We start from the raw sequence: 72,089 nt of genomic DNA, 5'->3' as shown, positions 1-72,089 counted from the left end.
AAAAGTTAAAGTACAATACTTTATATATAATACATGCTCAAAAATATTTCCTACATTAAAGTGCTCTTTAACTTCAAGTAACCCCTTATCTAAAATAAAAACTGTATTCTAACTATTGAGAGCCTCTCGTAGCCTCATGCCTATTCTCAAAAGGCATCTCTTCCTTGAATTTGTTAATTCTCTGATCCATATTGATGTCACTCTGTGATCAGCCAAGATTGAAGGAACACCTACCACTAAAAGTCAAAGAGACACAAAAGAAGATCTCCCAGGCCTGCCTGGCTCTTTGACTTTGAGACCAGTTGGAGAAACACAACATGTGTTTGGATGCAACTATAAAGAGACACCATGGGACAGCCCTGCTTTCCGGCTTGCAGGTGCTTTCACATAGCATCACTGCCAGGAAGGTGGGTGTGGGGGAGTTATCTGATTTGGCAGAGAGACCCCAGCAGATTCTCAAATGGGATTCTCAGCAAGTACTGCAAACAAACCCACTAAGAAAGGGAAGACATTGGCCTGCAGAGCTGCAAAGATGACATTGTGAAAGCAAACGCCAGGTCTCTCCTTTCCTATTCTCTTCTCTTGGTTCTTTGAGGCACAGGATGTAGATTTCCAAATATCACGGGAAGTTAGGCATGCTACAGCGCCTGGTCCAGAAGTAACAGCCCAGGTACCAGAGGTTCTAGAAGACTGGAGATGACAGAGGCCCCAAGGAGGCATGAGAGTTGAAGTGCTACATCAGAGAATGCTGACTGAAGTCAGGAGTAAAGAAGACCCAAGAACGTGGGCTCTCCTCATCGCCAACCGTAAAGGACCATCTACAGGCTGGAATTTTGGCAGCAAAGGCAGTTTCAGCATTTGTGTGTCATTTCTCTGACTCAGTGTTTTTATATGTTGCGTCCTGTTTATTAAGTTCTATTCCCGATAACTTTGTGGTGAGAGCATTGGCAGGCATGCCTGTCTCATATTTCATGTGGTCACAGGAGGACTAGGTGGAGTGTGTATGGAAGGGAGGATATACCAAGAAAAGGCATTAATCGTTGAAACAGATTACTAGGGGAGTACATGGGAAGATGCACTGACACAGCAACTACACACAGACATCTATTCAGAGAGAACCTGAGGCTGCCTGATTTTAAAAAAAAACACTGGTGTAGAATTCAGAGCTGGGAGACAGTGAACTGGAAGACTTCTAGGAAGAGGTGATTCTTGACTGAGCCTTGAAGGATGGATGGATTTTCTTTGGATGTATGGAAAGAGAAGGGATGGTATTCCCAGATGGGGAACATAATTTTTGAAGCAAAATTGTAGTAAATGAATACTTATTCAGACTCTACTATGGCTCAAGCACAGTGCTGGTCAGTTTCTACTTGATCTCATTTAAGCACTAAGCTCATGCTCTGGGACACATTTCTAAGTCTGGCCTGTGGATCAATATTGTACCAATATTTAATTCACAAATATTTATTGAGCACCTACTATGGGGCGAGAGTTTTCTCCATACCACGTAATAATGACACATTTTGCATATTCACTTATTTAATCAACAAATATTTACTTAGTGTCCACTAAATGCTTGGAACACATCAGAGAACAAAATAATGATTCATATCCTCTTGAAATTTACTTTTTAGTAGGGGGTGAGGCAGAAAAATAAACAATAGATATGGCAAATAAGTGAGTAATATAGTATATTAGAAGATGATAAATGCTATAAAATGTTGAATATTGAAAAAAGGATTAAACAAACTGGGGTTGGTCTGCAATTTTACATAGGATAGTCAGTGATGCCTGGTGAAGGAGTGAGCCCTGCAGATATCTGACGGATTACAAACCAGGCAGGAGGAGCAGCTAGTGCAAAGGCCATGAGGTGAGAACATGTCTGGTACATGTGAAGAATGGTAAGGAGGCTGGTATGGCTGGCTACGAGTGAGTGAGGAGGAGGGTGGAGGTGGTGAGGCCAAGGGTAAAGAAGGAGAGGTCAGAGTGTGTAGGGCTTTGTAGCCATTGTAAAGAATGTAGCTTTACAAATCAAAAACTTACAATAGATTCACAAAACCCAAAAAGAAAGGCACTCAAGAAAACTACAAAAGAAAATCATCAAACCACCAAAGGAAAAACCAAAAAAAGAAGATAGGAACAAAGAAGAGCTAGAAAAACAACTGGAAAATGAGGATTAAAATGGCAATAAGTACATACCTATCAATAATTACTTTAACTGTCAATGGACTAAATACTCTGATCAAAAGAATGTGGTTTGGGGCTTCCCTGGTGGTGCAGTGGTTAAGAATCTGCCTGCCAATGCAGAGGACACGAGTTCGAGCCCTGGTCTGGGAAGATCCCACAAGCCGCGGAGCAACTAAGCCAGTGCGCCACAACTACTGAGCCTGCGCTCTAGAGCCCGTGAGCCACAACTACTGAAACCCATGCACCTAGAGCCCATGCTCTGCAACAAGAGAAGCCACCACAATGAGAAGCCCACGCACCGCAACGAAGAGTAGCCGCTGCTCGCCGCAGCTAGAGAAAGCCCGCGCGCAGCAACGAAGACCCAACGCAGACAAAAAGGAAGGAAGGAAGGAAGGAAGAAAGAAAGAAAGAAAAAGAAAAGAAAGAAAGAAAGAATGTGGTTTTAATGAGGAGATAGGAGCCCTTGCGGGGCTTTGAGCAGAAGAATCACCTATCTGCTTGACATTGTAACAGAATCCCTCTGGCCGCTGTGTTGCAGTGGTTCAGGTGAGAGATGGTGGTGGCTTGGACCAGGGTAGTAGCAGTGGAGGTGAAGGAAATGATCAGATTCTTGATATATGTCTATATCCCATAAGTGTATAGGTAATATATGTATATAAACAGCTTTATTGAGATATCAATATAATTCATATACCATTTAATTTACCCATTTAAAGTGTACGATTCAAGAAAGACAAGGTTTTTGAACTGGGCAACCGGAAACATGGAATTGGCATCTATTACAGTGGAGGGGGAGCTGTAGTTTAGTTTGGGATGTGTTAAATCTACAGTTGCCAATGCCAGAAACCCGGGAATTATCCCTGACTCCTCCCATTCCCTTACCACCCCCAAACCCTATATGTGATCCATCAGCAAGTTGGATCACTTCACTCTCCAAAATATATCTTGAATAAGTCCATGGAAGTAACACACAGCATGAAGAGAGTCTGTTGTAGGGGGTCAGAAAGGTCTGGGACAGCTTCCCTGCAGAAGTGACACTTGGGGTGAGGCCTGAAGGATGTGTCAGAGAGAAATGGGCAAAGAAGGGAGGGTAGCAGGTGCCAGGCAGAGGGAACACACGTGCAGAGAGACAGGGAGAAGGCAGTGTGTCTGGAGCCGAGCACAGGAGAGCTTGGCGTAGGATGAGGCAGGAGAGGCGACTATTGAAAACATTGCTTGGGCAGGATCTGGGGGTCCCCAGTTGGTCAGACATCGGTCCTTTGGTTGCTGGATTGTGGGGAATTCTGATAGTGTCCTGGGGGAGGAGCCAGGATGGCAGGGGACACTTGGGGTGCGGATGCTGGTGCTCGGGATGAGGAAGTATTCCAATATTTAAACAAGCTTTATGGCCATGCAGGTATGTTCCAGCTGACTACCAGGGCTAGGGTGGAGATGGGCAGGGGCCCAACCAGGAGGACTTAGAGGGCACACAGAGAGTTTTGCTTGCATCCTGACAATATTGGGGAGCCACTGCTGGGGCTGAGGGACAGGACACAAGTGGGTTTTACCAGGACCAGGGTAAGGGTAGTGAGGCATTGCCATGGGCACAGAATTTAAGTGGAGGCCAAAAATCAGTAACTAAGATAACTAATAATGCAATATTTTAAAATTTAAAGGTAATGCAAAATATCTACTGTACATGAAATACCAAAATTTTTAATAAAGACATCTAACGCTGTATTTATACAATGTGACTTCCTTCACCTCAGTCCAATCCTCGCCCTGTCAGAGACTGTCTTTATGTAAATTTTTGATATTTTGCTCATTGTGGACTTTTTTTGCATTAATTTGGATTTTTAATCACACAAAAGTATTATTTATCTTGATTGCTGAGTAATTTTGATGCCACCATAAATATTGTGCCTCACCTGCCTCACCCTAGTCCCAGCCCTGACTTTGAGGTGATAACTTGGGCTTGTGGGGAGTGGAGGCCTGTAGGGCTAGGGTGGGTGGGGGAGATGAGTTGAGGTGGGGTTCACGTGAGAGATGCAGCCAGATTGTGTGAATGTGGGCCGGAGGAGATGTGCGGGCAGGCCTGCTGCTCACTCCCCCTTCGGAGTATTCTGAGGAGGGGGCAAGAGGGGGATGCTGTCAGCAGCCCATCTGTCCTACATGCCTGCCAACCAGGCTTATGGGCTAGGCACCCACTTCCCTCAGTGAGTCTGCTGGAAAACCATTTTCCCAGGAGGTGGAAAGTAACTTACGGTTGAACTAGACCTTGCTTTGGGTCTGATCCAAGATGGTCCCCAGGAGTTGATGGACCCCTCTCTGCTCCCTTCCAGTGCCCACTCTGAGCCACTCCCCTCTTCAGTTACAGCCTCTGTGAGCCCTGGTCCCAGCTGTGATTTCTCTCGTGTGGTCTGTACAGAGACCACCAGCCACATGACCTGAGACTGACCCCATGAGCTTGTTGGCCTGCCTGTGTCACTTATGTCTCAGATTGTACCCAGACCTTGATAATAACCTACCTCTGTGCTTCTGCAGGCTGTGGCTGGGAGGTAGATCCTGGATATCCATTACGGGCCTCAAGCTCTAAGGCCATCCCATGATGGAAAGTTGTAGTCAAGTGGGACCTCTGAGTCTTGAGACATGATTGTCAAGACATTGTCAGGTCAGGACCATGTTGTCTCAGGCTCTGAATAAAGAAATAAGAGGGGCAGAGGGCATGGGGGAAAGGCACTGGCTCAGAAGTCAGCATACCTGGGTTCTAGTACTGGCTGCTGGGCTACCTACTTAGTGTGACCTTAAACTAATCCTTTTGTCTCCTTGAGCCTCAGCTTCCCGGTCTGACAGATTAGGAAATTAGACTAGAGGGGCCCCGGTGTTTCTGTTACCTGAGCATGTACTAGGTACTGTGGGGGAGCTCAAGAGGGATTTCTGGTCCTGTTCTTGAGGGTAAATCATTAAGCTGGTATATCAGCTGTCACCACAATGATGCCGTGTGACAAGTCCACCCCACGCTCAGCCTCAGTGCCTTAACACAACAGTTATTTATCCTCATGCTCTCAGTTCTGCAGGTCAGCTGCCACTCAGCTGGGCTAGCTGGACCCTGGACTCTAGGCTGCAGGTTGGGTACAGGTTCATCCCACATAACTCTCCTCCTCCATGGGCCAGCAGCTACTCCATGGTCACCATGACACAGACAGTAAGCCAAACTGGGCAAGCAGGTATCCAGCCTCTGCTCAATTCACATCTTCTAATGTCCATTGACCAAAGCAAGTCACATGGCCAATCCCCAAATCAAGAGGTAGGGAAGTTTACTTACCCACCCAGCTATGGCAAAGGTGTGGATGCATAATACTACCACAGGAGAGTGAAGGATTGCGACCAATAATCCACCTGGCACAGTTGGGGAAGACAAGAGTAACCCAGGGAATATGAAAAGGTGCTACACATCAGGGTGTGGCCAGTCCACCTCTACCTGCTCCTTAGCTGTGAGTCTCCAATCTGCCCAGTGGCACTGGCATCACTAGCCAGCTCAGACTTCAAGGACACCCAGGTCAGGTGTGGGGTGATGGGGTCCTTGGAGCTTCCCATATTGGCGACAGCACTAAGAGGGACTCAGCAGCTGCCTTTAACTGGCTCTTTTGTTTATTCCAGCAGGGATGTGAGCTCACCAGCCTGAGCTTCAGCTTGTTAAGACCATGCCGCTGTGCCTTCATTCCCCTGGCAGTCTTTGTATCACACTGTGGAGCTTGGGAATGAAGCCAACAGCAAGTACAAAACTGAGAAGCTTTAAGGGACCAGGTCCTGAAATATCATCAGAACCCCTAGATGCAGCCATACTCGAAGCCATGCCTTCTCAGTTACATGAATCAATAAATTCCTTTTTTGTTTTAAACCAACATTCAAATTGGGTTTTCTGCCACTTGCAACAGCATGAGTGGGCTGGGCTTAATATAAGAGCTTGCCTACCCAAGAGGATCTCACGTGGGAGGGAGGGTGGCAGGTACTTCCCGGGCACAGTGTGATGCGGAGCCTTGCTGCTCAAAGTGTGGTCTTTGCATCAGCAGTATTAGCATCACTTAGAGGCTTATTAGAGATGCAGAATCTTGGGCCCCCGCCCCCAGATCTTCAGAATCAAACTATTCATTTTCATACATTTTAACTAGAGCTCTCTTCATTTGTACATTAAAATTTGAGAAGCATTTGTGTTGGGGATCAGGACAAGCCTCCCCCACCCCCTCCTTTGTGACTGGGTACAGTTCAGCAGTTGACTGGAGTTGGGACCAGGGTTCAAATTCTGGCTTCATTACTTACGAGTGGAAGGGTAATGACAGTTGTGTTTTTAAATATCTCTGAGCCTCAGTTTCTCTTCTGGAGAACAGGGGTAATAACAGTAACTACCTCCCACTGCTTTTGAAAGGAAATCAGTGTATTTAACTCATGGAAAGTGCTTGGCAAAGAGGAAGGGCTCAAAATGCACCAGCTATGATTATTTCCACAATTCTACAGTGGGGCTGCTGTATGTTAAACCCACCTAATAACTTCTGATAGACAGAATGAGACAACAGGTGAGAAAACATTTTGGGAATGTTTAAATTAATGAAAAAGTAGTGATTTTTCCAAATTTTAAATAAAGCCATTCACAGGGGTTGTTTCAACTGCGTGTGGTTAGTAGTTGGTTGGTTTTGACCTGTACACCAGGTGAAGAGGCAAAGTGAGGTCACCAAGAGGGGGCAGTGCTCTGAGCTGAGAGTCAAAGGGTCAAAAGGGCCTTGTCTTACAGGGAGAGGGAGGATCAGAGCAGTTGGGCAGGGAGTCCTGGCTGAAGACAGAGCCCAGATAAAACCACTCTGAGCTTTGTCCATGATGAAACAAATCATAGTGACACTGGCTTCTCTGTAGCCCTTTGACCTGCTGGAGTACAAGACTGTTTCTCCAACTCTGTGGCTTCACTTGTTGAACAAACCTCAGAAGAGCTCCAAGTGGGGCTTGAAAGCCTGACACAGCCCAGATCCTCTGTAGGGGAACACAGGGTGGAATTGCCGGAAGCTGGCAAAGGCCATGAAGGAGGGGAGCCCTGCCACCTGGGAGTCACTCAGCCTCTGCAGATAAACACAGCCCAGTGGGACATTTGATTCGAGGTCTGGGGACTTCTGTTATTGATTCTGTGTGTGGCTGAGAGTTGAGCTACCAGTCCAACAGAGACCATTAGCTGAGGTAAGAGTGGGGTAGGAAGGGGCTCCGGCAGGGTGCTGCCAAGGCTCCAGAATGAAGTCTTCCACCTTGTCTTGGAATCCTGGGCATCCTTGATTCCACTCTGGGAATCCACTCTGGGGTAGAGACTGACCTTGGCTTTTGAGATCTGTAGCAGGGGAAGTGGGAAGGGATAAAAGTTTCCTAGATATCTTTAGTGCTCACAGTCAGTCTCTGAAGTATGATCTGTGGATTATAAACGAAGATACTGAGATTGAGAGATGGAGAAACTCCCAACTCTGGCTTCAGGTAAGGAGAGGTGAAGGAGAGAACAGACTGAAAGTCAAGCAGAACTGGGTTCCGATTCCCCTCGTACTATGTGTTTTGTTAGTTCTCTGTGAGATCATGGGCAAATCACCTCTTTGTGCATTCATTTCCTTATCAAAAGATAGGGATAAATACACCTTTTTTGAAGGACTGATGTTAAAATGATCCATGGTAGCACAATTAAAGTATTGATACATAGAGCAGTACATGGGACATAGGAAGGAAGTAAAGATTGTTGCTTATTAGTTCATTTAGAACCTAAAGGTCTAAGGGGATTAACATGGACAGGGTGGTGAATTCAGGAAGGTCCCCTCTGAGGAGGTGATACTTCAATTGAGATAAAAGGGAGGCAGCATTATGAGCATTAAGGGATAAGGGATTCATTACAGGAATTCATTGTAGTCTTATAGTGAGAGGAACCAGGGAAGTGAAGTCTGGAAGGGGAAGGGGAGTTGGAGGATCAGAGAAAGAGCCAGTAACAGTCCTGCAGGCCTGGTGTAGGTGGATAAGTTGAAGCACACCCAAGAAATCAAGCACATCCAACAAGCAAGGTGAGGCCATGAGGGGAGTTCATGGAGAGGGCTTTGAGGTACTGTTGTCTCTGTTCCTCTTCTGCCTCTCTGGGCTTGCAGCCACACATCTGGAGGTGGGCCTTGGGTAGCTGTTGGTCAGCAAGGCCAGCAGTTGGGAAGATAATCTGGACAGAGAGCAGAGTGAGGACAACCTGGGATGCTCCAGCTACCTCTGTGTCTGCCCATCAGCATATCTGACTGCCATGATCTTTTGAAAATAATGGCTGATGCTTCATTTCCTCCTTCCACATCTGGTTCAAGCTCCCAGTCTGGCCAACTCTTTCCCAGAACCATGCAATAGGGAGATTCTGGGAGATGTAGTCCCAGCTTATCCCAGTTGATAGTACATTCCATTCCAATGCTGCTGCACTCGTTACAAGATAGAGAAAACCTGGAGATGAGAAAGTTTGGGATGGGAAAAATCAGGAGTTCTCTCATGGACATGTTTAATTTGAGATGCCTGTTTAAAATGGCCCCCAATATTCCTGTGTCCTTCTGTTCATGCCCTGAGTAATCCTTTCCCCTTGAGTGTGGTCTGAATTTAGTGACTCACTTCCAGCAAACAGAATTGGGGAGAGGTGGTGGAAGGTCCCTTCTGTGATTGATTACAAAAAGACCATGGTTTCTGTGTTGGGTACTCTTTCTTATTCTCCTGCTCACTTTCTGTGAAGCAAGGCAGCCACCGTGCTGTGGGCAGTCTACAGAGAGGTTCTCATGGCAAGGAACTGAGGGAGACACCTGGTCAACAGCCAGTGAGAGACAGGGGCTCTCAGTCCAGTGACCTGCAAGGAACTGAATCCTGCCCACAGCCACAAGAGTGAGCTTGGAAGAAGGTCCTCTCTTAATCACACCTTCAGATGAGACCACAGCCCCAGCCAACAGCCTGACTACAACCTCATGAGAGAACCTGAGCCAGAGGCACCCAGATAAGTGGCACACAGATTCCTCACTCACAAAAACTATGAGGCAATACATCTTTATTGTTCTATGCTGCTAAATTTGGGGATAGGTTTGTTACTTGGCAATAGAGAACTAATACACTCAAGTGGATACTTGTGCTTAGAGCTTAAGGGAGAGGTCAAGGGTGGACATATATATTTAGGAACCATTAGCGTTTGATGGCATTTGAAGCCATGGAACTGAGTAATATTATTTAAGTAGAAACAGTAGCCCAAGAAGAGCAAAGTTCTGAAGAGTGAACCTTGGGGCTTCCCAACATTCAGAGGTTGAGTAAATGAGAGAGATTCAGCAAAGCCAGTGGGCACAAAGTGGCTAAGGTGAAAGAGGAAAGACAGAAATGTGTGGTGTTGAGAGTCAAGATAAGGTCATGTGTCAAGGGGGTGGTTGGGGTCAAGGCTGCTGATAGGTCAGTCAAGGTGAAGACAGGAGTGCCCTTTGGCTTTGACCACATGGAGTTGGTTGGTGACCTGGACAAGAGCAGTTTGAGCCAAGTGGAAGCCCACCTGGAGAGGACTGAGGAAAGCGTGGAGGGGAGGTGATTTGTGCGCTTGACTGTGTAGCGTGAGGCATGCCCGGAGAAATACGGACTTTCCCTTTCAGTTCCAGTATAACAGTGTTTGCTTTTCTATGTGGTCCCTGGCCTTCGGAGGTGGCTAGCAGGAGAAGGAGGCCGGACAGAATGAAGGGTGGCTTTCGGGAACAGGACACGGCTGGGGCAAGTTTGGTGGCGGAGCCAAGGAGCTCAAGTTAAGACAGTTTCTTTGTATGTCCTGAGCTAGAATCTACCTTTCAGTCATTCAACAAACACTCACTGTGTGCCAAGACTCTGCCAGACTGGGGTGACCTGTCATCAGGTCAGATATCACCCCAAAGGGAGAGGATTCAAGGTCTAGGGGAGGCAGACTTTTAAGTAAACATCATAGGACCTTCCGATTAGTTAAGTGTAACAGAGGTGTGTCCTGTGCTATGGGCAACCAAGGGAAGGAGGGCCTGAGTCTTGCAAATGAAGACCTCCTGGAGGAGGTGGCCCTGAAGCAGAGCCTGAAAGACTGAGTGGCTAGTACTGTGCCAGGGCCCTTCTCTCTCCTCCCCTCCAGCCCTACTTGCTCTCTTTCCTTTTCTAACTCCTCCCCCTTCCCCTCTTTCTTGCCTTCTCCCCCTCCTCCTTCCCTGGCCCATGATGAAAGGCCTTCCTGGCCTCCCAGCTGATGAATTATGCATGCCCTTCAGCAGTGTGCCTGGCATCCAATTAGGACCTGGCCAGGTTGATAACAGAGACAGATTAAAATGTAATTCATTGAGGTTGACATTTAAGCCCCAGTGTGAATGGCAGGGAAGAAAAGCAGTGCTCTCCCAGAACGTTGGGGTAGGGGCTCTCAGATACCTGCACTTGCTTAACTCAAGCCGGTTTAGCATGCGGGCTGGGCCTTCTGCTGCACCACTGGTCTGGGAAAGAGTCCACAGCAGGCTTTGAGCTAAAGCAGTTTTTTTTTTTAACCTTTTATTTGGAAATAATTTGAGATTTACACAGGAGTTGTGACGATAGTACAGAGAGTTCCCATATACCCTTCACTGAGATTTCCCTAATGTTAACATCTTATGTAACTATGGTATAATGATCAAAACTAAGAAATTAACATGGGTACAATACCATTAACTAAACTACTGATGTTTTTTGGATTTCAGCCGATTTCCTACTAATGTCCTTTTTCTGTTCTAGGATCCAATCAAGGATCCCAATCGCAAAACAGGCTGCTGTGGCCTTGCCTCTACAGGGACAGCATCTCTCCCCACACCCCAGACCAGTGGTTCTCAAACTTCAGAGTCCAGAGTGTTACCAGGGATTTTGCTTAAAAGGCACATTCTTCCCTAGAATCTTGATTCAGTAAAACTTGGGTAGAACCCTGGCATCTGTATTTTTAACAAGCATCCCAGGCAATGGAGAACTGCTGGCCCTGACCAGCACTCCAAGCAAAGCCAGGTGGGTTCCTAGTTCTTTGGCAAGTCATTGTCCACCAGCAGGTTTCCCTCATCCCAGCTCAGCCCTAGGACAGAGCAGGGTTACCCCTACCCATCACTTATTGCCAGATCCTGAGGGGGAGGAGAGCTGGGCTAATAAGCTGGCCAGGGCAAAACCCCAGGGAAGCCCTGCTTGGAGAGGAGAGGAAATAACTTTTATCTGTCAGTCACAGATGTATATATGTTTTCTCATTTAATTTGCAAAATAACCCCTGTAAGTAGATACTATTTTTCCCATTGTATAGATGAGAAAACTTAACACTAGTGATATTCAGTGTAGGGTTGCCAGGTATAGCACATAAAATTATAGGAGGCCCAGTTAAAGTTGAACCTCAGGTAATACAATACCGGTGACACACTAATCTTAAAAAATAATTATTGTTCATCTGAAATTCGTATTTCACTGGGTCCCCTGTATTTTATCTTGCAACCCTAAGTGATATGCTTTGGTTGCAGAGCTGGTAAGTAGGCCTCGACCCAAATCTGCCTCGATGTCTGTAGCATGGCATACCCTGTGCCTACCTGCTCGGTGCCAGCCTCACCTGCTGGACCACAAGCAACAGGAGGTGGGGACCATGTGTATAGGTCCCCTGCTTATCTACAGGGCTTGGCACAATATGGCAGTAGGTGCTTAATAAATATTTGTTGAATTAATGAATGCACAAATGCACTTACTACTCTCTTTGTACAAAAGAAAGCTGCAAATGATGGTGATTAAATGGAAAGGCTAAGCTGGTGAGGGGTGGGGTGACAAACTTGCCAACAGGAATGCAAGAGGAGTTCGAGGGTCTGAGGTCTCATGTCCACACCTGGGAACCCCAGCCCTTGCACCCCGAGCAAGGGCAAAGAGCCAACTCTTCTCATTTCAATCTCTCAGGGCCTCTGCCTTCCCAACTGGGAAATGGGATTGGGTCCCTTGCAGCGCTAAGCTTCTGTGATTCTATGGTTTTTCTTCCTAACTCCACCCTCCTGAGCAGGGAAAGAATATGACCAAATTACAGGGTTTGCTCTCAACTATGGTATCTACCTCCCACACCACTATTTCCTCGTGCTCCTCTTCTTCCTCTCCCTCATCCTCCTCCATGACAATTTTCTAAGCACCCCTGTGGTGCCTGGCCTTGAGTTCCTTCCTAGAATACTCCCTTCCACACCGTCAGACCAAATCAGAAGCCCAGAGAGACCCAGCACAGCACAGTTCTTTGCAGACAAGGGAAGATGTTGGGAGCACATTGTATCTTTTAAAATAGACCCGTTGTCGTCGGAATGTATTTTTAGCTGTGGGAGAGATTGGCATGCTCTCAGTGCCACCATCTGCCAAAGGCAGTTGCTAGGCAACTGATACTGACGACAGCAAGGGGATGACTTCATGGAGGATCTGGGGACCCTTATGGCCCAATCCCTCTCCACTGTCTAATTCCTGCATGCCGACAGCGAGACCCAAGGGAACCAGCATCCCTTCTTCTGGGAGAGGGCAGGGAGCTGGTTTAAGGCCTGTGAGTTGAGCACAGAGGATGCTGTTCATGTAACAAGGGATACTGGGCCATCACTGCCACCTTGATTGGTAAATTTTCTATTTAGAAACTTTAGATACTACTGTGGTTTAAGGCTGGGCTCTGGACTCAGTGAGTCCAAAGGATACACATCCCTCTCCCCAGCAGCCCCATAGGCACTGGTCTGAATCAGAGCAGGAGCTGTTTGGAAGTTGCCAGCCCAGAGCAGGCTCTATGGATCAGGCAGCCAGCTGGTAGCCAGGACCCCTTGGTTCTGGCTCAATTCTGCTTTTTGCTCTCTAGGTGATTTGTGGTGAGTCTCTGCCTTTTTCTGGCCCCCAATTTTGTCACCTTCAAAGTAAGGATATGGAACCAAATAAAATGCATTTCTAGGGATAAAAAGCAGAATAACCACAGAGGAGAAAAAAGCCAGTCAGACCTGGGTTCAGATCCTGACTTTGCCCCTTACTGCTCCTGTGTGACTTCAGGTAAGATACTGAACTCCTCAGTTTCTCAATCTGTAAATGACAACAGTGACACTCATTGTATTATACAGATTCAACAAAGCAGCACATGGAAGATAAGCAGAGCACCTTTATTTTGGAGTCCAGTAAATCGTTAGGTATTTTTTCATTTCTGTAGCAGAGACTATATAAGGTGCCCACTGCAACCATTTCTCCTATCCAGAGTAATATTTTAAGCTGGGCACATTTCCAGCCTCCCTTGCAGCTAAGTTGTCACTAAGGACACATGAAAAGAAGGGATGGGTACAACTTCTACCTCACTCACTTGTAGCAAATTGCTTCCCTGGTTGTCCTCTCTTTTCCTTCCTACAAGCCAGGGCATGGATATGCCCGTGACACCTCTTTGACTATGCAGAGCAGGACAACATGCTGGGGTTGGGGAGGGGTGGCAGAACAACAAATTGGAAGGAACCTGGATCCCTGTATTAAGAATAGGACTGAATGCATGCGGTTTGCTTCGGAGGGCTCAGGCACTGCAGGTGAGTAGGGAGGTGACAAAGGGAAGAGAAGGCAGCCAATAAAGGCCAACTACCACAGTGGATGACCAGGGCTTAATTCCATGGGGAAGTTCTGAAAAACAGTGTAAAACTCAGCCTTCAGAGCTAGCCAAGCGTAAGGGAACTGGGCAATGTTTATCCCCACACCCATCAGTCTCAGGGTGGTGGAGCGGGGGGGATTAGTTCCCAGGCACTTCCCAGTCTTCTCTGTGTTGGTGGGTAGAGTGAATGTCAGCAGCCCGAAAGCAGCCCTCTGTCAAAGATGCAGGTGCTGGCATTGGAAGCCAAGCTGGTGGGCATGGGCCCGGTAAAGGGACCTGAGGGAATGTGAGCCCAGCACCAGCAGCATCAGCTATGGTTCTTCAGAAAGAGAAATAAACTCCTGTGTTCTTCAAGTCACTATATATTGAGGATTCTTTTGCAGCATAACTTTTACCCTAATTTAATTTCTGAATGCTGTGTATATGGGAAGTTTTGGTTTTATGTAATCTCGCCAAGCTCCTGGACTCCATGTGATACTCATGGAGGTTATGTCATGGTTGAGGAAACAAGGTTCATGCTAAGGAGCAGACGTGTCTCGACAGAGCATACCTCACTTGGTATTTCTGGGGCTCAGGTACTACATGGTGTAGGCCCTCAGAGAAGGGACAGATGAGTGTGGACAGGCATAGTCAGAGAAGCTGAAACTTTACCTGCCAGAGACGACTTGGAGAGATGAGGTGGAGGGCTTCCTCACTGAGGCATGGGGTAGCTCCTCTGGCAGGTGTGGGGTAAGCAGGTACCTTGGCTCACGTGACTGTAGTGTGTGGTCTTGGGCTGGTAGATGTTGGATTTAGTTGCATTGTGCATTTAGAGGAGTGGGCTGCAGGGTGCCTTTTAGCTGAGAGTGACTTGGTAGAGGGGGCCCAGCTGCAGGGCACATGGCTATTGCTCCCTGTATTCTGAGGTGGGGAAGCTGGTGGCAGGTGCCCCCCATCCCACGCCTGATGCCACTGCTGTCCAGCTGGCGTGTCAGAGCTCACTGAGGCTGTGGCCTGCCCACAGTGAGGGAGCAGAGGTGAGGGTCCTGTAGTGCACTGGGTGACCAGCGGAGGCTGGGCACTCATGTGGGCAGCGTGTCCCACCATCTCAGCACACAGCAAGCCCTCAAACTGTCTTGGAAGGCAGAGCTGGGGGCCCCTTAGAGATCATCTATTCTAGCCTCTCATTTTGAGGATGATGGCGCTGAGCCCAGAGAAGGGAATGAACTTCCAAGGCCAGCAGAGTAACCTGAATCCAGATTTCTTGACTTCCCAGGATGGGGGAATGCAGCTGACATAAAGATAGGGGGTGCATGCCTCAGATCTGCTGCCAGCCACCTCTGGGCCGTTTGCTCCACCTGTAAGACCCTTTTACTTATTCATGAATCTCAGAACTGAAGAGAACTCAAGAGATGATCAGATCAGGTCCCTCAGTCTCCAGGCATGTGTGCATCCTCAGCTATAGCAGCTGGCTTGAGGTCACCTTTCTCTGCCCTTCAGACACCAGAGCTCCTCTCTGCCACCTCTGTGTGTTCCACCACAGTGGTCTGCCAGTTCTCCCTGGTGTCTGACTGCAGTCATTCCTGTTTCACATTTGGTTTGATTTATTTTAACCTCTAGATACAGGTCGGCTTTGCTGCATTATGCATTATGACGGTGAGGAGTGGGTTGGAATCAGTGAATTCGCCCTCATTCTCTGTCCTATTTCTATGGGAAAGGGGGTGGAGGGAAGGCTCCAGCCCTCCACCCCCCGCCCCCATGGATTGAGGACAAGTACATGAGAATGAGACTGTCTACCCAGGCTCCCCAAGTCCTAGTCAACCCCAAGGCTCTGGAGGGAAGAGTGAATGCAGTGTCCTTCAGAGGGCAGTGGGCTATACAGCCTTGACCCAAACCCAGGCAAATGAAAGTCACCCTTTGCTGCTTTGTTACAAATCCCATCACCTCTCCTCCCTCCTCATATCTATAAATGTGGAACATTTTTTTCCCTGTTCTAGATTCTCTTTGCATTTCATTCGCTCTGGGAAAATATGAGCATCTTTCTTTGTTCTCTTTGAGCAGTTTGTGTCTGGAATGGAGAGAAAGAGAAGAACGGGTGTAGCCTTCGTCCCTCAAGGGAGAAGGGGAATCTCTCTGTAGCCAGTGCTAAGTGCCTGTGCCCCATGCGGGTGGGGAGGTGGAGAGGCCTCTGTGGGGCGCCCTGTCGATTTGGGGAAATCAGACTACAAGTCAAGGTGCTTATGGCCAATACAAGATATAAGATGGACTAAACTGTGTGTGTGTGTGTATGGGGGGGGCATCCTGAATATACACATAGCAAGAAGGGAAAGATCAGTGTGGACTCTAGTAGTTAGAGAGGGCATTACTGGAACAAGAAGTCTCCAATGGGAGGCTGACAGATAGGATTTGGGCAAGATGAGAAGAGAAGCAGAAACGGGAAGCGCCAGTGTTCAGGGGGAAAGGGGAAGAAAGCAGGGGCCCCGTGCTTGAAGGAGTAGGAACAAGGCTGGAGAGTTAGGGTAATTTCAGGGGTAGATGGACAAGGGCTGTGGGAGGGGGCAAACTGGCAAAGAACCAGGCAGGGCAGGGTGAAGGAGGGACGTTTATCCAAAGCCAAGTCCAGACAGGAGGCCAGCTAGTCAGCACCAGACCTCTGATGGCCTGGGAAGGTTTCATGGGACAGTGGAACATCCGTGTCCATTTTCCAAGAGCTGTTCGGGGATGGTGGGTGGGGATGCTCAGTGAGTGGAGCAGAAAGAGGGAGGAGGGGCAGTTCTTGTGGAGTGTGATGTATCTCAAACCCCAGGAGGCCTGGAGATGTCCTCACAAATCCCGCAGACCTTCTACACAGCACATCCACGAAGAACAGGGCTAGATCGCAGGGGCAGGGAGGGAGGCTTGTCGTGTCATCTCTCCCCCTGCCCCCACCCCAGGAATCCATGGGATGAACGAGCCAGGCTTGCCACACTCCGGGGGAGTGTCCTTGTCAAAGCGATGGCAGCAGCCTCACCTGAAAGTAACAATTGTGAAAGCACTTTGTGCAGAAATCTTCTGTCTCCTGCAGTTTCATTCTGAAACAGGAGAATTACCTCTTGCCCACGGGATGGAATTCTCCATTCCTTCCCATAGCATTTGAAGCTCTCAATAACTTGGCCCTGACCTAATATCCTATTCTCATTTCTCATCATTGTTCTGTATCATCATTGTTGTCATCATCACATGAGTAATTAAAATTAACTAGCTTTTATTAAGCATCTATATGTGCCAGGAGTTCTTCTAGGCATTAAAAATGTAATAACATTTCATCTTTTCCACAACCATCTGGGTAGAAACTATTATTCTGTCCATCTCACAGAAGAGGCAGATGAGGCACAAAGAAATGACTTGGCCTAAGGTCTCTCCACCAGCATGTGGCTGGACAGTGGAGGCATCAGACACTGAACTTCTTGTGTTCCATGCTTGCCCATGCCCAGCAGCCTTTCCCCAGGCTGTCCCCCCCGGCCTGGACTGCCTCCCCACCCCTCAGCTTCTCTGTACCTGATGGACAGCCACACAAGACCTACCTGCAAGACCTAGCTTAAAAGTCACCTCTGTGGAAACTCTTCTCCAGCTCCCTGGGGAGCAACTTTCTCTAGGCCTCCCCAGCACACCCTGATTATGATGTCAATCAAATCATGCTTCTGGTTTTTGTTCATGTGCCTGTTATTTCCCTCAAAGGAAGAGACTACTCTTTTTTAAAATGTTTGCATTTTTAAGGAAACGTTTAATTGACATACAGAGGAACTAAAGGAAATACATTTTGTTCAACTTCATGACTTTCCTCTTCCTCCCCTCCCACCCCCCAGGTCTGGTATGGAGCAGAGGTGCAATTAATATTCATTAAATGGAGATGTCTTTCTGGCCCCACTCAGCCTTTTTCCGGACCACCCACTTCCCAACTCTTTGCTGTGTGGGAGAATCCAGACATCTTGTACAGCTGCAGCTCAGTGTGTCCCATTTTGGCTGGAATTCAAGGAGCAACTATAGACAAATAAGTATTATTACAACTGCATCAATCAACATCTCTCTCCTCAAATGCTCTCACGAGGAAACAAGAATGATCTCAGTAAGACGCTGTCTTGTTTAAGCCCAAGAGTCTTTTTTGGTGCCTAGGGAGTGTGTGATCCTTGGAGGGACCCCACCATTGACCGTCTATAACAAGAGTCTGTAGTCTGAGGCTGCACGCCCCTAGAGGCAGACAGTCCTGAATTCAAATCCAGACTGTCACTTCTTCTCTCTGTGAACTTGGACAAGGGTCTTAACTTCACTAAATTTCAATGTTCTCATAGGTCACATGGAATCAATAATACTTCTCGGGGGTGTTGTTGCAATGATTAAATGAAATAGCACATTTAAAGTGTCAAAAGATTTCCCAGGCAATTAATATATAAAAACTTCCCTTTCCTCTTACTTCTTAATTGTTGCGTTCTCTCCTCTGTATTGAGGGTATGGTTTGTAATCACTAAGCTTTGTATCAGCAGCTAGATGGTAAATCCCAACCTTACCTACAGTTTGAAGCCTCTTGCAGAGCACAGAGGAACCAGTATAGAGAAGCTTTCCTGGAGAATCGAGGCTTGGTCTGGGCACAGGAGGAAGAATCACATTTAACATCAGATTTTCAGATCTTTTGTGGGGCACTAAGGTATCCTGGAGAAAAGGAAAACTGGGAATTAGAAGCCCCCAACCACAAAACTCCCCTTGCTTTATGACACCACCTTGGGAACCATCCGTGATTTGTCTGCAGGGAAAGTTGCCTGTGTGATGGAGGCCTGGATGCGGGGCTTGGGGACTGCCATGCATGGGCAGGGCAGAACTTTGCTGCTGTAGTAAGAAGAACTTCTTGTCCAGGGCAACTGGCTCACTTGGCAAACTGTTTAGAAAGAAAGCTTATGAAACTTCAGACTCAAGTGACCAGGTGCCTCCATTTGCGTGGAGCTTAGGTATGACAGAATTTGGCGTTTTTGGCCAGTCCATTCAATTCAGTTTAATAAAATATCCTGATACCCTCTTTAGGTCAGATGTAGTGGTAGCAGTGGGGATCCAGGGAAGGACAAGATAAATTGCCACTCTTGCAGTGCTCACTGTTTCTAGAATGATGTATGGGGAGGTATGAACTAGAAACATGGGGTGCTAACTTCCGCTTAGGACCAAAGGGAGGCCTGACTTGAGACTTGAAGGATGAGGGATTTGTTGCTATTATGTTGTGTCAGGTGAGTATTTTCACTTTAACAGCCAAGAAAGTGTCATGTAATGGTTAAGGACAGTCAGACATACCTGGGTTCAATCCCAACTCTGTCACTTATTAGCTGTGTTACTGTAGGAAAGTCACTGAATTTTTCTGAGCCTCAGTTTCCTTTTCTGTATAATAGGAATAGTGATAAAAAACTTCTACTTGAAATGGTTTTTTGTGAAGATTAAGAGAGACAATGCATATAGCACACTTACACAGTGCCTGTGTAATCATCTAGTAGCTGTTGGTGGTGAGAGCATAATTAATTTCCTCTAAGAGGCCTGGGAATGGAGGAGTTATCATCTCAGAGTGAATATACACTTGGTGCTTTATGATCCTCGTCTCTTGGCCTTCTCACATTTTCTACAAAGCTCATAAATTCCCTCCCCACTCTGCCATCAGGAAAGACTGGTTCTACCAGATCTCAATTCAGTTCTTCACTCATCCTGGTGCCCTTCCTCTTCCAGGACTGGTAGGAAATAGGTTAACAGAGAGAAAACACAAGCACAGCCACATTTCATTGCTAGCTTGGACTTTGGCTTCAAATTCCAATGAAACCACAGTGAGTTGGATTGGACCCTTCTCATGATCAAGTCAATCCTTCATCCCATAGAGAAATTAAAGACCGAAACCTCCTATTCTTCAGGGTTTTTTTTTTTTTTAATTTATTAATTATACCTTCAAGTTTTTTTTAAACAAATGATCTTTTTTTTTTTTTTTCCTCTGACACGCGGGCCTCTCACTGTTGTGGCCTCTCCCGTTGCAGAGCACAGGCTCCGGACGCGCAGGCTCAGCGGCCATGGCTCATGGGCCCCGCTGCTCCGCGGCATGTGGGATCTTCCCGGACCGGGGCACGAACCCGTGTCCCCTGCATCGGCAGGCGTACTCTCAACCATCTGCGCCACCAGGGAAGCCCCAGGGTTTGTTTTGTTTTGTTTTGTTTTTTTAATTCTCCTCAGTCTCAGCCATGAGAGACCTCACTCTGGGGTGAGTGAGTTCCTTATTTAGCAGGTGCTGTGTTCAAATTATCTCACTATGAGTATAGATTTTTCAATTTCCCCATAGTTTTCTATCAGAAAACTTGTTTCCCCCTGATTTTTCTGTCAGGTTGTACTTTATATATTTTGAAGCTATGTTATTGGGTGTGTACAAGTTCATGGTTACATTAACTTCTTGCTGGATTTTTTTTTTTTTTTTTTTTTTTGCGGTACGCGGGCCTCTCACTGTTGTGGCCTCTCCCGTTGCGGAGCACAGGCTCCGGACGTGCAGGCTCAGCGGCCATGGCTCACGGGCCCAGCCGCTCCGCGGCATGTGGGATCTTCCCAGACCGGGGCACGAACCCGTGTCCCCTGCATCGGCAGGCGGACTCTCAACCACTGCGCCACCAGGGAAGCCCCCTTGCTGGATTTTTTAATCATAGAGCGTCCATCCTTATCCCTTTCATGGTTTTCAGCATAAATGCCATATTTCTCTACACTTTCACTTTCATTCTTTTAAAATTTTGTTTCAGGTATGTCTTTTATAAACTACATATAGCTAGATTTAAGTCCAATCTGATAACCCCCAACTTTTAATAAGTGGGTTTAAGCCATTTCCATTTATTAAGATTACTGTTAAATTGGTTTTATTTCTGCAGTCTTATTTTATATTTCCTACTTTACATGCTTTTCCTTTTTCCCCCTCTTTTACTGCCTTTGGTTTGATTGTCATTGTTTTCTTTGTTCTCCCCTTCTTCCTTCTTCTGTTAATATGTATTCTCAGATTTGGTGAGGTTGTTGGCTACCTTTCTGTGATGCTGTTTGTGTGTGTGTGAGTTTTTGGTTTTTTTCTCTCTGTGCTCATCACTCTTTAGTTGGCGTGTGTCTGTGTATGTGTGTATGTGCTGCTTTTATTCAGCTCCCTGGGCCCCCAGTTCATATCCAGACCTTATGTTTGTCTGTGTCTGTGTGAAGTTTCATTCTGTATGGATATTGCAAATTTAAGTGACTGAGTTAGCAGATCACAAGTCCTGGTTGCCAGAGTGTCCCATGCCTGTCCAGACCCATCTCAGATAAGCAGTTTAGGATGGGCCACAGCCCCAGACAGGAGAACAGCTTTCCTTAGTTCAGATTCCAGTCTGGGAGCCTGACTTCGGTCTCCTACCTGCATGAGGAGTTCACTGACCCTCCTAGGCTTCAGGAGTTGAACTTGGTTCTTGCTTCAGGTCTGAAAGTACAGTAGGTCTGCAACTTCTCTGTGTACCTTTAAAACAGGTCCTGGTCTAGGGCTCTGTGTCCTAAGGGGTCTTAGTTCAGACTGATGACTAGATAGATGTAAAATGACCCTTCCCCAGGCTGACCCTGTCATAATTGTGAAAGAGGCAGAGTTAGTCTTTGTTGCATTCTCTTCCTTACTTTCTTTCATCGCTCCTCTCCCATCTTTCCCTCTCCTCCCACTACTTTCATCTTGACCTGGACTCTTCTGGTCTGAAAAACCTGTCTCCTCATCTGAGGGTCTTGAGCTTTACCACCCCTTACCCTCTCTGGCACATTTGTGTTGTAAAGAAGGAATCACCAAGGTTGGCATTTCAGGAACAGGTAAAGATGGAGTTTTGGATGATGCCCTCTATGTTTTCCTGTAAATCAGAGGGTGTGAGGTTGCATCTGTCAAGGACCACACTTTTTTCTCCTGAGTCCCCCTCAAACCCCACTGAGTCCAGGCCTCTGACATCTGTGGATGGTGCCTCTGATAACCCCACTCCATTGTGAATATCTTCTCAGGAAGGTTTAAATAAACAATGATTTCATAGGATGTTAGTCAGAACTAAGAGGTAAAACCAAAGTGATCTCTTCTTTCATTTGCCTTCATGTGTCCTATGGAAAGGTCCTCAGGAGGTCGGTTCTGATGGCCAGTGAAGTTGTGCCATCACTTCCCACCCGAGGGTGGAAGACAGCCCCCCTGGGGACTTGGCCAAACTGGACAGAAGGCAGCATGTAAGAAAATTTTCTACTGCCCATTCCATGTCCCGTTGATCCTCACCTCCCAAAGTGTCCAGTCACCATTGTAGAGCTCACATTTCTCATTCCCTGCCACTGGTGCCCTGGCCTGCCAGCTGATGAAGCTTCTGTTTCATTCTAAATAGAGCAGAGGTTGTTGAAAATCTTCCATGGCTTCTGGCAGGTGAAGGATCAAAGTGGTGCTTGGCAGCCACAGGCACAATCAAAAAGGTTAAGATCAAAGGGCATGGGCTCCATCTGAAAGTGAACTCTCCTGTTCCTCATTACAGTCCTCACCAAGGCTCCTATCGTCCTCTGCTGCAAGGAACAAGGATGAGGAATTTGGGCTGCGGCTGGCTGCTGAAGCCACGTGCTGACAGACAATCCCGGAACAGCTGCAATGTCATTGTAAGCCTTGAAATTAAAATAAAATCCATTGATTTATAAGAGGAAAACAGGGTCAACACTAGCGGGGTCAGAAGAACCAATTCCGAAAGCCCTTGGGTTGGCCTAAATCCTACATATAAAATGGGTGGTGGAAGTGTTTGCCATGGAAACCATCAGAGGGAAGCTGAGGGAATCCAGGTCTTGGCAGGTGATTGCAGCCGTTGTTGCTGGCACACAGCACACCAGGGGAAATAACTGAGGCCTCAGTAAATAGGAAATCTGGAGAGGCCAGAGCCTAGGCTCAATGTATTTTGTAAGGGGAAGGCGTCCTCACTGAAGATGGGGAATCTGCTTTCCAAACTGTATGGTCAGCAACTTTGTGTATTTTGTGTCTGTAGGAGTTTATTTTAGCTCTGTGGTGAAGCTTTTTTTTTTTTTTTTTTTTTAACAAAACTTTGAATAGGGTGCCCACAAGGTATTTGCTTGCTGGCTTTATTTCCCTCCCTACCTGGGTATGGAGAGGTGAGCAGCACTTCCCCTGACTCAAGCAAACCCCTTCCTCTCTTTGTGCCTCAATTTCCCCATCACACAAGGAGGATGCGAGATTAAATGAGCACTTCCCAGATGCACTTTTTAGAGAAGTGTTTGAACAAAACTTGGGTGAGGTATTGGGCGGATGGGATTTAAGTGTCCTAGTACTAAGATGACTGTGTGCAGGTTAAATTCAAGTTGGCGTGCAAACTGCCTCGGCTTTTGGCTGCAGAGTGAGGGCAAGCTTGACTCCTGTTCCTCACCCCAAATCTGCACAACTTGGCTTGCTTCTTCCCCCCTGGATGTTCTCCAAGGCTCTTCCCAGCTCTGACAGGGAGAGCGCTGCTGTAGGCTATGTGTCCTCAGCCCTCAGAGGTAGCTGTGGCATTGCAATTTCATTTTTCCTGGAGGACAAGTTCCCCTGGACTATTGCAGACCGCTGCACAGGCTTTATTATGGAATGGCGCTGGGCTCCTTCTTTCAAAGTGAAAGCCTCCTTGTCCATCTGAGGCAACGTTCTTATTCCTTGAGAGCAAAGCCTTGTCCCTCCCAATGTGCTTCGTATCCGCCTTTTCTCTCTTGATCAATGTGAGTGAGTATTAATCTCACTTAATTCCCTGCAGCTGGCCTTACTTTGCATGGCTGTTTGGGAATAAGGCTCTTTTTTAATTTTTTAAATAGATCTTTATTGGAGTATAATTGCTTCACAATACTGTGTTAGTTTCTGTTGTGCACCAAAGCGAATCAGCCATGTGCATACATGTGTCCCCATATCCCCTCCCTCTTGCGCCTCCCTCCCACTCTCCCTATCCCACCCCTCTAGGTGGTCACAAAGCACCGAGCTGATCTCCCTGTGCCATGCTGCTGCTTCCCACTAGCTATTTTACATTCGGTAGTGTATATATGTTGATGCTATTCTCACTTCTCCCCAGCTTCCCCCTCCCACCCTGTGTCCTCAAGTCCATTCTCTATGTCTGCATCTTTATTCCTGCCCTGCAACTAGGTGCATCAGTACCATTTTTTTTTTTTAGATTCCATATATATGCATTAGCATACGGTATTTGTTTTTCTCTTTCTGACCTACTTCACTCTGTATGACAGACTCTAGGTCCATCCACCTCACTACAAATAACTCAATATCGTTTCTTTTTATGGCTGAGTAGTATTCCACTGTATATATGTGCCACATCTTCTTTATCCATTCATCTGTCAATGGACATTTAGGTTGGTAATAAGGTTATTTTTTTCCCCCTTTTCTTTCTTTTTAAGCAAACAGATTTTCTTTTGAGTTCTGGATGAATGTCATTCCAAGTTTTCAGTGGGAAGCAGCTCTCTCTAAAACATTCTCCTGGAGCAGGGCATTAGAGCAGTAAATAGGAAAGAAGCCATTTCCTGTGGTTGGAGAAATGAGTCTGGTTGGAGGCTTCTGTGTTGACAGGAAAGGTTATAGGGACGCAGGGGGTCTGTGTTTCAGGTCTGGATCCATGCTTACTTGCTGTGTGACCTTGGAAAATCCCCTTATCCTCTCTGGGCCACATTCTTGCCATCTGTGCAATCAGGAGTTTGGATTTCATTAATGATTTGCAATACTTAAGAATACTTTGGAATTCTCTCTTAAATTTAAATCTATAGAAACCCAATATGAATCATGTGAAATCGCTATAGGCTATATCATGTGGTTTGGTTCAGGCTTTCTCAGCCTCCACACTATTGACCTTGGGGGAGGATAATTGTGTGAGGCTGTCTTGCAGGTTGGATAGCAGCATCCCTGGCCTCTACTCACCTGACGCCAGTAGCACTCCTCAAGTTGTGACCACCAAAAACCTCTTCAGATATTTTCACATGTCCCCTGGGGAGAGGGGCAGAATTGCCCCTGGTTGAGACCCACTGCTTTAATCTAATAAAACAATTAAAAAGTGAGAGTCTCTGTTGAAGGGGAATGGGAGGGAGTGTGACATAGATACATTCTCTGTGGCCCCAGAGGCTCTTCTGACACACCAGTGTTTCAGGAGACACAGTTTAAAAACTTAGAGACTCAGAGTCCTGATTGTCTCTTAGCTCAAAACCACTATGTGAGTCCAGGGTCCCCTTTCCAAGTCAGATTTTTAATTGGAAAGGCAGAGGAGGGGGCTAGTCAGCAACTTTCTCAGTGCTCCCAGCTCCCATTTCATAAGGATGTGTAGCAGTACAAGCTGCTTTTTCTAGGCATCCTCATTTGGACACCTTCTCCAGGAAACCTTCCATCATAATGCCAACGAAAGAACATACTCTCAACTCCTGTATCTGTTCTGAAAAGGACCTGCCTATTCTGTTCCGCCTAACTGAGCTGTCTTTTCCCTACAACAGGCTCAGGCGCTCAGGCTCTTTGAGATGCTGGCGTCTGGACCTAGGGCGGGTACTTGAGTATGAGGATCTTCAGAAAGGCAGGCCAAGCCTGTTCTGTGCTTGACCAGCCTTGGGGCTTGGCAGGAAGTAAATCTGGTGTATTTGGATCCACACTGAGTCATATGAGGTGCCTCCAAGGCCCTCACCACAGAACCTCCGTCTCAGCCTTCATCTGGTTCTGTCACACCAGTTATGGGACCTTGGTCAAACCTCTACTTCCTCATTTACAAAATGCAGCCATTAAGATGTCCTTATAGGATGGCTGAGAAGAGGAAATTAGATTACCTACTTAAGTACCTACACAGTGCCAGGTGCACAGTGTTCTCTTGGAACGTGGTTATGAGTGTGACGATTTCAATGTTGGCACCCCGCCCCCAGTCTCTTTGCTCAGACCCTCTTCCCAGGAAGCCCCCAGCCTCTCCCATGGTGGTGGAGACCTGGCTAGACTGGGGCAGGGGCTCCTGGGCCCTGGGTACCCCCCAAGGACATATCTCATTATGAGGGTAAAACCTTTCCTCCATAATTAGAGACGAGGCTTCAGAGAACTTCTCACTGAATTTCAATTTGCTGGTCTATTGAAACAACCTCCTGGGGTTATACATTCATTCCACTGACTTTTTTTTTTTGAGTGTTTACCATGAGCCATTATACTTTATTTGGAGGCTTCTTCCTTTATTCTCAAGTGTTATTTGCCATTATTTTGCTTCAATTATGTCTTTCCCCAAATAAAAATAACCATTTTTTTCTGATTATAAAAATACTACCTGCTCATTACAAATAAAGTTTCAAACAATACAGAAAAGTATGAATAAAAACTACTCCAATTCCTGTTTTGAAGGTCTACCCACTTTCAACATCTTGTGGCCCACCTTTCAGAGTTCCTGGATGTATCTACACATGATTTTACATGCATGCACTCAGGAAATATCCACTATTTGCTTTTACATTTTTATTGACGTATAACCTATAACATGTATGTGGAAAAGTGCACAAATCCTAAGTATACAAATCAAACTTTGACAAATTTTTGCTCATGCAACCACATCACACAGATCAAAATATAGAGCATCCCTAGCACCCCAAAGCCTTGCAGTCATTGCCCATCTCACCAAGGCAACCACTATTCTGACTTCTGCCACCATAGATTGATTAGCTTGACTGTATTTGAACTTTACATCATGGGACTACTGCAGTGTGTAATCTTTTGTGTCTGACTTTTTAAGTTTGACATTGGGAGAGATTTATTTCATGGCATATAGTAGCAGTTCACTCTTTTTTATTGCTGTATGGTATTCCATTGTATGGCTAGACCACATTTATTTATCCTACTAATACATTTATTTATTCTACTCATGTCAGAATTTTGAGTTGATTTCAGCTTTTTACTTTTACAAATAATGCTGCTATGCACAGTAAATTAACTTTCTAAAGCCTAATGGTAAAGACACATTATCATCTGTAAGTACCTCTTAAACCAAAAGGAAACACAGAGGTAACTACCCCATGCTGGGTCTTGGTTCCCCTGTTGTACATTGAGAGGCTCAGAGGAAATGCTCTGTTAGGATCCTTCCATCAGGGAAATGAGAGGATTCTGGGAGCGTATCGCTACATCCAAGACCTGCCTGGTCCCTCTTCAGTTTAAGGCAGATGTATTAGTCACAGTTCTCCAAAGAAACAGAAACAATAGGATAGATATAGAGAGATATATAAGAGGAGAGTAATTGTAAGAATTGGTTCACATGGTTATGGAGGACAAGAAGTCCCACGATCTGCTGTCTGCTGGTGGTGTAATTCAGTCTGGGTCTGAAGGTCTGAGAACCAGGGGAGCTGATGGCATAAGTCCCAGTTCTAGTCCAAAGGCCAGAAGCTCAGGTATCTGAGGGCAAGAGAAAATGGATGTCTTAGCTCATACAAAAAGTAAATTTGACCTTTCTCCACTTCTAAGATGCCCACCCACACTGGTGAGGGTGATCATCTCTACTTAGTCTACCGATGCATATGCTAATCTCTTCCAGAAACACCCTCACAGACACACCCAGAAATAATGTCTTACCAGCTTATCCGGGTATCCTTTACCCCAGGCAAGCTGACACGTAAAATTAATCATCACAGCTGGCTTCCATAGGACACATCCCTTCAGTTTGAGTGTTGATGGACATCTCCTAAGAAAGACAAAGCAAACCTTCATCTTGGACCCCCTCTAAGACCCTGAGTCACCTAAAGGGTCCCAGGACCATTTCTTCCGCTTCCCTGAAAACTCCTGCCCCCCCCCACCCCAGCCTTGGAGGAGTCTTGGCCTTTGGTCAGAATAAAGAAGAGATCACTTCCTCCGTGTCCCACTTCCTGCTGGTTCTCCCCTCCCCTGCTTCCAAGCAAAGTGCTTTGTTTCCCACAGAGGACAGCAGGGAGTAGTCTGTGGCAGGTAGATGCTCTCGGCATGGGCTTCAGACAAGCAGAACACTTAGCAGTCCCCTGGAGACACAAGCTGGAGAAGAGCAGAATGAGAGCTCTTTGCACATGAGTGAGCAGGCCGGGCCTTACACAGGGATGTGGGAATGCTCCCGTGACCCCAACCCACAGAAAACCCACCTCTGTGAATCCATCCCTTGGGATGGGTACCACCCACCCTGGGCAGGCAGATTAGGAATTGAAACACAAGCTTTCTAATAGAGTTTTACTTTCAAATGCTGGCTCTGCCATTCAGCATCCAGGACCTTGGGCAAGATAATAACTTTTTGAAACCACAGTTTTGTCAGATTTAAAATGAAGATAAACCCTATCTCCCAGGGTTGTCGTGAGTATTAAATGAGACAATGCATGCCACCCTTTTGGTCCACAGTGCTTGCATATTGTAAGATTGGCACCCCGGATCTGCATGGAGAACAGTGGTCAGCAGTCAGGAACCTGGGTTCTGGTCTCAGCCTACCCCCTATAATCCTGTGTGGCCCCATTGCTCTGTTGAGAAGGTTGGCTTTGGTCATCTCTAGATCCCTTCTAGTTGTAATTCTCTTGGAATCTGTGCAGCCATAGTCATTGCCTCCAAAACCAAATTGCAATGTAAGATAGGGGGTGAAACCCAGGCTTAGAAGTCAGGGAACTAAATACTTAGCTCCCCTAAGCCTTAATTCTCTCCTGTATAAAATGGAAGTAATAATACCCATTTCATATAATTGTAGGAATATTAAATAAAGCAATGTATGTAAAACACTTTACACAGTGAAAGCCATGATAATAACAAAACCAGTAAATATTACATAATGGTTGTATAATATTAATATGATCACTGATAAATAATTTGAATAATTAATTTCCTCCAGTGGCAAGAAGCTGAACTTCTAAAGTTTGACTTCCACAGCAGTCATTGAGAGTAAAAGAGAATGTTGCTATGTAACTACCTCACACTTAGTACAAAAATATAATGTTCTTTATTGTTTATAATGCTAAGTTAGCATGCAGAGACCTCACTCTACACAAATGGTGAGAGAATTTAGCCTGAACTGTTTCTCGGTTCCCTAACCCCCTACCCAGTTCTGGAGATTGGGTGATAATCCCTGGAATTCAGTGCCAGGGAATGGGTTGCGGTAAGAGACTTGCAGGGCCATCTACTTCTCAATCATTGGTTCACATAGGGTTCAACATCCATCATCCAGTGGCCCTACAGGCCCAGAAGATCCATGCCCTCTGTGGGTTATATTTGGGGCATGGGATTCGGTTTGTGGGGTCTTGTGCCTGGGTGCACATTACCATTCCACCTTGGGGCCCAGGTCACTGCCTCCAGCTGGGAAGCACGATGCAGACCCCCTCTGTTTAGGACTCATAGATTTCTCCTCTCCACTCTTCTCCACTCTTCTCTGCTCCCTCTGAGGCCTGGCCTTCTGGAAACAATAGTCTGGAACTGAAATGCTTGGCAGGAATCGATTCTTTTTCTGCCTTGCCACATACTTCCTTTATCTTATCATACGCAATAAGAGCATGCTAATGACACAACATTCTGTCTCATGAATTTTAGGTTTTGGTTATGGTAGCCTCCAACTTCTACATAAAAACTTATGTCTCAGTTATATATTTTTGTGTGACAAACCATCCCAGAACATAGTGGCTTAAAAAAATAACCATTTTTTCAGCTCGTGTTTCTGTGGGTCAGCAATTTGGGCTGGGCTTACTGAGGCAGTTCTGCTGGTTTTAGCTAGACTTAACTCATGCATCTGTGGTCAACTGCCAGTCATCTAGGAGACTCTGACTGTGTGGGTTGGGTGGCTGTCAGTTGGCGCAATGGGGACTCTGGGCCTGTGAGGCTTATTGTCCAGCAGGCTAGCCTGACTGTTTCACACATGGGGATGGCAGGGTCTCAAAGGGCAGCAAGAAAAGGAAAGTCCCAATATATAAACACTTTTCAAATCTCTGCTTGTGTTATATTTGCTGTTGTTTCGTTGCCCAAAGCAAATCACATTGCCAAGTTCCGAGTCACTGTAGAAGAAGAGTTAATGCCAAAGTTGTGGATATAGGTAGGTATGGACAAAATCTACCAAGGGCTCCTTCCTGATCCTTACCCCCTCCTTCTGATAGGGGCTGAAACACTTATTCTCCCTTGACATGGCCCTGCAACTTCCTGGGGTTAGATGTCATGGTTTGAAGCTCAAAGTGGGAGCATAGGACGGAAAGTACCCACTCTCAAGGCTAGGGGAAAATCAGACTAGGGGCTGCGAGCTCCCTGCTCCCTTCCCTGTTGAAGCCATTGGTCCAACAACTATGAGTACAATCATTTAACTTTATTAGAAACTGCCATGCAGTTTTACAAAATGTTTTTTACCATTTTAACTCCTCCCAGCAATGTATACTTGGCATTCTTGCCAATACTTTGTATAGTTGGATTTTTTATTTTTAACCTTTTTGGTGGTAAGTAATGATACTGTGGTTTTAATCACATTACTCTGATGGCTAATGATATTGAGTGCCCTTTCATGTGCTTATTAACTATCTGGATAGATTCTTTCATGAAATGAAAGAAGAAGACTGTTCAAGTCTTTTGTCTATTTTTAATTAGGTAATCTTTCTTTTTCTCATTGAGGTGTGGGAATTTTTATACATTCCAGATATTATTTCTTTGTCAGATATATATATTGTGAATATTTTCTTCCAGTCTGTGGGTTGTCTTCTCACTTTCTTAATGGTATCTCTTGATGAGCAGAAGTTTTAAATTTTGATGAAGCCCAATTTGTCCACTTTTTTCTTTTCTGATGTGTACCTTTTTGTATCCTCTCTCAGGAACGTTTTGCCTATTCTAAGACCATAAGACTATTCTCCTACATTTTCTTCTAGAAGCTTTATAGTTTAGTTTTCACATTTACGTTTTGATCTGTCCTAAATTAATTTTTGTGTGTGATGAGGTAGGGACCAAGTTAACTTTATAGTAAGTCTTGATTTCTAGTAGTGTAAGTCCTCCAACATTTTTAAAGGTCCTTTGGTTTTACATATAAGTTTTAGAATTAGCTTTTCAATTTACACCAAAAAAAAAAAAAAAGACTGCTGGAGTTTTCACTTAGATTGAATTCACTCTATAGATCAGTTTGGGGAGAAATGACATCTTGATAATATTGAATCCTTGAATTCATGAATATGATTTACCTCTCCATTTCTTTAAATCTTTAATTCCTCTTAGCAATGTTTTGTAGTTTTAAGTCAGATGTCTTTCAAATCTTCCATTAAATATATTCTTGAGTATTTGATTTTTTTGATGCTATTATAATTAGCGTTTTAAGTTTTCATTTTCTGATTTTCATTAGTAGAAAAAGATTGATTTTTCATATTGAAAATGAACATGTTCTAACAGACTTACTAACAGACTGATTTTTGTGTAGCTATGGTAACAAGTCACCACCAGAACTGGTTTTAAACTTGTTCAATTGATCAATGACAACTTGCTTCAGGGAACGTGCTTTTGCAAATCAACAAATTGTTGTTAGCTCCTAGCTTCTGAAAATCAGCCCATCAGGGGCAAACTTACTTTAATAAACACACTTCTGAGTGCCAACCAATCAACAACAGTCTCACTCAAGTAAGCATGCTCCTATAGATGATGTCAATACACTTATGTTATCTAAAACCCACCAACCCCTGAGCTCCATTGTCTAATTGGTCCTTGTGATTTTTTCTTTTGACCCATGGGTAATTTGGAAGTGTATTCCTTGATTTCCAAGTGTTTGGGAATTTTCTAATTATATTTTTGTTATTGATTTCTGCATTATGGTCAGGGAATGTATTCTGTATTATTTTAACACTTTGCAATTTATTAAGACTTGCTTTTGGGCCCAGCATGTGGTCTATGTTGGTAAATGTTCCATGTGCACCTGAAAATAATAATCTGTGGTTGTCCATCTAATATATGTCAATTAGGTCAAATTGCTTAATACTGTTGTTCAAATCTATATCTTTACTGATTTTTTCTGATTATTTTATTAATTATATAGATAGAGCTGTGTTAAAACTTCTAATTATGATTGTAACATTTTTCCATTTCTTCCTTTAGTTCAATTTTTTCTTTATGTATCTTGAGACTCTGTTGTTAGGTACATACACAATTAGGATTTTTATATCTTTCTGATCACTGTATTTTTTTTTCATCCACTAAAAAAATGATATTCTTTATCTCTGGTGATATTCTCATCTTGAAATCTACTGTACTGAATGTACTGAAAATCAGTCTTAAATTGCAGTGCTTAGTCTCTTTTCATTAAGCATGTTTACTAATATGGGTAGGCTGAAGTCTATCATCTGACTATTGGTTTTCTATATTTTTTTTTCCCATCAGTTCTTTTGCTGTTTTTGTGGTTTCCCCTTTCCTATTTTCTTTTAGATTAATTGAGTATTTTCTATGATTCTTATTTATTTATTTGGTCTCTGCTATTGAGTTTTTTAACTACACTGTATAAGAAACTTAATATAACATAATTATCTTTACCTCCCCCATTTGTGCTATTTTGTCACATCTTTTACTTTTGTACATCTTAGAACTCCATAATACATTTGCATTATATTTGATTTATCATTTTCTTTCAGCCTGAATAATATACTGTAAGGTTGGTAGTAATGTTTCCACTTTCATTACCAATTTTAGTATTTTGAGTCTTTTCTCTTTTTGTCTTGATTAATCTAGGAAAAGGTTTTTCTTGTTTTGTTTTGTTTATTAGTTTTCAATTTGCTTGGTCTTTTCAAACAACTAGCTTTTGGTTTCATTGATTCTCTTTATTGCTTTTCTATTCTCTATTTTGTTTATCTCCACCCTGATATTTGTTACTTTCTTCCTTCTGCTTGCTTTAGATTTAGTTTGCTCTTCTTTTTCTAGTCCCTTAAAGTGGAATATTAAATGACCTATTTTGGATCTTTCTTCTTTTTCGATGTAGGCATTTATAGCTATAAATTTCCCTCTGAAAACTGCTTTCACTGCACCCCATAAGTTGTGATATGTTGTACTTTGGTTTCATTCATCTCAAAGTATTTTTTAATTCCCTTGTGATTTCTTCTTTGACCTATTGGTTGTTTAAGAGTATCTTGTTTAGATTTCACATATTTGTGAATTTTCTGAATTTCCTTTTGTTATTGATTTCTACGTTCATTTCATTGTGGTAGGAGAAGATACTTTGTATGACTTCAAACCTTTTTATTTTATTGAGACTTGTTTTGTGGCCTAACAAATGGTATACCTTGGAGAATGTGCCATGGGCACTTGAGAAGAATGTGCATTCTGCTGTGTTACGTAGAATTTGCTATATATGTTTTTTGTTAAGGGATGGGCCCTTGGAATTCCCTAGTCCGTTTTCTCTGATGTCACTCCATATCTCCTGAAGAACATCCTTCAGTCCTTCTTGCAGTGTGGGTCTGCCAGTAGCATATTCTCTCCTGAATATGTACTTATTTCTTTTTCATTCTTGAAGGATATTTTCCCTATGTAAAGAATTTTACAGTGACAGTGCTCTTTTTTTTCATCATTTGGTTATCTTTTGCCTTCCATTCTTTCTAATGAAACTAGCCATCATTCTTATTGTTTTCATCTGGAATCCAATATGTATTTTATTCTTTGGCTGCTAGCAAGATTTTTTTAAGCTTTGGTTTTTAGCAATCGATTGTGATGTGCTAAGGTGTAATTTTTGTGCATGTGCTTATACTGTTTTGGATATGTTGGGATTCTTAGATATGTGGGTTGATGTTTTTCATCAGTTTTTCAACCAATATCACTTTGAATATTTCTTCTGGGTTTGGATTATTCCAGGCCACATTTGAGTAAAACTCCCCTTTAACTATCAAATTAGATAGAAAAGCACATTCATAATTTTAAACTTAACATTTATTAAAGACTTGCTCTGTCAGGCTCTAAGCTGGTCATTGATGGTAAAAGGTAAATCTGATGTGTGTCACAAGAACTGGTCCCTCCCAGGGAAGTTTGCTGACAGCAACTCTGGGGGTTTCTCCTTCCCTTTTTTAAGGTGCCTCCAGAACTCAGAGTGGCTGTTCTCAGATCAACACATTCTCAAGGTGCATTATCCCAAACTCAGCGTGTCGGAAGACTGCCTGTACCTTAACATCTATGCACCGGCCCATGCGGACACTGGCTCCAAGTTCCCTGTAAGGAGACCTGCCTTGCTGGGGGCTCCAGTTGGCAGGTTCTGGGCCTGGGACCCAGGCTGAGTGGCAGGATGTCTGGAATCAAATCTAGGCCCCCACTGGGTAAAAGGGAAATGCAATCACTTGACATGTCAATAACTTTCTTAAAAAATCATTCTAATGACAGATTTACTTTATCTCCTTTTCTGATTTCTTCCTTATTGGCAGTGACTTGATCTTTGATTTTGTTTTGTTTTGTTTTTCCCCTCTGTTGGATATTTAATGGTCTGTAAACATGTAGAAAAGAGTCTGCTTCAAAGGACTCTGATTTTTCAGCTTGGGAAATCCTCTTTTAAAGAGGAGAAATGCCTTTTTCAAATTTTCTGTTTTCAATGAAGAAAGTCAGGTAAGAATGTGAAATGTTTCACTTAAGAATGTGAAAGATCACTGTACAAGTGTGGAGAAGGTAATTCTACCATCTAATTTTGAACCACAACCTCTATCACCCTCTCTCCCCTTGCCACTGCAATGGAGACTCGCTCTATTGTATCGTAACAGCAACACCTATTGAGGGCTGACTATGTGCCAGGCACAGTTCATTATCTCATCTAACCCCCACAATAACCCAGTGGGTGAGGATTATTGGACCTATTCTACAGATGAAGAAGCTGAGGTACAGGAAGGGCATAAGTGACTTGGTCCATTTTATATACACAGTAAGTGGCAGATCCGGGTGTCAAAGCCAATGCTTTGTCCAGCTCTCCTTTTTCCTCCGTGGCTTTCTTCTCTTTTCCTGCCCCAAGAGTTGTAGTCACTAATATGACCTTAAAAAAGAGAAAGGGAGGGATTTATTATTAAGTATATAAATTGTGATAATACCATTTGAATGTTTGATGTTTCCTGGTCCCAGTTTTTCTAATCAGTATAGTAAAGTTTCCATACTTCTCTTCCCATTTTTCCCTCCTCTCTTCTCTTTTCTCTGTAAGTAGGGAAAAGTCTTAGAAAAGCAGCTTTTCCTCTCATATATGGCTTACAGTGATTTCCATCCTCCTGTGGGTCAACAAGTTCAAAGACATTTAGTTAACATTTTCTGAGCACTTGAAATATACCAACATTGTTCTATGGACTTTGGATGAAGAATTTTATTTAAACCTAATGATAACCTCATAAACGAGATACTTTCATTCTTCACATCTTACAGATGAGAAAAACAAACCTCAGAGAGGTTAAGGAAGCTGCTCAAAGTCACACAGCTAGTCAGTGGCAGAGCTGGGAATCAAACCCAGGCACTCGTATGCCAGAAGCCACATGCTTAATCCTGGGCCTTCTTCAAAAGACAAAAACCTCTGATGCTGTTTGGAAAGGAAAGTGAGACATTCATATTTCCCTAAAGAAAGAATGTCCCAACATGCATGGGGAGCGGATATGGGTGCCTGGTGGGCTGACCGGAGAGCTCCTCTCCCCTCCTTAGGTCATGGTGTGGCTCCCTGGGGGTGCCTTCGAGACTGGCTCAGCATCCATCTTCGATGGGTCTGCCCTGACTTCCTACGAGGACGTGCTTGTTGTGGCTATCCAGTACCGGCTAGGAATATTCGGCTTCTTCAAGTGAGTCTCCCCAAGTGATTGACACCCCTGATCCCCAAGGGGCAGCTGGATAGCAGCCACAGGGGGTTCAGTGCCCAGCAACCTAAGGAGAAATGAGCCTCTAATGACATTGAACAAATTTGGCCCAAATTAGTTAGGTAATTTTAGCGGCTATAACATGTAAACCCCCAAGTCTTAGTGGCTTAAAACAATAAAAATCTCCTTCTTACTCAACTAAAATCCAATCAAATGTTTCTGACTGACAGATGTTCTTCTGTGTGGTCAATCAGGGACCCAGGCTCCTTCCATCTTGTGGCTCTGCCCTCCTCAAGGGCCCCAGATCCTCTTGGATCTGCTGTACTTGGACAGCAGATGGAGAAAGAGCATGAAGAGGATGGTCTTTCTGGGCCAACCTGGAGGTGGCGATTATCACTGTGTTCACATACAACTGGTAGAACTCAGTCATAATAGCCACACCCAACTGCAAGGGGGATGTGTGCCCTAGAAGGTGAGGAAACAGGGTGTGTGAGCAGTTCATAGTCTCTGCCGTAAGGCCCATATCAAGGCTCCTCAGGTGCTCACCTGAGAGTAATCACTCCATTGCATGGCTTCCCTTCCCCCAGTAACATCGAACACGTTTCAGGTGCTCACTATGAGCCAGGCATGGTGTTGTGCACTTGCTATGCATCCATTATAGCTCACCCTCAGAATAATTCTATGAGAAACATACTGTTGTTATTCCCATTTTACAGTTGAAAAATAGAGACACAGAGAGGTGAAGCAACTTCCCAGAGGTCACAGAATAGAGCTGGGGCTCTTGGCCACTTTCATTATCCTACTTAGAACATGGCAGAACCTAAGCCCTGGCCAGGATGCAGTGTGAGCCAAAGGAGTAGCGAGAGGCCACGGTCAGAAACTACGGGGAAGGTGGCAAGGAGTCCAGCGTGAATCCTACCCTCGAGAGACTCTCAGTGTCATGGGGGAGATAACACAGGGACACAAATACCCTACCAGGCAGGGCATGAGTAACGCTCTGAGGGTGAGAGGCGACGGAGCTGTACAGACAGAGGGAGCTGCCAGAAACCAGCAAGGCTTCCTGAGAGAGGTGGAATTTGAATTGCACCTTAAAGATGAGGTTGGGTTTGGGGAGGAGGGGTTGGGAGAAAGCACACTTGGCAAAAGGAGCTGTCTGAGCAAAGGCTGGGAAGTTGGAAAGAAATGTAGCAGCATCTGGGCCTGGAGCAATATTTGCAAACTGGGCTTTGAGCACATAGCACGGGGAGGTGGCTATGGGGCTGCGGTGGAGGCAAGAAGGCCTGAGAGGGGTGCCCTGATTACACTTTTAGCAGGTCTGTACATTGGGATTCTGCCTAAGATTCCTTCGACAGAAAGTTTTCCAAAAATTGCTTATAACGTCTGGGTTCTAGTAGACAGGTAGGTGAGGATATAACCGGAGATGGATATGAAAAGGTAGGGACAGGCCTGATTGGGAAAGACCTTGAATATTAGGTTGTGCACAGTGACTGGTTTTTATTGGATAAAGAAGGAGGGACAAGCGACTTCCCTGGTGGCACAGTGGTTAAGAATCCGCCTGCCAGTGCAGGGAAGATGGGTTCGAGCCCTGGTCCGGGAAGATCCCACATGCTGCGGAGTAACTAAGCCCGTGCGCCACAACTGCTGAGCCCACGTGCCACAACTACTGAAGCCTACATTCCTAGAGCCCATGCGCTGCAACAAGAGAAGCCACCACAATGAGAAGCCCGCGCACCACAGCGAAGAGTAGCCCCCGCTTGCTGCAACTAAAGAAAGCCCACGTACAGCAATGAAGACCCAACGCAGCCAAAAATAAATTAATTAATTAATTAAAAAAAACTTTTTTAAAGAAGGAGGGACCCAGGAGTGCCCTGCAGAGCAGTATAATAGGAAGGTCACTCCAGAGCAGAGCGCAGGCTGGGCTAGGGGCGCCTGGCCTTCAGATGGGGAGTCCGGTAGGGAGGCTGCTGTACAGCATAGGTGCGGCTCATGGGGTGAAGCAGGCCGGAGGATTGCTAACATGTACATGGCACTTGCTGTGTGCCTGCACCGTCAGTCTTCACAACAACCATGTGAAGCAGGCACCGTTATTAGCCCCATTCAGACATGAGAACATTGAGGCAAAGCAAGTTAAGTGACTTGCTCAAGGTCACCCAGATCATAAGTGACCAGATTATGAATCAGGATAAACAGAAATGGAGGAATGGGGACCAATGTGGGACCTATGATGGAATGGAGGTAAAATTGGCAGGGCCTACATGGCTCCTGACCAGATGCGGAGCAGATGCGGAGGCTGTGGGAGAGAGAAGGTGGAGTTAGGGCCAGCCCAGGGGTCATGGACAGAGGAAGAGAACCAAGGGGAGGAGCGGTGTGGGGGACTGGAGGACAGAGGAGGAGTAGACTATGATCCCGGGGTTACTCTCATACATGGTGGGTACCACACGAATGTTTTGGTCTAGGCGTTTCTTTGATTCTGTGTTTTTCCCCTTGTTTCCCCATTAATTGTCCACTCATCCTGGGAAACAGGCTATTCTGCAGGGACAGCAGCATGGAACATGGTTAGGAGCATGGTCCAAATCTGCAACTTTCTAGCTCCTGGGCAAGGGATTTAACCTCTTTGTGCCTCATTTCCTGTCTGTGAGAAGGAAACGATGAATCCATCAATATCCTTAGAACATGCTTGCAGATATCATTGATGGGTGTGGGAGTGACGTGAGCTGTGGCTGCAGAGAAATGCAGCCAGTGCCCAAACCACTTCCCAGCAGAGGGTGGTGGGGCATGGGGTGCCAGAATAAACTTCCCAGTCCCTCAGTATCCCACCCTGAACCCCCGCTGGTGTCTCCCACTGGCCGCAGTTCATAAAGGTCAGTCTTTTGAGAACAGCGTGGAGAAGGGTGAAGAGAGGACCCAGAGGGATAAAGGAGAAAGACCAGCACCACCTACCTCACAGTGTGAGAGGATTATAGGAGCATCAGCTGTAAAGCCCTTGGGACAGCATTGTGCACGATGCTGCAGCAGCTGCTATTATTATCATTATTATTCATTTAGTCATTCATTGGAACCCCTGTGCCCAGGGAGGTCTTGCTTCCTGGTGCAGACCAACTCTCAGGAGCAGGACTTTTCTGGAAACTATGGATTCAGGGGAGCCTATGACTACCCTGAATTGCACATATAAGATCGTCTGTGCATTTTTCTGGAGTGTGGAGCTATCATCAGATTCTCAAAGAAACCCAAATCCCAGCAGAGGGTGAGAATTAAGCCTGGTTTTCCCAGCTGCCCCAGGTCTCTGACTCTCAGCTCCTTTCCAGCTGAGGTGGCGATGCCCTGACACCAGCCCACGGCCTCTGCAACCCACTCCCTGGGCTGTGAGAAGCAGACAACGGCCAACTGAGCATTCTCACCCTGCCTCTTGTCCACAGCACAGGGGACAAGCGCGCAGTGGGGAACTGGGCCTTCATGGACCAGGTGGCTGCCCTGACCTGGGTCCAGGAGAACATCGGGTTCTTTGGTGGGGACCCACACTGAGTGACCATGTTCGGCGAGTCAGCAGGAGCTATAAGTGTTTCCAGCCTTGTGAGTTCTTCTCTTTGGGACTTGAAGGAACCTCGGTGTCACCTCATTTTTGAGGTGACAAAAATGAGGACAAGGAGTCATACACGTCTAATGGCTGCTTTCATGTTGAACAAACACTTATAAACACATTGCCTCCCTTGAGCCTCACAAATAACATCGTGAGTTAGGGGCTCAGTCTCATTTCAAGGATGGGGGGTGAAGGAGCTAGCACTCCCATGGCAGAATGCTTGACCTCCAAGTTCATGAGGAACCTGGGGCTCGGAGAGGTTAGAAAACTTGCCCAAACCTTCGCAGCTAGTCCTTGAAACCCCCAAACCAGGACTTTTTCCCCTCTAAGTTTAGAGCTCTTAAGAAGGCTTCCTGTGAAGTTTTCTTTAAAGAAGGGCTGGGTTTTGTGTGTGATAGGTGGGGAGCCCCCTGAATAACTTTTCCTGGGTCTCCTGTGTTCTCTCTCCAGATTCTGTCCCCCATGGCCAAAGGCTTATTCCACAGAGCCATCATGGAGAGTGGGGTGGCCATCATCCCTTACCTGAAGGCCCCTGATTACAAGAGGAATGATGATATAGGTATATTGTTAACTCTTCTCCAGCTTCCTCTCCTTGGTCAGGAGAGAAATGTGCTCAGGTGTCCATAGACCATGTGCTTGGCTGTCCTTACTGACCATGACCAAAGGATCTGATGTTGGCCCAAGGTGACCCTTGTTGCTCCATGGAAGGGCTGGTTCAATAGGAAATGGGTCCAGGTACGCAATTCACTACTGCTGGTGTGCATGACTGTGTATGTGTGTGTGCATGTGTGTGTGTGTATAAGCATATGTGTAATAGTTCTTACATCTTATCCATTACTCTTTGCTTGTGATATATAATTCAGTCCTCTGTATTATGTACGGCTTTTCTCCTGTACTAAATCTACTCCACCTAGAGTACTATGTTAAGAAAGATTCTGAGGTTGTTTCCAGCTCAGTGTGAAATAATGCTGTGACTGATAAATGCTGTCTGGCATGAGATTGTGAGGGGGAAGTGAGGCATATGCCCTAGATATTTGTCATCTATCATCTTGTCTTAGTGCTGTACCAGATAAGAGGACCTAGAGACCAAGGTCTCTATATCTTTCATGTCCCAGCATAATGTCTGGTGTATATTAGGTGATTATAAATGTTTGCTGAATGAATGAGTTCACGAATGAGCTGATTCATTCAATGAATATTAATTAAGCCCTGGACTGTGGAGCCATCTCCTGGGTATTATTCACTTTAGTGGTGCATTTTCTTAAACACCTTGTAGAAAATAACAACTTACACCAAGAGTGGGAACATGGAGTTATAATATGGTAAAAAAAAAAAAATACCCTCAATACACAGGGAATATTGATTTTGGTAACATGAAATATCAAGCTTTTTTTAGTTTGTGCATTCGCCACACACATATTGAGTGTTCATTGTTTTCCCTGTTCTATTTTAAGACCCATGGGTAATAAGTGGAGAAGACATATACTACCTTGAGAAGACTATAACCTTTTTATTTTTATGGCAAGGATTTTTAACCTGGAATCCATGGAGAGTTTGAGAGGTGGTCCTAGAACTCCTACAGTTGTATGGAGACTCTATGTTTGTGCATTTTCCAGAGAGAAGGTCTGTAGCTTCCATTGGATTCTCAGAGCATCCGTGACTCCCAGAAGAGTAAGGACCACCACTCTCAAAGGACAAGTTCTACACATGTGGGAAGTCCAATGACAGGGCAAGAAGGAGTTTAGCGAAGAGCTGGGTAGAGGAGGTGAGGACACTTGGAGTAACAGGAGATTAGAAGAGGAAGGGGCTCACGGGGGCTGCAATCGTCTAAAAGAATATCCTGGAAAAGATGGGACTTGGGCCTCAAAGAATGAATGGGATTGGTGTAGAGATAGAAAAAGGATGCTCAGGGCATGTTCAGATGTTCCAGGCTGGGGTGGGGCTGGAGCAGAGCTGATAAGCTGAGATCGATCCAGCTCTGGTGATTGCTAAAGATGACAAGGAGGGTCAGGCAAGAGCATAAGGATGATGCAGTGCCAACCTGTCCTCAGTGTGTGCATTCCATTATGGGCACATGGGGGTGGGGAGAGGCAGCAGGGTGGACTTCATATAGAAAGCACCACCCTGGGGCTGGATTGAGGACATTTTCCAACTTTCATTTTCCTGGAGGCTTTCAGTCCTATGCGCTGACCTGTTCCTTCTCTGGAAATAGTTGCAGATGGTTGCAGATACTTGTGCTTGCAACGTGTCAGACTCCGTGGCCCTGCTACAGTGCCTGTGGGCAAAATCCTCCAAGGAGTTGCTGAGCATCAACAAGGTGAAGAGGGAGGGGAGAGTTTGGGGACAGTGTTACCCTTTGAATGGAGTGGTAGACAAATCCTACCACTCTCTTATTTAGTTTGATTTGGGACTTGGACAGATGGGGTTTGGGGATTCATAATAACGGCTGTAAAAAAGCAATGTGGCGTATAGAACCCTTATACGTAATTTAAGGACATTGACAAGCCAGGGTGCTGCTTAGCTTGGATAAGACCCAACAAAATACAAAGGTTGTCTCTATATCATTGAAGGCATCTCACTGGGAAGAGAGACCACAGTTGCTCCACAGGCCACTAGAAACTAAAGTCCAGATCAAGAGCTGGAAGCTGGGAAGCCATTTTGGCTTGAGATGACCAAGAACTTTCTAAAAACTCAGCTGTCTGAAAAAGGACCGGCTCCTTTAGAAGGCAGTGAGATACCCACCTCTGTAGGTATGCCAGCAGGGTCTCCATGACTGCTGACAAATTTCAATCACTGGATGATTCATTGGACTGGATGATCTTTTATGTCTAATCTTCCAATCTTGAGACCCTCTGGTAGTCCTTGAGAGAATGAGGTCCTTACCTGTTCGATTCTAACATTTGTTAGATAGTTATTTGGCATGGATTGAGAATCTGCTGTGAGTTTTACTAGGGTCCAGGAAATGGGTAATAAGTTCTTGACCCAGTGTAGTGTGAAAGCTCTCTTGTGTGCTCCCTTCTACACCCAGTCCCAGAACAGAGACCTAAAAAGAAATCATGAATAGAGCCAGGTGTTGCTTCCTAAGACCCAAGAAATATCCGTCCAGACCCAAGGCCCAGGGCTGAGGAAGACACCTCAGGAAGATGCTCACACCAACCCACACTACCCTGGCCATCCCCTCCCCTCACCACTCTGCCCATTGCATTTGGCTGCTGGTTCCACACTTGAGCATGCATCAGACTCACCTGGAGGGCTGTTTGCTGGGCTGCACCCCCCAGAGTTTTGTATTCAGCAGGTCTGGGATGGGACATGAGAATTTGCATTTCTAACAAGTTCCCAGGCGATGCTGACGCTGCTGGTCCAGGAGCCATGCTCTGAGAACCGTTGTGCAGGGGTGTTATATTTCTTAGGTTATTACTGTTATTATCCCTATTTAGCAGATGAGGAAATTAAGGCCCAGAAAAGGTGAGCCCCTTTGCCTAAATGAATGGCAGAGCTGGCCAGGCAGCACTGATGTGTTGGGATTGGCCAAGAGTGGCTTATTTTTCCCTTCTTAATGCCCTTTGCTATAGTGGGTTGGCCCAGCTCGGCTAGGGTGTGGGGACAGCAGATTTTGTGAAGAGAAACAGCTGCCGATTTTTCTCTTCTTCCTTATTTCAGAAAACCAAGTCTTTCACTCGAGTGGTTGATGGCTTTTTCTTTCCTCATGACCTTTTAGACCTATTGGCTCAAAAATCATTTAAGCCAGTTCCTTCTATCATTGGAGTCAATAACCCCGAGTGTGGCTTCCTGCTGCCCATGGTAAGAATTCCTGCTGTGCCTCCTTCTGCTCCCTCAGCAGTGAGGCAGCTGTTTGCTTCACACTGGGTACTCCCAGAGATTTCACCCAGTTATGAGGGCTGGAGCCCATCACCCAAGTACGCAGCTTGGGTGTACTTCTCATCTTTCCTCTCTCTGAAGGAAGAGAACTGTGGATTGGGGGCAGCTGTAGCAAGTGTCCACCCTGCTCCTCGTATAGGTTTAAAGAAACAACTCTACAAAAAAATAAGAGAGGATTGGACCCATTTGAACTTTGTTCAAAACATTACAAATGATTGTTTCAAATAAGCACTGCTACTACCTCAAAGGTGAAACTCATACAGGTTTAGAAAACTTCAGTCCTTTACACTCTCATGTCCAGCCTTGGTTCTGGTATTTGATTTCCAAGAACGCTCTCTAAGGCAGTGCAAGTTGCAAAATTATTGAATTGTTTCATTCATTCAACAAGTATGAACCAAGCATTTACTCTGTGCCCTGCACTCATAAAAAACCAGCATTCGGCAGTGAGCAAGTCACATGGTTCCTGCTTTTTTCCAGCTTACATTCTCAAGGGGAGAGACAGGTGACATGTAAGAGTGAAAGGATGGTTTCAGAGAGTCTAAGTGCTAGGAAGGACATAGACTGGGAAGAGGAGGCTTCTTTAGGGAGGGAAGCAGGGGTCAGGAAAGGCTTCTCTGAGGAGGGATCATTTGAGCTGAGGCCTGAATGCTGAGTAGGAGCCATGATTTCTTGACCCTGTAGTTTGAGAAGACCCTCCCCTTTCAAAATAAGCTTTTCGTCTGTCCTCAGAAGAGCAGAGTGCTCAATTCTTAATATATCAAAGCTCATTTCTGCAGACCAACCTCTACCTTGCAAGCTGGGGGAAGTGCGGTTATGAAATACTGAAGTTTGTCGAGTTACAAGGCTAGTTGGTGACACGTTAGAATCAGAATCAGAACCCTGAGTTCACTGAGCTGTTAAAGGCATGTTCTGGTAATTATTAATTTGACACATAGAGCAATGTTTTGGGGTAAATAGGGTTGGGGATTTTTTCCCTCGTTGTAAATGAGGCAACTGAGTCACAGGCTGTGGCTTAAGTTAGGTCTTTTAATGCTTTCTGGATCTGTGCTAGAAAAAGGAAGGCAGCTACTACTGATAATAGCCATGCCACCATAACCACTGTGACTGAGTGCCTTCCATAAGCCAAGTGCATGTTGTCTGTGCAACTTGCAAACGGGCATTATTATCCCCATTTTGCAGCTAAAGAAACTGAGACTAATGTGACTCTTAGCTAGAGAGGAGACAGCAGTGTATAGATTTTGTGTATTTAGGCTCTGCCTGTAAATGCTGAGTTCTCTGTTTATCTGCTGTGTGACCTTTAGGGAGCTCCCTAACCTCTCTGAACCTCTGTTCCCTCATCTATGAAATAGGGCTAATGTTATTACCCACCTCACAGGTACACATCAGGTAGCCTGGCATATAGTCTAGGTGCTCAGTAAATGTTAGATATTGGAATTATTCAAGTGGGAGACCAGAACTTGGTGCCCAGGTCTGCATGCACAAGAGGCTGCATGGGTACTGTCATTCTGTGTGACCATTGCTGGTTGTTTGAGACCATAGGAAATCTCCAAAAACCAATCCTAGCTCCTGAACGTACGTAGAGGGTTCTTGTAGTTAAAATGTACTTGTGGATTATTTCAATGACTCTGGGAGAAGACAGATATGTTTAAATATCTGTCATGACTCGTTACCCCAAGATTTTCAGCAGAAAATATACCAGAGAAATTCATTTGACAAGTGAATACTACTTCTGCCCCCTCATGTTTTTAAGCTGTGATATTGGCTAGGGAAGGGTCATTTTAAAAACAATTGCTCGTAGCTCTTACTCTGTACCAAGCAGCCCCTGTGGTTTTAACCATCCTCTCTGCAGCCTCACTAAGCTGCCTGCCCCTGACAACTGCTGGCTTCTGAGACTCTAATGACAGAGGTCTTTAGAAAGAGAGCAATAAATAAACCACTAGTTTTGAGATTTTCAACCTCTCTTTTAACTTGCTGTTGAAGCCAAGTGGTGGCCTGTATTAGTTTCCTAGGGCTGCCATAACAAAATAACACAGACTAGTGGCTTAAATGACAGAAATTTATTTTCTCAATGTTCTAGAGGCTAGAAGTCCAAGATCAAGGTGCTAGCAGGTTTGGTTTCCTCTGAGGCCGCCCTCCTTGGCTTGCGGGTGGCCGCCTTCTTGCTGTGTCCTCACAAGGTCTTTCCTATGCGTGCGCACCCCTGGAGTCTCTGCACGTCCAAATTTCCTCTTCTTATAAGGACATCAATCGGACTGGATTAGGGCCTACCCTACCGTCCTCATTTTAGCTTAAAGACCTCTTTAAAGACCCTCTCTCCATATACAGTCACATTCTGGGTGTTCAACATAGGAATTTGGTAGGGGACGCACTCAGTGCATAACATGGCCTTCCACAGGGCAGCCACTCAGCTCCCACAAGACTGCAGGTATGACAGGGAATGGCTGCCTCTTATCAAATGTGAGGAGAAGGAACTTCGTTGCTCAACCAACCCACTGAGGCAGCTCCTTACACATGGACCCCTGGGGGCTGAAAGGGTTCCTGCTCTTGCCAGCCTCCCCTCTGAAAGGCGGGTGTCTGGGCCCTCAGGGAGACCAGTTTCCCTTCTGATGACCTGCTGTGCTCACAGAGGGGCCACCTGCTTCTTTCCACAGAAGGAGTTTCCTGAGATCCTCGGGGGCTCCAACAAGTCCCTCGCCCTGCAGTTGATACACTCAATCCTGGTAAGTGAGCCTGACTCTCCAAGATCCATTCATTTCACAAACCTCCTTGGGTCACACACAGGGGTAGCTCTGGGGGTACAGATCTTCCTCATTCGTTCATTTAGTAGATCTTTACTAAGCAGAGTTCTGCAATCCCTTATCCACAATCTCAACATCCAAATCGCGCTGACAACCCAAAGGTTTCTTGTAACTCACATGGCAGCCAAAATTGACCTAGACCGATACGTAACCATTGGTCTTTATTGTTGCTATATGTTCATTCACTTTATCCCACCATATGTTTCTCTGTGGGCATATTAATGTGGGGGCTGGGGTGCTGCCCCGTCCCCCCACCCCTGAACATATCACATAATATGCAGCATATGTACTGAATTATCTGTCTACGAACGGAAAAGCTCTGAATTCTGAAAACCACCTGGGACTAGGGACCCATATTCACTACATACCTGCATACCAGCCAGGCACTGTACTAGGTTCTAGCAATACCAAGGACCATTACTCACTCACTCCCTGCACTAGGGATATAGAGACATATTTATCCTAGACACTAGGATATAGAGATGGATTTCTTTCCTTCCTTCCTTTCTTCTTTCCATAAACATTTATTCAGTGTGTATTTTGTGGCAGATTCATTTCATTCATTTTTTATTGAACAAATGTTTCTTATGCATCCACATGCCCCAGAACTTCCCGAGGCACTGGGTGCAGTGATAAGCAGGCACTCCCCCTGCACTTGAGGGACTTAGAGACTGTTACGGTGGATGGACATGACCGGGCACTTTGGTACGGTGCTGTACACACCAGAGCAGAGATGTGTTCGAGGCCCTGTGGTGTCCGCAGGAGGGAGCAGGTGGCTTCCTCGGGGAGGAAGGCTTTGGAGGATGAATTAAGTTTGTCTGGTTAATGGAGGAGCAGGACTCAGGGGAGCCAGAGGAGCTGAGAGGACCAGTTAGGAGCAGAGAAGTGTAAGGAGATCAGTGGAAGAGGCTGGCTGCAGCAGGGGAGGATGCTGGCAGCTGTTTCATGCTATGGAAGGAATAGAAAGTTTATTCTGGGGGCTGGAAACAGAAAAAGAGAAGCATGCTTTGACTTCCACTTTAGAAATAGCCCTATGGCTGCAGAGTGGCCCAGACTGAAGGCAAGGGATCCATCAGGTACTAAGGCTTAGAGGGGATGTTTGGTGAGTCTTGGTTGTCTGGTGATGAGAGTTGAGATGAAGATTTCAGATATTTAAAATATGTTAGACAGAGGAATTTCTCAGGCTGGATTGGAGATGGCCTCATGGAGGAGGAGGCCATTGATCTGGGCCTTAGCGAAGGGGAACATTTGAGCAGGAGGGCATTTCAAGAGGAGAAGGTATCTTGAGCTAGGTCCCAGCAGGTGGGAAGTAGGGTGTGTGGGAAGCTGCAGGAGGACCAGAAAGGCATGCAGTCTCTCTTCCTCCCAGTAGCAAGGCAGGAAGTACTTTCCAAATGGTAAGTAGTTTTCTCATGCAGAAGCCATAGTTTTGCTCCAGAACCCTAGGGATCTGCACTGTGACTGCCCAGCTGGGGCTCGCCAGGGGCTCCACATGGCATATGTACCCCCCTTGGATACCTCAAGCACCAAGGTGTCTGCTGGTCCTATGGGCCATGCAGCGGAACTTGCACCAGAACCTGGACCTGCTGCAGAGCCCTCACTTGCTCTGGGCCTGATTAAAAGCAGTCGGCCTTCAGAGGACCCAGTGAATGTGTCCCAGCAGCATTCCCTGGCGTGGTATACGCTGCCTCCAAATCCCAAAGAAACCTACGAAGGGCTGTGCCTCTGTCTTAGTGTTAGGGGGTTGAGGTGCAGTAACTTTTCCCCGTGTTCCCCAGAGCACCAGACTCCCAAGAACATCACCAATGTGGCAGACCTTGAACCTTTATGATGTTTCCCTTCCATCCTCTGGCATTTGTGCTGGGGCCACATTGAAGGACTGAAGACTGGGAGGCAGCCTGGTGTCAGGTCAAAAAAGCATGGGATGGGGCTTCCCTGGTAGCGCAGTGGTTGAGAGTCCACCTGCCGATGCAGGGGACGTGGGTTCGTGCCCCGGTCCGGGAAGATCCCACATGCCGCAGAGCGGCTGGGCCCGTGAGCCATGGCCGCTGAGCCTGCGCGTCTGGAGCCTGTGCTCCGCAACGGGAGAGGCCACAATGGTGAGAAGCCCACGTACCGCAAAAAAAAAAAAAAGCATGGGATGCTCTGTTAAAGGACTTGGCAATGGGTTTCAGAACAGAACTGAAGGCCTGCTCTGTGCCAGGCAGCATGCTTTTCTTTTTGTATCTTGTGTGATCCTCTGAACAACAATTGTTGTTGAACAACAACAACAATAAATAAACAACAATTTTTTTTTTTCATAGAAGAGGTAACTCCAAGAGACCAACTCGCTTAGATCAAAGAGTAAAGGTCTGGAGACAGTACTGGTACCAGGAGCAGGGCCAGCCTCAGGAGTGTGCAACCTGTGTAGTTCAAAGGGCCTCATGCTTAGAAGAGTCCTTTACTTGGTTGAATGTTCTGTTGTCGCTACCTTGAAATTCTTAGAGTTTTTGAACAAGGACCTCACATTTTTCACTTTGCACTGGGCCGCACAAACAACTTAGCCGGATCTGCCCGGGGTGGCTGTTTCTGAAATATTTCAGAGAGGCGTGCATACTGTGATTAGAGAATGAGATTTGGATGCAGATAGACTTGTGAAGGAATCATGGTTCCACCACTTTGGACAAACCACTTAACCTCTCTAAACCTCAGTTCCCTCACCTGTCAAATGGGGTTGATTTTGATACTTGCATCATAGGGTCACTGCATGGATTAAATGAGACAATGCATGTAAAGCACTTAGAATTTTGCCTGCAAAGGCAAATGTTTGACTGTTGTTGCTGTGTGTTGGCTATTGCTGTTGACCTAGATCTCTTGCAACCATGATGTTTTACAGCACATCCCTGTCCAGTATTTATACCTTGTGGCTAATGAATATTTCTACAACAAACACTCTCTGATTGATATACGAAATCGCTTCCTGGATTTGCTTGGAGATGTGTTCTTTGTGATCCCTGAGCTGGTCACAGCTCAATATCACAGAGGTGAGTCTCCTAGCACCGCTCCTCCTGCAAGGCTGGTGGCTGCAGGGATCCCTGTTGCCTGCTGACTGTCTACCTGCTCTGCCCTTCTGTTCCTTTGATGAGAGGGAGTTCCCAAGGCTGTCTGGGATATAGCCCTGCATGCTGACCTTTGCAGTTCCCCTGCCTTTCAGAGTTCAGGAATGTTGATCAGTCCTTGTTGTTTATATTCCTTCCCCTTCTTCAGGACCATGTAGGAAAGTTCTACCCCTCCATATTTTCTGGGGCCTGGACCCCACTTTCCTTCCTCTTCGGAAGTGTCTTCCCAAATATCTTAACTCTAAGCAGTAGTGGAGCAATCAGAAAGAGAAGGTTACTCGTGGGGAAGCAAACCTGCCCTTCTTTCTTTTTAAACAATTTTTATTTTTATTTATTTTTTAAATTGAAGTGTAGTTGATTTACAAAGTTGTGCAAATTTCTGCTGTACAGCAAAGTGATTCAGATATATATATGTGTGTATATATATTCTTTTTAATATTCTCTTCCATTATGGTTTATCACAGGATATTGAATATACTTCCCTGTGCTATACAGTAGGACCTTGTTGTTTATCTGTTCTATATATAATAGTTTGCATCTGCTAACCCCAAACTCCCACTCCATCCCTCCCCACCCCCCTCCCACTTGGCAACCACATGTCTATTCTCTATGTCTGAGTCTGTTTGTTTCATAGATAAGTTCATTTGTTGTCATATTTTAGATACCACATATAAGTAGAATCTCATATGGTATTTGTCTTTCTCTTTCTGACTTTCTTCACTTAGTATGATAATATCTAGGTCCATTCATGTTGCTGAAAATGGCATTATTTCATTCTTTTTATGGCTGAGTAATATATATATATATATATATATATATATATATATACACCCCCTACATCTTGTTTATCCATTCATCTGTCGATGGACATTTAGGTTGTTTCCATGTTTTGGCTATTGTGAATAGTGCTGCTATGAACATAGGGGTGCATGTATCTTTTTGAATTATAGTTTTGTCCAGATATAAGCCCAGGTGTGGGATTGCTGGATCATATGCCAACTTTATTTTTAGGTTTTGTTTTGTTTTGTTTTTTTGCGGTACACGTGCCTCTCACTGTTGTGGCCTCTCCCGTTGTGGAGCGCAGGCTCCGGACACGCAGGCTCAGCGGCCATGGTTCATGGGCCCAGCCGCTTCGTGGCATGTGGGATCCTCCAGGACCGGGACACAAACCCGCATCCCCTGCATCGGCAGGCGGACTCTCAACCACTGCGCCACCAGGGAAGACCTATTTTTAGTTTTTTGAGGAAATTCCATACTGTTTTCCATAGTGGCTGCACCAACTTATATTCTCACCAACAGTGTAGGAGGGTTCCCTTTTCTCCACACCCTTTCCAGCATTTGTTATTTGTAGACTTTTTAATGATGGCCATTCTGACCGGTGTGAAATGGTATCCCATTGTAGTTTTGATTTGCATTTCTTTAATAATTAGTGATGCTGAGCATCTTTTCATGTGCCTGTTGGCCATGAGTATGTCTTTTTGGAGAAATGTCTATTTAGGTCTTCTACCCATTTTTTGATTGGGTTGTTTGTTTTTTTTGTTGTTGTTGTTGAATTATATTAACTGTTTGTTTATTTTGGAAATAAAGCCCTTGTCAGTCGCATCATTTGCAAACATTTTATCCAAGTCCATAGGTAGTCTTCTTGTTTTGTTTATGGTTTCCTTTGCTGTACAAAAGCTTGTAAGTTTGATTAGGTCCCATTCGTTTATTTTTGCTTTTATTTCCATTCCCTTGGGAGACTGACCTAAGAAAACACTGTTTCAATTTATGTCAGAGAATGTTTTGCCTATGTTGTCTTCTAGAAGTTTTATGGTGTCATGTCTTATATTTAAATCTTTAAGCCATTTTGAGTTTATTTTTTTGTATGGTGTGAGGGTGTGTTCTAACTTCTTTGATTTACATGTGGCTATCCAGCTTTCTCAATGCCACTTGCTGAAGAGACTGTCTTTAAGATCTCAGAATGCAGGGAGTGCAGAACGAATGGATTAAAAAAAAGTAATCCAACTATATGCTTTCTACAAGACACTCACTTTAGAATCAAAGATACAAATAGGTTGGAAGTGAAAGGATGGCAAAAGATACATTCCATGCAAACAGTAACCAAAAGAGAGTTGTAGTGGCAATACTTAAATCAGACAAAATAGACTTTAAGGCTAAATAGTTACAGAGAAATTGTTACAGACTAAAAGAGACAGAGAAGCACATTATATAAGGATAAAATAGTGAATCCATCAAGAAGATATAGCAATTAAAAACCCAGATGTACCTTACAACAGAGCCCCAAAATATATGAAGCAAAAAATGACAGAATCAAAGGGAGAAACAGACAGTTTTACATTAATGGTTGGAGACTTCAACCCCACTTTCAATACTAGAACAACTATACAAAAGATAGACAAGGAAATACAAAACTTGAACAATACTATAAACCAACTACATCAAACAGAAACATAAAGAACACTTCACCTAACAACAGCAGATTGCATATTCTTCTCAAGTACACATGGAACATCCTCAGCTATAGACCATATACTGGACCACAAAACAAGTCTCAGTAACTTTTAAAAAGATGTAAATCATACAGAGTGTCTTTTCCAACCACAGTGGAATGAAGTTAGAAATCAATAACGAAAGGAAATCTGGAGAATTCACAAATGTTTATAAATTAAATGGCACTTTTTTATAGTTTAGAAAATTGTGGCAAAATATGCATAACAAAAATTTTTACCATTTTAATAATTTTTAAGTGTACAGTTCAGTGGAATTAAAGTTCATTCACATTATTGTGCAACCATACCACTGTCCATCCATCTCCAGAACATTTTCATCATCCCAAATTGAAACTCTGTACCCATTAAAAAATAACTCCACACTCCTTCTGTCTCTATGAATTTGACTATTCTAGGCACTTCATATAAGTTGAATCATATAATATTTGTCCTTCTGTATCTGGCTTAATTCACTTGGCGTAATGCCTTTAAAGTTCATCCATGTTGTATCATGTATCAGAATTTCATTCTTTTCTAAGACTGAATAATATTCTATGGTATGTATATAACACATTTTGTTTATCCTTTCGGCCATCAGTGGACATTTGGGCTGTTTCCACCTTTGGTTGTTGTGAATAATGCTTCCATGAACATTGGTATACAAATATCAGTTTAAGTTGTGGCTTTCACTTCTTGGGGTGCATACCCAGAGGTGTAATTGCTGGATCATATGGTTATTCTATGTTTAATTTTTTGAGGAACTGTTCTATTGTTTTCCACAGTGGCTGCACCATTTTACATTGTGCATTTATAATGCACAGGGTTCCAAGTTTTCCACATTTTTTTTTCACATTTTTACCAACACTTGTTATTATCATTTTTAAGTAATAGCCATTGTAATAGGTGTGAAATGGTATCTTATTGTGGTTATGATTTGCATTTCCCTAAGAATTAGTGATGTTGATATCGAATATCTTTTCATGTGCTTATTACCCATTTGTATATATTCTTTGGAGAAATGTTTATTCAAGTTCTTTGCCTATTTTTGAATTTAGCTGGTTTTTGTGTTGTTGTTACTGAGTTTTAGGAGTTCTTTACATACTCTAGATATATTAATCTTTTATCAGATAAATGATTTGCAAACATTTTCTCCCATTCTGTGGATTGCCTTATTATTTTGTTGATAGTGTGCTTTGCTACAAAATAGTTTTTAACAATAAACTCTTAAATAATCAATAGGTCAAAGAAGAAATCACAGGGAAAATCAGAACATACTTTGAGATGAATGAAAACAAAACCACAAGATTCTGAAACTTATGGGGCATGGTGAAAGCAGTGCTTAGAGAGAAATTTATAGCTGTAAGTGCATACATTAAAAAGCAAAAAAGGGCTTCCCTGGTGGCACAGTAGTTGAGAATATGCCTGCTAATGCAGGGGACACGGGTTCGAGCCCTGGTCTGGGAGGATCCCACATGCCATGGAGCAACTGGGCCCATGAGCCACAACTACTGAGCCTGCGTGTCTGGAGCCTGTGCTCCCCAACAAGAGAAGCCACGATAGTGAGAGGCCCACGCACCATGATGAAGAGTGGCCCCCGCTTGCCACAACTAGAGACAGCCCTCGCACAGAAGCGAAGACCCAACACTGCAAAAATAAAAATAAATAAATAATAAACTCCTACCCCTAACATCTTAAAAAAAAAAAAAAAAGCAAAAACAATCTCAAATCAATAACCCAACCTTCCACCTTAAGTAACTAGAAAAATAAGAGCAAAGTAAATCCAACCAGAAGGAAGAATATAATAAAGATAAGAGCAGAGATAAATGAAATAGAGTATAAAATCAATAGAGAGAATGGATGAATATAAAATTTGGTTCTTTGAAAAACAACAGAGACTTCCCTGGTGGCGCAGTGGTTAAGAATCTGCCTGCCAATGCAGGGGACACAGGTTTGATCCCTGGTCCAGGAAGATCCCACGTGCTGTGGAGCAGCTAAGCCCATGTGCCACAACTACTGAAGCCTGCACACCTAGAACCCATGCTCTGCAATGAGAAGCTACCACAATGAAAAGCCCACGCACCACAACGAAGAGTAGCCCTTGCTCGCTGCCACAACTAGAGAAAGCCTGCGCGCAGCAGTAAATACCCAATGCAGCCAAAGATAAAAGTAAGTTAATTAATTTAAAAAATAAAAATAAAAGAGTGTTTATTGAAAAAAAAGAAAAACAACGAAATTGACAAACTTTTAATCAGACTGACCAAGAAAGAAGACTCAAATTAGAAATGAAAGTGGGTGCATTACTACAGACGTTACAGAAATAAAAAGGATTATTATGAACAGGTGTATGGCAACAAATTAGGTAGATGAAATTGAGAAATTCCTAGAAACACAAAAACTACAAAAACCAATTCAAGAAGAAATAGAAAGTCTGAATATACCTATGACAAAAGAAATTATTGAATCAGTAAGCAAAACCCTACCAACAAAGGAAATCCCAGGACCAGTTGTCTTCACTGGTGAATTCTAGCAAACATTTAAAGAATTAAAACCAATCCTTCTCAACCCTTTCAAAAAAGTGAAAGAGGAGGGAATACTTCGTAACTCGTCCTGTGAGACCAGTAGTACCCTGATAGTAAAGCCAGACAAAGACATCACAAGAAAAGAAAACTATAGACCAATATCCCATATGAGCCTAGTTGCAAAAATCCTCAACAAAATCCTAGCTACTGAATCTAGCATATTAAAAGGATTGTATACCATAATCAATTGGGATTTATCCCAGGAATATAAGCATGGTTCAATATATGAAAATCAATCAATATAATATACCTGGCCTTCCCTGGTGGCGCAGTGGTTGGGAGTCCGCCTGCCGATGCAGGGGACACGGGTTCGTGCCCCGGTCCGGGAAGATCCCACATGCCGAGGAGCGGCTGGGCCCGTGAGCCATGGCCGCTGAGCCTGCGCGTCCGGAGCCTGTGCTCTGCAACGTGAGAGGCCACAACAGTGAGAGGCCCGTGTACCGCAAAAAATATATATATATATACCTTATTAATAGAATACAGGAAAAAACACACAATTATCTTATTAGATGCTGAAAAAGCATTTGACAAAATTCAACACACATTCATGATGAAGACACTCAACAAACTAAGAATACACAGGACCTTGTTCAAACTGATAAAGGACTTATGTGAAAAACCCACAGCTGATATCTTACTTAGTGGTGAAAGACTGAAATCTTTCCCTAAGATCAGGAACAAGATAAAGATGTTTCCTCCCACCATTTCTATTCAAGTTCTAGCGAGGACAAATTAAAAGGAATCTAAATTGGAAAGAAAGAAGCAAAACTGTCTCTATTCACAGATGGCATGATATTATGTGTAGAAAATTCTAAAGAATCCACAAAAAACCATGAGAGTTAATAAATTCAAAGTTTCAGGATACAAGATCAGCATACAAAAGTCAGTTTTATTTCTACACACTAGCAGTGAACAATCAAAAAATGAAATTAAGAGAACAACTTCATTTAGAATAGCATTAGCATCAAAAAGAATAAATTACTTAGAAATTAATATAACCAAGGAGGTACAAGATACGTGCACTGAAAATTATAAAACATTGCTGAAAGAAATGAAAGAATAAATGGTTTGGAAGATTTAGATTTAAGATGGCAATACTCCCAAATTTAATGCAATTCCCATCAAAATTCTGACTTCCTTTTTTGCAGAAATGGACAAGCTGATCCTAAAATTCATATGGAATTTCAGGGGACCCAGAATAGCCAAAATAATCTTGAAAAAGAACAAAGCTGGAAGACTCATATTTACTGATTTTAAAACTCACTTACTACAAGGCAATGGTAATCAAGGTGGTGTGCTACTGGCATAAGAATAGACAAACAGATCAATGTCCAGAAATAAACCTATATATATCCATGGTCAATTGATTTACACAAGGCTGCCAAGACTATTCAATGGGGAAAAAATAGTCTTTTCAACAAATTGTGCTGGGACAACTGAATAACACATGCAAAAGAAGGAAATTGAGCCCTACCCTCACACCATAATCAAAAATTAACTCAAAATGGTTATTTGTAGTGAGGTGGATGGACCTAGAGACTGTCATACAGAGTGAAGTTAAGTCAGAAAGAGAAAAACAAATACCGTATGCTAAAACATATATATGGAATCTAAAAAAAATGGTTCTGAAGAACCTAGGGGCAGGACAGGAATAAAGACACAGACATAGAGAATGGACTTGAGGACATGGGGTGGGGGAAGGGTAAGCTGGGACGAAGTGAGAGTATGGCATGGACTTATATATACTACCAAATGTAAAATAGATAGCTAGTGGGAAGCAGCAGCATAGCACAGGGAGATCAGCTCGGTGCTTTGTGACCACCTAGAAGGGTGGGATAGGGAGGGTGGGAGGGAGACGCAAGAGGAAGGAGATATGGGAATATATGTGTATGTATAGCTGATTCACTTTGTTATAAAGCAGAAACTAACACACCATTGTAAAGCAATTATACTCCAATAAAGATGTTAAAAAAATAATTAACTCAAAATGGATCAGAGACCTAAATGTAAGAGGTGAAACTGTAAACCTCTTAGAAGAAAACAGGGTACATTTCTATGACCTCAGATTTGGCAATGGATTCTTAGATATAACACCAAAAATATAAACAAAAAAGAAAAAAATTGGACTTTATCAAAATTAAAAATTATTGTGCATTAAAGGACAATATAAAGAAAGTGAAAAGACAACCCACAGAATGGGAGAAAATATTTGCAAATCATATATCTGATAAGGGTCTATTATTCAGAATATATAAAGAACTCTTACAAGTAAACAAACAAACAAACAAAAGGCCCAAACAACTCAAATAAAAAGTGGGCAAAGGATTGAATGGACATTTTTCCAAAGAAGATATACAAATGGCTAATAAGCACATGAAAAGATGATCAACATCATTTGTTATTAAAGAAATGAACATCATAACTACGAGATACCACTTCACATCCACTAGAGTAGCTACAATAAGCAAACAAACAAAAATCAACAACAACAAATCCAGAAAATAACATGTTGTTGAGAATGTGGAGAAATTGGAACACTCATATACTGCTGATGGGAATGTAAAATGGTGCACCCGTTGTAGAAAACAGTTCGGCTGTTCCTCAAAAAGTTAAACGTAGAAGTATCAACAACCCAGCAAATACACTCCTAAGCAACTATACTCCAATAAAAATTTTTTTAAAATAGGTGGTCAAACAAAAATCTTACATGAGTGTTCATAGCAGCCTTATTGTAACCAAAAAGAAGTAACAACCCAAATGTCCATAATTGGTGAATAGATAAACAAAAGGTGGTGTATATATATACAATGGATTATAATTTAGCCATGAAATATTGATACGTGCTACAATACGGATGAACCCTGGAAAAACTGCTAAGTGGAAGAAGCCCATAAAAGGCTATATGTTGTGTGATTCTATTTATGTGAAATGTCCAGAGTAGGCAAATCTATAGCACCATAAAATTCCCAAGGGTAAGGGGAGGGGTGAGTGAGGGAATGACTGCTTGAATGGGTCTGGGTTTCTGTCTGAGGTGATGAAAATGTTCTGGACCTAGATAGTGGTGATGGTTGCACAACATTCTGCACGTACTAAAAGCCACTGAATTATACACTTTGAAATTGTTAAAATGCTGACTTTTATGTTGGTGGATTTTTAAAAATTACTGTGAAGAAAATGCAAAAGCAAGCCACAAACTGGAAGAAAATATTCACAATACAAATCTGACAAAAAAATCATATCCAGAATAGAAGAACTCTTACAGTTCAGTAGTGAAAAGACAAATAATCCAATTACAAATGTGTAAAAGGCTTGAAAAGACACTTCACTAAAGAGGATGAATGAAAGCAAAATGCACATGAAAAGGTGCTCGACATTGTCATCAGGGAAATGCAAAATGAAACCAAAATGAGGCAACCATTTATACCTGCTAAAATGGCTAATATTAAAAACTCAAACCATATACCAAAAAGTATTGCCAAGGATGTGGAATGTTCAGAACTTCTGGTGGGAATGTGAAGTGGTTACAATCACCCTGGAAAACTGTAAGTTTCTTATAGACATACACCTACCCTGTTACTCAACCACAGAAAAGACTTGTATATGGATATCCACAGCAGCTTTAATCATAATAGCCCAAAATTGGAAAGAGCCCAAAATGTCTATCGTCAGATGAATGGATAAGTAATTTATGGTATATTCATGCAGTAGCTTACTACTTGGTGATTAGGAGTCAATTACTGATACAGGCAAAACATGGATGAACCTCAAAAGCATTATGCTGAGCAAAAGAAGCCGGATACAAAAGAGTACATTTTGTGTTATTCCATACAGAGTTCAAGAACAAGCAAAATTAATCAATTGTGATAGGAATAAAAACTTTGGTTTTCTCTTGGTAGAGTGACTAGAAGGAGATACAAGGGAACTTCTGGGGTGATGGAAATGCTCTGTATCCTGCTTGGGGTGGTGTTTACATGAACGTGCATGCATTTGTAAAAACTCATCAAAATGTACACTTAAAATCTGTGCTTTTTATGGTCCATACATGATACTTCTATTAAAAGAGAAAATGAGAGGAAAGGAAGCAGAGATAATAAGGCAACTTCACTGTAAGGCTTGCTAGAAGGAATTTAGAGAAATAAGCCAGTAACTGGAGGGGAAGTTGAGACCAAGAGTATGTATTGATATGTTTGTGTGTGCTTCTGTGTGTGTGTGCCCATATGTGTGTGCATATGTGTGTGCACACGTGTGTGTGCTTTAATGAGAGACTTTGTAAGCATGTTTGCTACTGATGGTGATGATCCAATAGAGAAAAACTGATGATGCAGAGAAAGAGGGGAAATTACAGAGCAAAGACCTTTAGAAGAGAGGTGAAGAAACATAGGATGCAGCAGAGCATCTTGGTAGCAGGAAATAATTTTGTTCTGTTTTTCCCAGACTGTTGAACCAGGGTCAAACAAAGGAAGTCACAAGGAGGTAGATCTCGGATCAGTATAAAGGGTTTTTTTTTGAGAAGTAGTACTGTTGCCCTCTCAGGCCACCCTGAGGGGTAGTGAGTTCTGTCTCCAGGGGCACGAGGGCCACTGTAGCAGGAAACACTAGGCTCACATTGTCTCTGGGCTGTTCCACCCACGAGTCTGTGGATCCCAGACTAGATGGACGGAAATGCAGGGCCAGCCCCTACTGCCCCCTGCATGCATGCCTGCCACAAACCCTTCCTACCTTTCTGCAGATGCTGGTGCACCTGTCTACTTCTATGAGTTTCAGCATCGGCCCCAGTGCTTAAAGGATAAGAAGCCACCTTTTGTCAAAGCTGATCACACTGATGAAATCCGCTTTGTCTTTGGACGTGCCTTCCTGAAGGGCGACATTGTCATGTCTGGTAAGAAACTGGCTTCAGGGGCTCCTGCTCTTGCAGGAGCACGAGCTTGGGACGAGTTGGGGAGAAGATGAGAATCTCCATTGTTAGCGTGAAGCCTCACCAACCGCAACACTATGCAGGGGCTGGGAGGACCGGCATGGTGGTTTACAGACACAACCTTTCGCTGGAGAATGTCTCCACTCGTAGTTTTAGAAAAAGAGGCCATGAAAAAGAGGGGCCAACATTTGCTTGATGAGTGTTTTTCTCTGGACTAAAGCCTATAGGGGTGGGCACTTGGGGGCACTCATGCAATCTGATTTTTTCTGAAAAAAAAAAAAAAAACCCACTTACTTCCTTCTCTTTGACATCTGGTCTCACCCTCCCTGCCCTTCCCAGAGCTCCCGTGAGGCTACCACTCAGGGCTTTCAAAGGCAAGAGCCACATTTTTCATAATTGCAGCTGAAAGTTGTCTGGATCCAGGTGATCTAATGTAAATGCTTGTGAACTGTTTCTGGTGAGGTTAGCTCATTTATTCCTGAATTTATGACCTGTTCAGTGCCTAAAATAATAAGCCAATCAGATGAGGTGATCAAAATTTAAAAAACCATAAGAACTACACACAGGAGTTATGACTAAACTATTTAGTTAAAAAATTGCACAGTGTAGGCTCTTAACCAGTTCATGCTAGCCTCTCCGTGAAAAGGACAGAACCTCTCCTCTAGAGCGTGTCTGTGCAGTGCGGTTTGTTCATTGTTTTATTTATTCTTTCTTATCTTATAATGCCAATACTAACAGAACTACCTCCTAGGTTGTCATAAGGATTAAATGAAACAATTCTCATAAATCATATGGTGAGTGCTTAAGAAATATTACTATTATTATTACTCAGTAACCATCACTGAACCTGTACTATGTGATGGGCACATGGACTCTCAAAAATGGAAAAAATGAACAACATATGTATGTATCAAAGGGTTAAATTCCTTGGTATCTAAAGAACTCATAAAATCAATGAGAAAAACACAACCCAGTCAAAAACTGGGTAACAGATATAAATAGTTTATGGAAAGGGAAACGTGGCTTTTAAACATAAAAATCCATTCAACCTCGCTCATAGCAAAGAGGATTAAAAACTAACCTTGACCAAGGACTCATTTTTCATAGATCAAGGTTGAGAAGAACATTTTACATAATGTATTTGAGCAGGTGGGGGAAAATTGATAACCTCATATGTCAATGGAAAACTCTATCAAAATTTAAAATGCGTGTAGTTTTTAGCCCAGCAATTCAACTTCTGGAATTTTTTATGCAATTAGACTTCCACATGTGCAAAAATATACACACACAAACACACACTAAAACATTGCTTTTACGAGCAAAAGATTGAAAAAAATGTCAAGACCCATCAATACAGTACTGGATACATGAATTATATACTTACATATATATATTTATGTATTGTATATTTATAGAGCAACAAAGAACAGTAAATGGAAGGTTTATAGGCAGCAATATGGAACTAACTCCTGGATACAATTTTAGTGAAAGAGAAAGATGTATAATGTGTGTCCACTGTAGCATCAAGTGTGTTAAAAGTGTCTGCTTAAACCCTCATGCACGTCTAGACTCCTTCGGAAGTTCCCTCAAGAATGTGGTAACAATGGTTGCCTCTGAGGCTGGTAACTGGGTGACTAGAGGGAAGAGATGGAGAAACTTACTTTCATTAGATATACTTCCTGCATTTTGAACTTTGTGCTTTAAGCAGTGTTACATTTTCAAATAAAGAAATACAATAATTGATTGATTGATCGAGAGAGAGAGGTGTCTCTGTCCCCAAGGAACTTGCAGTCCCGTGGAAAGGGCAGGAAGAGTGTTGGATGGTCAGGGAAGATGTGTGTTCAGCCTCCACCATTTGGAACCATGATTCTTCAGGCAAGTCAGTATCTGCAAATACGCAATGAGTGCAGTGAAACAGCTGAGCAGGAACATGATGCTATATTGGGCTAACTTTGCTCGGAATGGGTAAGTGAACCTCCCAGCATCCTCCGTAACCAGGTGTTTGAGGCTGAAAATCTCTCACTTCCAGGAATCCTAATGGGGAAGGCCTGCCCCTGTGGCCGGCCTACGATCAGACCGAGGAATACTTACAGCTGGACTTGAACATGAGCGTGGGACAGAGACTGAAAGAGCTGGAGCTGGAGTTTTGGACGGACACCCTCCCCCTGATGATGTCCTCTTCCAGAACGCTCCTTGCTTCTCTTTCTTTCTTAACCTTCCTTTCTCTGCTCCTGCCTTTCATTTTCTCTTTTGCTCCTATCTTTGTGTGATTCTGGTTTTCCTTCTCCTTCTGCGGTTTCTCCCACAATCATTAGCTTCATCTGTGTTTAGCTACTTTACGGAGTCAACTGCTTTAGCTGATGTTTTGGGAACTTGGGGATGATCCTTAAAGAATTATTTTCAACGTCAAAAAATGCAATTTGGGGCTTCCCTGTGGCGCAGTGGTTGAGAGTCCGCCTGCCTATGCAGGGTACATGGGTTCATGCCCCGGTCCGGGAAGATCCCACATGCCGCGGAGCGGCTGAGCCCGTGAGCCATGGCCGCTGAGCCTGCGCATCCGGAGCCTGTGCTCCACAACGGGAGAGGCCACAACACTGAGAGGCCCAAGTACCAAAAAAAAAAAAAAAAACCAACGCAATTTGCCTTGGAAAGCTACCAGATTTCTTCAATAAATCTGCAGGAGGGCTGGCCTATTAGTTGGCATCATAATGATCTTGTTACTCATATAAAATAAAATAAGAATGCAAAATATGTACAGGGAGCAGAATTTAATTATGGGCTGAAAACTCTCCCCCTCTACCCCAGCATCCAAGATGAAGTGAACTTTCTAACATGTCTTGGTGTGTGTTACCTGAATTATGTGTCCTCCAACCCCCATCTAGGTGGGTTTTAGCCACGAACCAAGCATGGATGTCCCGAACATCACTGCCTTGACCTGGCTCTCTTCTCTGGCTCAGGAGTTATGTCGGGGAGAGGGACACACCAGAGACCCTGCTCAGAAATGGAAAACAGACGTCCTCCAAGTTCTGGAATGCAGAAGTCAAACACCAGGCAGCAAGTTCAGTCAGAGATTTCCAAGAAGAAGGGATGTTTTACTGATGGGGTGGAGACTAATCCATCATTCAATAAATCTACGTTGGGTGCCTGATATGTACCAGCAATAGCCCTACTGGGGTTACAACAGTTAACAAAGACATACTCTCCATCAAATGGTGAGCAAACAGACAGTAAGCAAACATTCACACAAGTGACTATCTTAAGATACAAAGTTGAAGAATTCATTTAGTAAAGGAAGGTGTTTTAAGAAAGTGTAAGAGGGGAACCTCATTGAGGTGAAAGTCTTAGGAAGCTCTCTCTGGAGAAATAACATTTGTAATAAGAAAGGATGAATTAAAGTTAACCAGATGATAAGTAGGGAGAATGTTATACATACCATCATTCAAAGGATGCACTTTTACTTTTTATATCCATATAATTCCTGTTACATCCATACAATTTACCCAGGTAATTACTATTTATTTCTGATTCCTTCAAAATTACACGAGGTACATAGAATAGGAAGGTCTCTGAAGTGTCAGTAACTTACAGTTCTTCTGGGTCAGAGATCTTCAACTTATAGCCTGAATCTGACCTCCAGAAGAGTTTTGGTCAGCTCACACAATGTCAAATATGTTTTGGAATTAGTTTCCACCTAATTTTAAATTAGGGACATTTTACATTAAAAGCCATATTTCCAGCTTCTCAAAAAACAACAACAACAGATCCGGCAACATTAGAACTGTATTCCCACATGGTAACTAGGGCTTCTGAAAGCCCATATAACACCTTCGTGCAAATTATAAGGTATCCTTTCCTCAAAACCCTCTACAGAAAATATCTACATCTATGATATGAATGACATGTCCTCTGAAATAGTGTCCTTGTGCAGTGCACAACCTTCATAACTGTTCTCAGCAACCCTGACAAAACAATCTGCAGGAGCTGAGGAGTGGCTATCCCTTTACAAAGGCATGAACTCTCAACTTTCCCCAGTCTTCACTATTCTCCATTGTCTTGGTCCTGGCCCATTTCACTCACTGGTATTACCTGCCCCCTGAAGGTGTTTAAGTTTGGACCCCTTACCTCTCATTTTACAGTAATCTGCAAGGGGGAAGGGACTCACCCAAGATGACTTGTGAGTTAGCAGCAAGTCAACACCAGGCCTTGAGTCTCTTGTCTCTCCAGCACAAGACTCTTCCTGCCATGCTGCCTGCCTCCCTCAGCAGATGGTCCAAAGCTGTTGGATTATCTCTAGTTTAGGTGATTTTGAGAGTTGTGGGTCAGTGATGTCCGGGCCATTTTATGGTTGTTAAAAGAGGGACTGAGCCGCATACAAGCAAGCTGGAAATTCAGTTGCCTCTGCAGCTGCAGAAGGCTAATTTCTACATTGGTATTTGGCAAAACTAACAGCTAGAAAAATATCACTCAACTCATATTTTTAAATATTATTATATTAAATGAAATTACACATTATTTATATACTGCTTGCAGTCCTAGTGTCATCAAATATGGTTCTTATTTTGGTTGGTACCTTGCAGGAGGGAGCATATATCCACTTCATCCAGATACAGGGCCCTCTTCCTTCCTTGTTCCTGTCCACATGCAATTAAATGTTTTATCAAATTAAAGTTGAAATATAAATGACAGTTGGAGGGCTTCCCTGGTGGCGCAATGGTTGAGAGTCTGCCTGCCGATGCAGAGGACACGGATTCATGCCCTGGTCCGGGAAGATCCCACATGCCATGGAGCGGCTAAGCCCGTGAGCCATGGCCGCTGAGCCTGTGCGTCTGGAGCCTGTGCTCCGCAACGGGAGAGGCCACAACAGTGAGAGGCCCATGTACCGCAAAAAAAAAAAAAAAAAAAAAAAAAATGACAGTTGACATCCAGGTTTTTTTCATTTAATTTACAATTTTATATGGGGTGTAAGTAGAAGATACACTTGGAGGGTTTTTCCAAAATCCAGTGCCCTTCCACACCCAGTCCAACTTAGGCATAATCTTCTTGGCTAGGACTTGGGACTCTGTATTTTCAGTTTTTACGTGTTCAGTGCACACCCTGAATAAGAACTGCTGAGCCTTAAGCATGTGTCATATGTATTTTCCAAGTTGCCAGAGGGTCTTTAAAAAATCAGCTTTTATGGGGCATGGCCAAGATGGCAGAGTAGGAAGATCCCAATTTCACCTATTTTCATGGGCACACCTAAATTACACCTATTTACAGACCAACTATCAATGAGAATGTCCTGAAGACTAGCAGAAAAGATCTTGTATAATTAAAGATAATAATTTTAAAAGGAACTACAATGAGATGGGTAGGAGGCGCAGAGATGTCATATAGTCAAGATCCATACCCCTGCATAGGCAACCCACAAACAGGATTATAATTACAATTGCAGAGGTTCCCCTCAAGAGTGAGGGGTCAAAGCCCCACACTGGGCTCCCCAGTCCAGGGGTCCTGCACTGGGAAGATGAGCCCCCAGAACATTTGGCTTGGAAGGCCAGTGGGTCTAACTTTCATGAGAGACAGAGGGCTGTAGAAAATAGAGTCTCCGTTCTTAAGGGCACACACAAAATTTCACATGCTTGGAGAACCAGGGCAGAAGGAGGAATTTGAAATGACCTGGGTCAGACTCATTACAGAAGGCAAACATCACCCTGATACTGAAACCAGGCAAAGATATCACAAAAAAGAAAATTGCAGGTCAATATCACTAATGAACATAGATGCAAATTCCTTAACAAAATATTAGCAAATTGAATTCAACAATGCATTAAAAGGAACATATACCATGATCAAGCAGAATTTATGCCAGACATGCAAGGATAGTTCAATATCTGCAAATTGGTCACTGTGAAACACCACATCAACAAATTGAAGACTAAAAATCATATGATAATCTCAATAGATATAGAAAAATCTTTTGACAAATTTGGACATCCATTTATGATAAAAACTCTCAAAAAAGTGGATGTAGAGGGAACAAATCTCAACATAATATAGGCCATATATGACAAACCCACAGGTAACATCATACTCAATAGTGAAAAGCTGAAAGCATTTCCTCTAAGGTCAGGAACAAGATAAGGATGCCCACTTTCACCACTTTTATTCAACTTAGTACTGGAAGTCTTAGCCACAGAACTTTGAAAAGAAAAAGAAATTAAAGGAATCCAGATTGGAAGAAAGAAGTAAAACTGTTACTGTTTGCAGATGACATGATACTATATATAGAAAATCCTAAAGACACCACTGAAAAAAAATTAGAACTCATCAATGAATTCAGTAAAATTGCAGGATACAAAATTAATATACAGAAATCTGTTGTGTTTTTATACACTAGCAATGAGCTACCAGAAAGAGAAATTTAGAAAACGATTCCATTCACAATCACATCAAAAAGAATAAAATACCTAGAAATAAGTCTAACTAAGGTGATAAAAGACGTGTACTCAGAAAACTGTAAGACACTGATGAAAAAATTGAACATGACACAAACAAATGGAAAGATATACGATGTTCATGGATTGGAAAAATTGACATTGTTAAAATGACCCTACTACCCAAGGCAATCTACAGATTCAACACAATTCCTATCAATATACCTATGGAATTTTTCACAGAACTAGAACTAGTATTTCCAAAATTTGTATGGAAATACAAAAGACCCAGAATAGCCAAAACAATATTGAGAAAGAAGAACAAAACTGGAGGTATCATGTTTCTTGATTTCAAACTCTGGTACAAAGCCACAGTAATCGAAACAGTATGATACTGGCATACACACACGCACACACACACACACAAAGACACATAGATCAGTGGAATAGAAGAGAGAGTCCAGAAGTGAACTCACACTTATATGGCCAATTAATGTAGGACAAAGTTAGCAAGAGTATCTAATGGGGTAAAGACAGCCTCTTCAATAAATGGTGCTGGGAAAACTGGACAGCAACATGCAAAAGAAGCAAACGACTGCTTTCTCACACCATATACAAAAATACATTCAAAATGGATTAAAGACTTGAATGTAGGACCTGAAACCATAAAATTTGTAGAAGAAAACATAGCCAGTACATTATTTGACATCAGTCTTAGCAATATTTTTTTTTGGATCTGTCTCCCCAGGTAAGGGAAACAAAAGCCAAAACAAACAAATGGGGCTACATCAAACTAAAAAGGTTTTACACAGCAAAGGACGCTATCAACAAAACAAAAAGGCCATCTATTGAATGGGCGAAGATATTTGCAAATGATATATATGATAAGGGGTTAATATCCAAAATATACAAAGAACTCAGAACTCAACATCGATAAAACAAACAACCTGATTTTAAAATGGTCAGAGGACCTGAACAGACATTTTTCCAAAGAAGATATACAAAGGCCAACAGGCACATGAAAAGATGTTCAGCATCACTAATCATCAGGGAAATGAAAATCAAAACCACAATGAGATATCACTCACACCTGTTAGAATGGCTGTCATCAAAAAGACAACAAATAGCAAGAGTTGGGGATGTGGAGGAAAGGGAACCCTTGGCATTGTTGGTGAGAATGTAAATTTGGTGCAGTTACTATGCAAAACAGTATGGAGAATTCTCAAAAAAATGAAAATAGAACTGCCATATGATCCACCAGTTTTACTCCTGGGTATTTTTCCAAAGGAGACCTAAACACTAATTTGAAAAGGTATATGTATCCCTATGTCCATTGCAGAATTATTTACAATAGGTAAGATATGGAAGCAATCTAAGTGCCCATCAATAGATGGACATAGAAGATGTGGGGTGTGTGTGTGTGTGTGTGTGTATGGCTGAGTGTGTATGTGTATATATATATATATATATATATATATATATATATATACACATACACACTCAGCCATAAAAAAAGAATGAAATCTTGCCATTTTTGACAATATGGATGGACCTAGAGGTTATTACGCTAAGCAAAATAAGTCAGACAAAGAAAGACAAATATCATGATTTCACTTATATGTGGAATCTAAAACACAAAACAAATGAACAAACAATGAAACAGGAACATAGTCGTAGATGCAGAGAACAAACAGGTGGTTGTCAGAGGAGAGGGGGTTGGGGAGAAGAGAAAAACAGGGGAGGGAGATTAAGAAATACAAACTTCCAGCTGTAAAAAAATGAGTCATGATGTGAAATACCCAGTGTGTGGAATATAGTCAATAATTATGTGTTATTGTATGGTGAGAGATGGTAACTAGACTTATCATGGTGCTTTTTTTGAAATATATAGAGATAACAGATCACTATGTTGTGTAACAGGAGCTAACAGTGTTGCAGGGCAATTATACTTCAAAAACAAACAAACAAGTGAACAAAAACTAGCAAACTTATATAAAAAGAGATTGTATTTGTGGTTACTAGAGGCAGGGGTGAGGGAGGGGAAATTGTATGAATGTTGTCAAAAGGTACAAACTTCCAGTTATCAGATAAATAAGTACTAGAGATATAATGTACAGCATAATAACTATAATTAACACTGCCATATGTTACAAAGAAAGTTGTTAGGAGAGTAAATTCTAAGAGTTTTCATCACAAGGAGAAAAAGGTTTTCTGTTTCTTTAATTTTGTATCTGTATGAGATGATGGCTGTTCACTAAACTTACTGTGGTCATCATTTCATGGTACATATAAGTCAAATCATTATGCTGTACACCTTCAACTTACGCAGTGCTATATGTCAATTGTATCTCAACAAAACTAGAAGAAAAAAATCAGCTTTCATATCTGACTGATGTGGGTATATCACAATCTCTTTAGCCAATAGTGTGCTCCTGGATATTTATGGGCATAATTTGATGAGTAACTTTGGGAATGAGTACTTTTACTTTTTTACTTTTTTTTTTTTTTTACAGTCGAGGTCTTTTATTTTCTTCACACCCATCATGCCATGAATTCATAGGGAATGGGCTGCAACAGTTCAGGCTCCTTTCCGTTGGTTCTCATGAAGTGTGCTTCTCTGGGTGGAGCAGGCTGGCGCTTCAGTTGACCCCAAGTACCTTTCTCTTTGGCTTCCTTCTTTTTCTGACCATTTTCCTTCACCGGTTTCAGGAAGCTATCTCGGCTCTTAGAGTGCTTAATATGCTCGATAGGCACATTAATTCTCTTGGTAAGAATCTTGCCCTTAACTTGTTTGTTTATAATGATGCCAACAGCATGCTGGGTAACATTGTAGACTCTCCCAGTTTTACCATGGTAACATTTGCGGGGCATTCCTTTTTGAACAGTGCCCATTCCCTTGATATCTACAGTATCACCTTTCTTGTAGATTCGCATGTATGTGGCCAAAGGAACAACTCCATGTTTTCTAAAAGGCCTAGGGAACATGCAGCAGGTGTTCCTCCTCTTTCCCTTTGTGTTGGTCATTTTGGAGAATTACTGGAAGATGGCAGTTCCAGCCAAAAGGTGAGTACTTTTACTTTTTAAAATTACTTATGGCTTCTGGATTTGCAGAAGATCAACTGGATCAAAGGCCCTTTGATTTGATTTGATTTTTTAATTTTTTATAAATTTATTTATTTTGGGCTGCATTGGGTCTTCGTTGCTGTGCCTGGGCTTCCTCTAGTTGCAGAGAGCAGGGGCTGCTCTTCATTGCGGTGGGTGGGCTTTTCACTGCAGTGGCTTCTCTTGTTGCAGAGCACGGACTCTAGGCACGTGGGCTTCAGTAGTTGTGGATCACAGGCTCCAGAGCACAGGCTGAGTTGTTGTGGTGCACAGGGTTTAGTTGCTCCATGGCATGTGGGATCTTCCCGGACCAGGTCTCGAACCTGTGTCCCCTGCATTGGCAGGCAGATTCTTAACCACTGCGCCACCAGGGACACCCCAAGGGCCCTTTTAAAATTACTCTCCTTACGTTCTACAAATTCAATTCCGTAGGGTCACATCACTTCACACTCATCAACAATACAGGTACATGTATTTCACAATCACTTCTGGTTTTTTATCATTGTAAAAACATAAAATATTTAACACTTTCTGGCTGTAAATTTTAAAAATTATTTATTTACAGAAAAATCCTTTATTTTTTTCAAACAATCTTGAATTTGAATTAAATCAAACCCAAACAAAACTTTAGAGACAAATCAGCCTTCGCCTGTGAATTTCCTCTCATCCAGCAGAGGTCAGCAATGTAAAAGGGGAAAAAAAATTCCCTTCCCTCAGGGATCCTGGGATGCAGGTGATATGATACCCTAGAACGTAGAAGGAAAAGAAAACAATACAAAATAGTTAAGTTACAAACCTATACCATTAATCATTGTCCCTTTTCCCTGTAAGATTTGGAAAGGGGAAAAGTACAGTTCATTACCTCAAAAGACTGAAATGACTCATAGGCGGAAAAGAGTTTGGGGCCAGCAGTTTTTTTCTTTCCTGTTTTTTCTACTTTCCCATCAAGTCCCTAGGAGCCTGCCTCAGATGGGCAGAAAGTAGTTCCTTCCCCTGTGTGTACCTGTTCTTTCTACTCTTGCCTCAGTGGCCCTTTGGGCTCTGGACCTTTCTGCGTGACCCCCAAAGCCCGATTCTTCTCCCTCTCAGCCTCTGGTCTTGGCTGAAAGTCATGGGTTTTCCCTCCTGGCAGAGGTGGAACAAGGTGCAAGGTGGGCTCAGGACCTGTACCTGGGAAGCTGCCATGCCTGGCACTGCCCCAGGTAACATATCTACAAGATGAACCCCCTTCCCACAGCTGAGACTGACCCAGCCCGCCATAGCCCTTCTGCTCTGCTAAAAGTTTGTAAGTGTGCACCTCATTTTATTCCCTGGGAAGGGAGGAGTGGGGAGAGAAAAACCTGTCACTTGATTATGTCCAAATACAAAGGAATTCCTGGGCAAAGAAGTTGCTGTGCTCCATGGATGGGTTGGGTCTCAAATTGGGACCTAAAGAATGGATGGGGGGATAAAGGCCAGCAAAGGTGTGTGGAAGCTCGACCATAAATGTACAGGGCGGACATATATACACTACCAAACGTAAAATAGATAGCTAGTGGGAAGCAGCCGCATAGCACAGGGAGATCAGCTTGGTGCTTTGTGACCACCTAGAGGGGTGGGATAGGGAGAGTGGGAGGGAGGGAGACGTAAGAGGGAAGAGATATGGGAACATATGTATATGTATAACTGATTCACTTTGTTATAAAGCAGAAACTAACACAGCATTGTAAAGCAATTATATTCCAATAAAGATGTAAAAAAAAAAAATGTGCAGGGCGGGGGAAGGGCCAGCCCAGTCGGCAGCATGGCTGGTATTGTCACAGTTGCTAGAGCACAACTTTGAGGCTTAGGGAACAGCTTTTATACCTTGACCTTTGTTTAGAGTGGGATGATGGATAAGAGGTGAATTTATCTACCCATCCATCCATTCATCCACTATCTATCATCTATATCTATCTATCTATCTATCTATCTATCTATCTATCTATCTATCTATCTACCTATCTGGGCTCCTTTATAGGCATACCTCATTTTATTTCACTTGACTTTATTATGCTTTACAGATATTGCATTTGTTACAAATTAGAAGTCTGTGGCAACCCTGTGTGGAGCAAATCTATTGGTGCTATTTTTTCCAAAAGAATTTGCTCACTTTGTGTCTCTATGTCACATTTTGGTAATTCTCACAATATTTCAAACATTCTTCATTATTATATGTGTTATGGTGATCTGTGATGAGTAATCTTTGATCTATTGTAATTGTTTTGCGGTGCCAGGAATCATGCTCATATAAGATGGCAAACTTAATAAATGTTTTGTGTGTTCTGACTACTCCATCTATGGACCATTCCCCTGTGACTCTCCGTCTCCTCAGGCCTCCCTATTCCCCAGGACAAAACTATATTGAAATTTGGCCAGTTAAAAACCCTACAATGGCCTCTCAATATTCGAGAGAAAGAAAGAGTTGCACGTCTCTTATTTCAAATCAAAAGCTAGAAATGAGTAAGCTTACTAAGGAAGGCATGTTGAAAGCTGAGATAGACTGAAAGCTTAGGCCTCTTGTGCCAAACGGTTAGCCTCATTGTGAGTGCAAAGGGAAAGTTCTTGAAGGAAATTAGAAGTGCTGCTCCAGCGAACACACTAATGATAAGAAAGCAAAACAGCCTTATTGCTGATATGGAGAAAGTTTTAGTGGTCAGATAGAAGATCAAACCAGTCACAACATTCTCTTAAGCCAAAATCTAGTCTAGGGCTTCCCTGGTGGCGCAGTGGTTGAGAGTCCGCCTGCCGATGCAGGGGACATGGGTTCGTGCCCCGGTCCGGGAAGATCCCACATGCCGCGGGGCAGCTAGGCCCGTGAGCCATGGCCGCTGAGCCTGCGCGTCTGGAGCCTGTGCTCTGCAATGGGAGAGACCACAACAGTGAGAGGCCCACGTACTGCAAAAAATAAAATAAAATCTAATCTAGAGCAAGGCCCTGACTTCCTTTAATTCTGTGACAGCTGAGAGAGGTGAGGAAGCTGCAGAAGAAAAGTTTGAAGCTAGCTGAGCTTGGTTCATGAGGTTTAAGGAAAGAAGCTGTCACCATAACATAGAAGTACAAGGTGATACAGCAAGTGCCAAAGTAGAAACTGCAGCAAATCATCCAGATTATCTAGCTAAAATCATTAGTGAAGGTGGCTACACTAAACAACAGATTTTCAATGTCGATTAAACAGCCTTATATTGGAAGAAGATGCCATTCTCTCATAGCTAGAGAGGAGAAGTCAATGTCTGCCTTCAAAGCTTCAAAGGACAGGCTGACTCTCTTGTTAGGGGCTAAAGCAGCTGGTGACTTTCAGCTGAAGTCAATGCTCATTTACCATTCTGAAAATCCTAGGGCCCTTAAGGATTATTCTAAATCTACTCTGCCTGTGCTCTATAAATGGAACAACAAGGCCTGGATGACAACACATTTGTTTGCAACATGGTTTGCTGAATATTTTAAGCCCATTGTTCAGACCTATTGCTCAGGAAAAAAAGATTCCTTTCAAAACATTACTGCTCATTGACAGTGCACCTGGTCACCCAAGAGCTCTGATGGAGATGTACAAGATTGTTACTGTTTTCATGCTGCTAACACAACATCCATTCTGCAGCCCATGGATCAAGGACTAATTTCAACTTTCAGGTCTTGTTATTTAAGAAATACATTTCATAAGGCTATAGCTGCCACGGAT

The 72,089-nt window shown here is 43.5% G+C and overlaps 2 protein-coding genes across 2 annotated transcripts; one reads left to right on the top strand and one right to left on the bottom strand.

Moving 5' to 3' along the window:
• Nucleotides 1–29,593: 29,593 nt before the first annotated feature.
• CES5A (carboxylesterase 5A) lies at nucleotides 29,594–63,734 on the top strand. The gene is given in 13 exon segments (XM_033845361.2): nucleotides 29,594–29,610; nucleotides 33,802–33,940; nucleotides 35,391–35,524; nucleotides 38,956–39,109; nucleotides 39,567–39,671; nucleotides 41,329–41,433; nucleotides 42,777–42,917; nucleotides 45,647–45,715; nucleotides 48,669–48,816; nucleotides 58,689–58,833; nucleotides 59,216–59,238; nucleotides 60,785–60,839; nucleotides 60,904–63,734. Coding segments are annotated over 13 exon segments (1,476 nt in total). The 3' UTR covers nucleotides 61,145–63,734.
• Nucleotides 63,735–67,810: 4,076 nt separating this feature from the next.
• Nucleotides 67,811–68,314, bottom strand: LOC109550102 (large ribosomal subunit protein eL21-like). Its single transcript, XM_033844625.2, has one exon. The coding sequence runs from the start codon at nucleotides 68,312–68,314 to the stop codon at nucleotides 67,832–67,834; it is 483 nt and encodes a 160-aa protein (XP_033700516.1). The 3' UTR covers nucleotides 67,811–67,831.
• Nucleotides 68,315–72,089: the final 3,775 nt, after the last annotated feature.

The sequence above is a fragment of the Tursiops truncatus genome, chromosome 19 (assembly GCF_011762595.2).
Source record: "Tursiops truncatus isolate mTurTru1 chromosome 19, mTurTru1.mat.Y, whole genome shotgun sequence".
NCBI lineage: Eukaryota > Metazoa > Chordata > Mammalia > Artiodactyla > Delphinidae > Tursiops > Tursiops truncatus.
The sequence above is the reverse complement of the archived record's forward strand: the minus strand, read 5'-3'. Positions and strand labels throughout refer to the sequence as shown.

Bases quoted from the DNA above. Each gene is read 5' to 3' on its own strand.
- LOC109550102 (XM_033844625.2), bottom strand. From the start codon at position 68,314: ATGACCAACACAAAGGGAAAGAGGAGGAACACCTGCTGCATGTTCCCT.